This window comes from Papaver somniferum, chromosome 7 (assembly GCF_003573695.1).
Source record: "Papaver somniferum cultivar HN1 chromosome 7, ASM357369v1, whole genome shotgun sequence".
In the NCBI taxonomy this organism is placed as follows: Eukaryota; Viridiplantae; Streptophyta; class Magnoliopsida; order Ranunculales; family Papaveraceae; genus Papaver; species Papaver somniferum.
In genome coordinates this window covers 242,398,648-242,470,736 of record NC_039364.1, presented here as the reverse complement: position 1 = coordinate 242,470,736, position 72,089 = coordinate 242,398,648, and the positions used below count along the sequence as shown (strand labels likewise).

The 72,089-nt window shown below is 36.7% G+C and overlaps 4 protein-coding genes across 4 annotated transcripts; 3 read left to right on the top strand and 1 right to left on the bottom strand.

The window, feature by feature from the left end:
* Positions 1-35,857: 35,857 nt before the first annotated feature.
* Positions 35,858-40,499, top strand: LOC113300010. The gene is made up of 3 exons (XM_026549141.1): positions 35,858-36,287; positions 37,805-37,932; positions 40,138-40,499. Exons 1-3 carry the CDS (start codon positions 36,205-36,207, stop codon positions 40,227-40,229), a joined length of 303 nt encoding a protein of 100 aa, XP_026404926.1. The 5' UTR covers positions 35,858-36,204; the 3' UTR covers positions 40,230-40,499.
* A 165-nt stretch (positions 40,500-40,664) lies between these two features.
* Positions 40,665-43,578, top strand: LOC113300008 (protein APEM9-like). Its single transcript, XM_026549138.1, has 6 exons — positions 40,665-40,875; positions 41,428-41,592; positions 41,770-41,847; positions 41,988-42,282; positions 42,674-43,035; positions 43,160-43,578. The coding sequence occupies exons 1-6, from the start codon at positions 40,820-40,822 to the stop codon at positions 43,278-43,280; spliced, it is 1,077 nt and encodes a 358-aa protein (XP_026404923.1). The 5' UTR covers positions 40,665-40,819; the 3' UTR covers positions 43,281-43,578.
* Positions 43,579-43,811: 233 nt separating this feature from the next.
* Positions 43,812-45,083, top strand: LOC113300009 (acyl-CoA--sterol O-acyltransferase 1-like). The gene has a single exon (XM_026549139.1). It carries the CDS (start codon positions 43,844-43,846, stop codon positions 44,912-44,914), a length of 1,071 nt encoding a protein of 356 aa, XP_026404924.1. The 5' UTR covers positions 43,812-43,843; the 3' UTR covers positions 44,915-45,083.
* Positions 45,084-45,580: 497 nt separating this feature from the next.
* LOC113300007 lies at positions 45,581-48,807 on the bottom strand. Its single transcript, XM_026549137.1, has 6 exons — positions 48,656-48,807; positions 48,261-48,430; positions 47,771-47,940; positions 47,342-47,419; positions 46,586-46,730; positions 45,581-46,312 (listed from the first exon to the last, which is right to left on the bottom strand). The coding sequence occupies exons 1-6, from the start codon at positions 48,738-48,740 to the stop codon at positions 45,887-45,889; spliced, it is 1,074 nt and encodes a 357-aa protein (XP_026404922.1). The 5' UTR covers positions 48,741-48,807; the 3' UTR covers positions 45,581-45,886.
* Between the last annotated feature and the right edge of the window lie 23,282 nt (positions 48,808-72,089).

Sequence of the window (72,089 nt, the reverse complement as noted above, 5' to 3'; positions counted from 1 at the left end):
ATTTCATTAGGATCCCACTAGTTTTCGTACCTTTGCCAATTTTATTTACAAAAATGGGGAGAATTAATGTGTAGTTCACACTACAAATATATATGGTTTTCGGATCATTATGTAAGGGGGACTGGTTTCCATGTGAGATGGAGTATTGACTAAGGGGGAGTGATACATATCACCATAGTATTGTTGTCAAAGTTGTGATACAATTGAACTTTGATGTTGTGTAATAATACTATGACACTGTGTAACAATGATTGAGAGCTTTTGTTTTCTCATTGTTATGGCTACGTATTTTCAACAACGATGATGCTGAACTTACAACCTTTTGAATCATTGGAGTACTTGGAAGTGACGAAGATTTCGAGTAATGTTGAAGAACCAAGGATATCATGCATGTGGAAGAGAAGCTACAAAGTTTATTTATTTTGTATTCCATATGCATTGATAGTTTTTTCACTAAAATTGACAAAGGGGGAGAGTATTAGAGCAATGCTCGGTCGAACTCGCAAGCGTTGCTATCTCAAGATTGTTTGTCAAGTTTAGTTTCCAAAACTATAAGTCTTGATTTCTAGTCTACTTATAACTAAGTTTCGGACTAGGATAGAAAGTGTAGTTGAGCTCTAGACTCCATGGCATTCATCATACAAAGACGAAGAACTACTCAAGGAACTGGTGGAACTTCATCGACAAAAAGGTATGCGGAGACTTGAACTTATCTATCACTCAAAAGTCTACTTTATCTCCTATGTTGAGACAAAAGTCGTATTGCTATATAGACTATGATTATACACATGTACTATTTCTAGCTGAGTTTATCTCGCTTATCTATTTCTCGAAATATGTGTTGGTAAGATTTCGCTTTGTCCAAGTTCATCTTTACTAGTGACGAAAGTCATATTAGTTTCAATCACTTGAAAATCGCTTTGACGAAAAATAGTTTGTGAACAACAACTATATAACATTCTCTAAGAATGTTTCAATGATTGAAATTAGAGTTTAGAATTCATAACCATAGTTGGATATAAAAATTGTGAGACAACTCATACGTGTGTAAGTCCAAAATCCTTGAACCAAAGTATGCATACTTTGCTGCTCAGGATAACCGGAAATAAAGTCTTGGTACATGTACGCGTACTGTCGGAAGTTCACATCCCGTGAATTTCTGCTGGAGTTTGTGAACTGAAAACAAACTTAATCCGGGTACTTAAGTATGCGCACAGGTATGCATACTTGAGTGGGTTATTTTCTAAAAAAGGTTTATTCGTGAACTTAAACTTATATAAACTAAGGAATGCATATTTGCAAACCGTGGCTGTAAAGTTCATGAATCGATTCGAGTGAATCAAAATCATTTTTGCTTCGATTATGTCTTGTATACTTTTATGAGATCTAAGCAATTGAACAACTCTCTAACTAGTTCTTTTGAGTCATTGAACTAGTTATGGTGAAGATGAATATGGTTAATATGAAAGTGCTCATATGGCTAACCATTTGGTTAACTACTGTTGAACCAACTAAGTGTACACGTTTAGGTACAGTTACACAAACTTAAATGAACGTGCATTTCATTTGTGTATAACAAGCTAAGTTTGATCTAACGGTTGAAAGATATTAGCTTGAATCTAATCAGGTTTTCATCTAACGGTGAATAATGAATGCTTTGTTACCAAGGAAACTTAGATTGCAAACCCTGATTTGGAAGACTATATAAAGGATAACTCTAACAACTGGGAAACCTAATCCCCACACCTCTTGTGTGATACTAGTTGTATAAGCTAGAGTCGATTCTACTTTAACCTTAGGTTTCTGCCGAGACCCTGTAGGTTAACGACTTGAAGACTTCATTGGGATTGTGAAGCCAGGCCCAACTATTTTCTCTGTAGTTGCGTGATCTGATCTTGCTGTTTCTATCGTATTTGAGTACAATCGTAAGATTCGCTTGAGATTAATTTCTCACGGTAGGCAAGATATAAAAGTAGTCACAAACACCTTCGTCTCATCGTTTGTGATTCCACAATATCTTGTTTCGCTAGTTGATTAAGATTATTGTGAGGTGATTGATAATTTTAGGTTGTTCTTCGGGAATATAAGTCCGGGTTATCAATTGGTTCTTGTTCACCTTGATTTATCAAAAGACGGAACAAAACTTGTAGGTATTTCTGTGGAAGACAAATTTATCTATTCCTGTAGACTTTTCTGTGTGATACAGATTTGTTTATTAAAGTCGTCGACTTTGTGTCATATCAACTCTTAGTTGTGGGTGAGTTCATCTAAGGGAATCAAGTGCGTAGTATCCTGCTGGGATCAGAGACGTAAGGAGCGCAACTGTACCTTGGATCAGTGTGAGATTGATTGGGGTTCAACTACAGTCCAGACCGAAGTTAGTTTGTAGTAGGCTAGTGTCTGTAGCGGCTTAATACAGTGTGTGTTCAATCTGGACTAGGTCCCGGGGTTTTTCTGCATTTGCGGTTTCCTCGTTAACAAAACTTATGGTGTTTGTGTTATTTCTTTTTCGCATTATATTTTGTTATATAATTGAAATATCACAGGTTGTGCGTTGAATCAATCAATTGGGAAATCCGACCTTTTGTTGTTGATTGAAATTGATTGATCCTTGAACATCGGTCTTTGGTACCGTTCAAGTTAATCTCTCTTGTATTCAATTAGAGATTTCTATTTGCTTGAGTAAGTATTGAATCGATAAATTGAGATATAACTCCTTGATATACTTTTTTATTAAGATTGAGTATGACTGTCTAGTTGATTCTCTTAAAAGTATATTGGGATTAGTCCATACATATTGCTAAGCGAATTACTTGGTGAGGTTGTTGTACCCCCACTTTTTCACATACTATTAAGATTATTGTGAGGTTATTGATATTACTAGGTTGTTCTTCGGGAATATAAGTTCGGTGTATCAATTGGTTCATGTTCACCTTGATTTATTAAAAGATGGAAGAAAACCCTTAGGTATTTCTATGGGAGACAGATTTATCTATTCAATAGACTTTTCTGTGTGGGACAAATTGGTTTATCAAGTCTTTGACTTTGGGTCGTAGCAACTCTTAGTTGTGGGTGAGATCAGCTAAGGGAATCAAGGGTGCAGAGTCCTGTTTGGATTCAGAGCCGTAAGGAACGCGATTGTACCTTGATCAATGTGAGATTGGTTATGGTTCAACTACATTCCAGTCCGAAATTAACTTGGAGTAGGCTAGTGTCTGTAGCGGATTAATACAGTGTGGTGTTCAAATCTGGACTAGGTCCCGGGTTTTTTTTGCATTTGCGGTTTCCTCGTTAACAAAACTTTTGGTGTCTGTGATATTTCTTTTCCGCATTATATTTGTTTATATAAATGAAATATCACAGGTTGTGCGTAAGTTCAATCAATTGTGAATCCAACCTTTGGTTGTTGATTAAATTGATTGACACTTGAACATTGGTCTTTGGTACCGATCAAGTTGTTTCATATAATAATCAAGCTCGCGGATTTCTATTGGTTTGATTTGATGATTACATTGTGAAACAAAGATATAACTCTTAAATATATTTCTTAATTGAGATCGCTTTATTAGTTGGTGCTCTTGGAATTATATTGGAGTTAGTCCATACAGATTGCCAAATGAAATTTTGAGTGAGGTTGTTAGACCCCCCGCTTTTTCACAACTAATTCTATACCCCGTGTTAATGCTCCGAGAGAAAGGGCACCACCTACTTTCCCGCATTTGTTCCAACCGTATCGTAATACAACTAAATCTATTTTTTTTATTATCTGTTTATTGCCTCGTTTGGATTTCCTTTTTTTTTAATTAAAAGTGTTAGAGCATTGCTCGATCGAACTCACAAGTTTTGTTATCTCAAGCTTCCTATCAATATTAGATGAACAAAACTATATCTTGATTTCTAGTCTACTATAGTCAAGTCTCATACTAGGTATAGAAGTTGGTACTTGAGTATCAGACATTACTGAACAACCCCTGAAGACTGAAGATCAACGAAGACGTTTGGAGAACTTTATTAACAAAAGAGGTATGTAAAGACTAAACCATTATATTTACTCACATGCATTACCATTTTATCTTTATGAGACTATGACGTATGATTTTTAATAGATTTAATATTGTAAAGAAGAAATTTTGAGTCAACATTGTCTTGCTAAATATCCCGAAATATGATTTAAGCAATGGATGATCATTGGTTCTTGGTATTCTTAGTTCAAAATAATTTATTTTTCAAGAACTATTTTTGTGTAATATTAATCATTTGAAAATTTCCTAAACTATGATATTTCATATCCATGATAAACATGAATGTTTCAATAACATCAAAAGAGAGTGTATCAGTAGTACTGAAATTTGGACTCAGGGTAGGTTGGAAAACCATCACGCAAACCATGGATATTTGAAGTTCCAGAATATGTGTAGGTTCACAAACCCAGTCCGCTAGTAGAGTTATGAATAGAACAGTTCACAAACCCAATTCACGACATGTGGTGATCTGAATTTGTGAAATAGCCAATGGTTCAGGAACCCAATTCACAAACCGTAGACATCTAAGTTCGGGAATGGTTCATGTAATCGATTCACAAACTGTAGCGCCCCGAATTCACGAACTGGATAACGGTTCACAAACCATTTTACAAACAGTCCTAGTACGTATAAGCAGATGCTCAAAGACTATTTTCATGAATATGTAGCATTTTCTAAGACCTCTATGATCACTAGCTAAAACACCTTGAAAAACATAATATTTCTAAGACATTTATCATTCAAGTCTTAAAGTTTTTAAAAGAACATAATATTACTTACGATTTTGAGAAGCATATTTTCTAAGAAGTATCATTGTACACGGTTCCAGAACCCGGACCATGGTGTATATTATTTTATGTGATTTCAAGACAAGTTTCTCACATACTTACTTGAACCCTAACTATAGTTTCATTTATACACATAAAGTGTTTGCTTGATTCTTAGTTATCTTAACTTGAATTCTAAGCAACCCTCAGTCTTGAAATTCAATAAATAGAGAGACTTATTCAACTGGGAAACTAAATACATGACACTTACGTGTCCTACTTGGTTGATATAGTTGTCCTCTATTGACCTAGGTTTCCTCTAAGAAACATAATTAGGTCTACGACTGAAAGATTTCACTTAAGGATTTGTGAAGCCAGGTCCGACTATCTTTACCTTGATAGTTCGTGTATCTTAATTAATTTATTTTTATTGAGGATTTAGTAATCTCTTTCAGGAAACGAGACAGACAAAAATCGTAAAGTTCTCTTCGTCTCAGACTTTATAATTTCTCAATATAAATATCTGAAAAATATTCTTAAATGATTTGTTCAAGATTGTTCTTGAACGGTGGTTAAGAATCCAGGTTTCTCAGCTAACTGAATGTAAGTTTTCCGAATTTGTGAGGTTTGCAAGATTTGTTATTGCAAACATATTTCCAAGCCTTGATCTATTCGATCTAAAGGGAAATCAAATAGGCTTATCTTTTAAAGGAAGACTGGTATCAAATGTCTTCACTTAGGATGAATCAACTCTTAGGTTGTAAAGGACGCTAGCAAGGGGAATCAATTACATAACGCCTTGCAAGGTTCAATAGACGTATAGAACATGACAGCAACCTTGGAGGTGAATTTGGTCTTAACTACATTCCAACCCGAAGTCTGGTAGTAGGCTAGTATCTGTAGCGACATAATAAAGGTCGTTGTTCAAATCTAGACGAGGTCCTTGGGTTTTTCTCCAGTTTCGATTTCCTCGTTAACAAAACTTCTGGTGTCTTGTGTGTTTTCCTCTTTCGCATTATATTGTTTATCTTTATAATAGGAATAACACAAGTAATACATATTAAATTCTAGTAGATAAGTCCATATTAATTGTGATCGATTACTAAACCCGTTCTTATAGAATTCTTATCTTGAAAGATAGATAACAAGTTTCATATTTAGCAATATTCTGATTTTATTATTTGGATACGACTAGATTGATCTTGGATATTGATTTTTGAGATCGTCCAAGTACTCTTATAAATCCGATTCACAGACTCCTGAGTCCATACTTTTTGAATGAGAAAGATAGATATATAAACTATACATACATATTGTCAAGGATCATTAAGTTGGTTTACTTGCAATTATATTAGGTTTTATCCAAACAGGTTCCCGAACAAAAAATTTGGTAGTGTACTTGGTGCCCTCTCCACTTCAATTTGTATGAGAACATGCAAGAACCTTAAGACCTAACTAGTCGGTTTTTTTAAGAGGTCTAAACCTGTTATCAATGACTCAAAGTATGGTTTTTCATTTACCAAGAAAAGTCTCACTCTACGTACTACCCAGAATAAAGAACCCCCATGGTAAGGAGATTTATCTTCTGAAATTCAACCTTATTGGGTGCCCGACAAAGCATATCACCAAGCACTCTTAAAAGACAAATGGACAATAAGTTCATCAACTCTTATGACACCTATGGTTAAAATTGTATGTGCAATTGTTATCTCGTGTTATGGTGAATACCCATCTATTCATTCTTCTCTACTAGACAGAATTAGTCTTCTTAATAAACTTCTTTAATCGAAAGAATGAAGTTATGTTTTACTCAACAAAATATTAGAGGAGAGTAATGAAATTGAGCAACTTGTACGAATAAAACTTAACAACTAAAGAGAACATCTCATTCAGGCCCTTTCAAGAGTTGAATCGATGGAAAAAGATACATATATTTGTACTAAAATCCGATTGTGGTCATGTAAAAGACTCTTACCCACACTCCTCTAAATTTGTAGAAGATGTAAATCTTCAGAAATCTCCAACTTATAGATATTTTAGAGTCACTAGCATGCTTCAAAATATGTTTACATAGAGAGTCTGACTGAAATAACTGAACTTGGAAAAACTAGAGAACACAATCTAATATGTTTTCTGTGTGAGACAGATTTGTTTATCAAGTCTTCGACTTTGGGTCGAAGCAACTCTTGGTTGTGGGTGAGATCAGCTAAGGAAATCAAGTGCGTAGTATCCTGCTGGGATTAGATACGTAAGGAACACAACTGTACCTTGAATCAGTGTGAGATTGATTAGGGTTCAACTACAGTCCAGTCTGAAGTTCATTGGCAGTAGGCTAGTGTCTGTAACGGCTTAATAGAGTGTGGTGTTCAAAACGGACTAGGTCCCGGGGTTTTTCTGCATTTGCGGTTTTCCTCGTTAACAAAATTCTAGTGTTTGTGTTATTTATTTTTCGCATTATATTTTGTTATATAATTGAAATATCACAGGTTGTGCATTAAGATCAATCAATTAGAATATCCAACATTTGGTTGTTGATTTAAATTGATTGACACTTGAGCATTGGTCTTTAGTACCGTTCAAGTTACTCCTCTTATATTCAATCAGGCTCGCAGATTTTTATTTGCTGATTGCAGATTGAATTAAGAGTTAGAGATATTAAACTCTTTGATATACTTTTCTCTAGATTGAGTCTGACTGTCTAGTTGATTCTCTAGAAAGTATATTGGAGTAAGTCCTCTCAGATTTCCAAATGTTGGGTGTGGTTGTTAGACCCCCACATTTTCAATTGGTATCAGATCAGACAAACACATTAAAGACCTCATAAGTCTGTGTTTGTAGCGATCTGATATGGACACAAGTGTTATCTCTATAAACGTACCACCAGTCCTCGATGACTCAAATTACTTGTGGTGTAAAATTGCTATGCGTGCCTTTCTTCAAGCGCGTGATTTTCAATCATGGGTTTATGTAGTTAATGGGTATGATGCTCTCGTCGTGGCAGTAAGAAATGCAACCATTCAAAGGGATATTGGTGCATATGATGCTGCTGAGATACTTGCTGCAAAGCAAAACTCCTACTGTTTGAATGCCATAATACATGCCATTACCCAGATCTTCAGCACCATGTGACTACATGCACTCGGTCTAAAGATGGTTGGGATATTTAGAAACCATATTCGAAGGGAATACCTGTGAGAAGGAAGCTAGGCTTTAAAACCTAAATTCCGACTGGGAAAACCTTCTTATGGAAGATGAAGATTCAATTGATGAGTTTAATCACAAAGTGTCTGAAATTGTTAATGCATCCTTTGGATTGGGTAAGACTATTCCTGAAAAGGACATTGTGATGAAAATTCTCAGGTCGCTGCCATCTAGATACGATTCTAAGAAGCATGCCATCGTTGAGGGAAATAACCTTGATACACTTTCCAGAAATACACTTGTTGGAAATCTTAAGATTTTCGATCTTGAACTCTGTCAAAGAGAAAAATGTCACTTGTTAAGCAATCATGTAGCTACATCTGATAAAAGGTCTCGACGTCCTAAATTGATTGATACAAAGGATGAGGATTGCTTTAATTCAACTCTTTTACCGTTCATACAACATCTTAAGAAAACTCTTAGACAAAATAAAAGAAAGTCTCAAAAGAAAACCCATTCAGTCAGAAAAAGGGATAGAAAAGTTCAGAAAAACCATGATCATGAAGCTTGTTCTAAGTGCTATAGAATTATCCATGATACTTCCAAAAGCTCTGATGAGAAGGTAAGTGAGTTAACTAAAGCATGGATGGCTACTCTTGACTATTTTCCTGAGGACGATATCTGTGAAAGTTCTCTTAACCTCTTTGGTGATAATCGTACTTGTCCCCCTAACAGTCCTGATTATTCCATGATGCAAAATCCTACTTCGCAAGCAGTGTTTCAACTGGAAAAGGAAATCTTGATTAAAAGGATTGAAGATCTGGAATATCAACCGTTTAATTTAAGATAGGAAGTTGTTATCACTCATATTTGTGATACTAATAAGAAACATCGAACTTTTTCGATTAATTCTGTTAAGCATTATCAGCAAATTACTCCTGATTCTATGTCATTGTCTAATCACTCCGAAAAGGATGATGTGGAGAACTACAAAGACTTACCAAATAGTTTGGTCTCCGTGTGTGAAAATCAGGATCATCTTGTATGCACTTGTTGATGGTGGTTTTTAATTCAGGGTCAAAATTGTAAAATCCTGTATTTAATGCGATGTCATCCTGCAGAGGAATAAAAGCCATTTGGAAGTGATGAGTGCATAAAACTTTTCACTTACATATGTGTCGAGCAATTCAACATATTTATGAAGTTTATTCAGAATGGTGCGTGAAGCAATAACCCCTCATATTCTGTAAACTTTAACCTATTGCATTATTCGCTAATGCATCGACCTGCCTAGTGTTTTCCTATGCTATGTTCTCAGCTGAACTCTCAATATAGGTATGACATGACGATTAACGTTCACTCGCAGCGGAGTAGCACAAATCGCCGGAAGTGTCGGTCCTGCATGAAAACATTCACATATGCTACATTACCCTCTGATAAAGAGCTCAACGTGTTCACACACCTTTTAGTTAAAAGTTAGCACGATCGAACGCGTTTAAATTCCTTAAAGGAAATCTAAATTTTCCATATCAGTCTTAAGAACGGCCACACGATTTGGCCACACAATTTAATAGGCCTAACCTACTCTAACGTAACTAGGCGATCGTCATGATAAACACCGACGGGCCCACTAGCATCCCTGCCGGTCAAAGTTACATTAGATTTTCCGCTACCTCCTTGAACGTTCACCAAAACATGGGTGATCGCGCTATCTAAAAATAGCTCAAACGAGCTAAGACCGGCAAAAACGGTCTTAAAACCCATCGCATTCTTCCAACTTAGCCGGCCTAGTTGGACGGCTTAGATCGTATTTTGAACGATCAAATAAGCACTGGCGTATTCACCGGCGACCCAGCTACACCCATGGTTGATCGACTTGCTCACGGCAATCCAAGAGCGTATAGAATCGTTCACCCAAAGTAGGGTGAACGCGCTGCTTTGAAACCCTAATTGGTGTTTGCGGCGGTATGTTACTGCCGCAAATCAATCATGACCGCCCGTCTTCGCCAGCTAAGTTTAATGGCTTAGATATAATTTTAGATGACCCAAAAGATGTCAGCGCGCACACTAGTGGCTTGTCTTTTCTTGTGGCCGATCGGCCTACTTGAACTAGCGCGCAACGCTTCAAATCGTTTAGCCAAAATAGGGTTGGCCGCACGGCCTCAAACCCTAAATTACATCAACGACAATATGTAACTGCCGCAAATCATCTCGTCCATCCAACTTTGCTAGCCTAGTTGGATGAAGATTTATTTTCAGAAAACCAACAGGGTAGCGTTATGATCACCGGCCACCCGTCTTTCACAGGGAGCGATCGACCAAGCAATAGCTCATCCCTAGAGCTACCAAATGATCACCCAAAGGTGGTCAGTCATGCTACCTTTTAAAGATGCTCAATCCGCGATTGATTCAATCGAGCTCTAAAACAATGATGTTTCTTGCACATCGATTATTTTCAGCTGCTTGTTTAAAAGCGATGCTTCATACACATTGATTATAACCGATGTTTTATAAATATTGGTTTCACAAATAATTTATTATTTGACCTAAAAGCACTGTGTGCTGCTTTCAGCGGCGAGTCTCACGACTCGACCCACTAACTCGAGACATCAAACGTGTCACAAACTGGGGGATGCTCACTGGGGTATTGGTCTGGCGGTTTACAGCGTGTGGCATGAAACGTGCCCATTACGAGAACGTGTCAGGGAAGAACGAGTGGTTAACAACAATGAGATAGTGGGTGAAGGCGTGACCAGTTTCCCATCATAGTGAAAACGTGGTGATCACCACTTTTTACACGACTCCACTTCTCCACTGCCTAATCACCTCCTCTTCCTACGAGATCAGGGTGTGCTCGAACATGACTTGCATAAATAGGATTTCAACTTATTTCGACAGAGGACAGAAGTGTTATCAACACAAGTAGCCAAAACCATTTTCTGATACAAGTCATAAAACATCCACACCTTCATAATTCAACATTCTGATCTCAAACACCTTCTTCGCTTCCCTCCCTAAGATCAACCCTTATCCTTCACCTTGTGACCGAATTGAATCTGGAACGACCATTTCTTGGTTTAGGCCAGAGTCTTACAGATTTATCTCTCGAATCTAAAAGTACTCCCGTGCAGTGCATTTGTTTAGGGTTTGAATTCGTTTCTCATCAACACAACCAAATTTACCAAAAACAGCAGAATCAATTTTTACCCCAAAACAACACTAAAGATCAAGAATATTTCTCCTTTGTTAAACCTTGTTTTCAGAAGATGAAAAGGAAATCTCTCATGAAATCTTCATTCGTATCAAAAAGGATTTCCAAAGCTATTCATAGTTTGCGAAAATCAATAAACAAGGTATTCGGAACTGTGCTAACAAGGGAAAAGAATGATGTGAGTAACTCTTCTTTCCTAAAGGAAAAAAAGAAACAAGGAAAAAAAAATATGTCATCCCCTCGTAAGAAGCCACCCAGTCCTTTTTGGGATTTGAAGAATCACAATCTGTAATTTTGTTTTAAGATGATTCTTGTCCTTCCCTCTTGGACAAAAGTCATAATCTACAAGAGGGTTGAGATAATTCTGTTAGATCCCTAGTATGTTTCTGTTTCTTTTTGCTGCTCTTCAATTGTTAGTCAAGAACTGTTTGTATAGTGAACGGTTTTTCCTGTAAAGACTTTTTCTTGGGGACAACCAAATTTTGTTAGGGTTTTGGTCAAAGGTCTTTTTTGGAATTTCATCCCCTATCTTTATTCCTTCTTAAGATGAAGCCTTCTCCTTGATGTGAGCACTTCATTTTTTTATCATGTCTTCATCAAGTCTTTTAAGCAAAGAAAGTGATATTTGGACTAGTCTCTTTCCTTCTAAGAAGGTTCGGTTTGATTCTTCTGATAATGAGATGTGCTCTAACAAGCATGATTCCTCTCCTGATATGAATCCCTCCGTCTCTCGTTTTGATAAGCTCTCTTTAAACATGAATCTCGTCTTGGAAAAAGTACGTGCTCTAAAGAGTGAACATGAATCCTCTTCTAAAAGACTTGAAGAAATTGATAATCTTGAATCCAGGATTGATCTGATCGAAGACGAGCTTGATGAATATAGGGAATATGAGAAGGGTATTCAAAGTAAGTGAAATGCTTCATAGGGTCTTATGACAATTTATTTCTTGTATTTTTAGAAGGATTACTAGGGTTTGGAATAGCCATTATTGTGAGTACACATAGCTATTTCCAACGTTTTCATCTTCAATGTTTTCAAATTTATTTATTTAAATTCTAAGTTTTTGGAAGATGATTTGTTGCAATTTCAATCTTTATGATTTTATATATTGCAAATTGTTATGGGATATGTTGTTTACCTCCGTGAACCTGTGACTGTCCCATACTTGTTCAAAATTTATCTCTATTATGTCGGTATGAAAGTATTGATAAAAGATATAACGAACTTTTGACAAACAAAAGTTAAAGCTTTTTATGTCATTATGCAAATTTTGATGGAAGAAAGGATAAAACTTTTGTTTACAAGGATTAAGTATATTATATGTCATTGTGCAAATAGTGATGAAAAATAGGATGAATCCTTGTTTATTCCGCAATATTGTTCGATCTCTGATCCACATTTTTGTGCATATACTGTGTTGCTCCGTAAGTTCTCTTATGTTGAGCATGACCAATTAAATTAATCATTTTTTTGTGGTTGATTCAATTGAGATTTTTGGATTCAAATCCATATTTCATGTGATTTGGTTATATCCAAAGAAATCCTTCTTTTCTTGTAAAAGCAAGGTCGCCTTTGTTGTTCTTTCGGGAATGACATTTTATGGGGGAGAGTTCTTTTTGAACTTGTGATTAATTGCCAAATCTTTGTGGGGAGTGCGGCTGTGGAATATTATAAGGTTTATCTTGTATCTTTATAAACTCCTTGATGAATGCATTTAGTTTCGGCTTTATGATTGTATCTAAATAAGTTGGTATGTTATTCTCTTTTGGTCATGAAGTATCTCTATGAAAATTTCATGAGGATCCCACTAGTTTTCATACCTTTGCCAATTTATATTGACAAAAAGGGGGAGAATTAATGTGTAGTTTCATACTACAAACACATATGGTTACGGATCATTATATAAGGGGGAGTGGTTTTCATGTCGAAATGAAGTATTAATACATATCACCTAGTATTGTTGTCAAAGTTGTGATACAATTGAACTTTGATGTTGTGTGATAATACTATGACACTTTGTAACAATGATCGAGAGCACTTGTTTTCTCATTGTTATCGCTACTGATCTTCAAAAACTATGATGCTGAGTTGAACACGTTTAGGATCATGGAGTACTTGGAAGTGACGAAGATTTCGAATCGTGTTGAAGACGCCGAGGAGATCAATCATTTGGATGAGAAGCTACAAAGTTTTATTTATTTTGTAATCCATATGTATTGATAGTTTTGTCACTAAAATTGACAAAGGGGGAGATTATTAGAGCACTACAAAAGGTATCTCAAGCATGTTTATTGTCAATGTGATTAAAACTATAAGTCTTGGTTTCTAGCCTATTTATAGATGTCTCGGACTAGGACATAAATTGTGTAGTTGAGCTTAGACTTCACGGCGTTCATCATTTGAAGACGAAGAACTACTAAGGGGAGCTTGTGGAACTTCATCGACAAAAGGTATGTGGAGACTGAAACTCCTCTATCACTTGGAAAGTCTATTTCTACTCTATCTCCTAGATTGAGACATAAGTCGTATTACGACATAGTTTTCTATATACACATTTGAGATTTCGAGCTGAGTTTATCTCGCTTACATATTTCTCGAAATATGTGTTGGCAAGCTTTCACTTCGACCAAGTTCATCTTATATCGTGTGAAAATTTCCGAGTAACATCTTACATGGTTTGTGTGATACAATCATTTTGTGTAGTTTTGGAATGTTTCGTTAATGATTATTTCAATAACTTGAAAATTTTTTTGATGTTAATAGTGTGTGAAACGTCTATTGTCATCCTCTAAGAAAGTTTTAATGATTGAAATAAAGAGTTTATAATTATGTAACCATGTTTTGATATAAACATAGTGTGTTATCACGTTTGTGTATAAGTCCAAAACCGGGAACCTGAAGTATGTGTACCCGTACGCGTACTGGCGGTTGTTGGATGTCTGGGCAAGTATGCGTACCCCTATGCATACTGGCGGAAGTCGCACGTCCGTGAATTCCTGCTGGAGTTTGGAATGTAAATTGGTATGCACACCCGTACGCGTACTGGTGATAGACGCATTTATGTGTCTAATTTGTCCTCAATGTTCCGTATTGTTAGTACTCGATTTCGTACTTATTATGGTGTTTTGTGTGTTTGTAGGTATTTTTTTAGAAATAAATATTGTTGGAAAATTCGGCTCGAAAAGTTGTTCAGAGCACCCCCGGAGGACAATTTCTACACGGACCCCCACTTTTGCTAAGGGTCACACACGGCTATATGTGGCCCAATTTTGTCGACATCACCCATCTTCTTCTCCGTTTGAATTATTTTTGGCGGGAGAAATATTTGTCACCTGCGTAATTTCTGAATCGAGTTTGGGAAGATTTTGTGGGGATTCTTTCATGGATTTGGACCTGTATGGGCCTGTTAAGACAAAACAAGGATGTTAACACGGTTGGTTTGAAGTCAGAACGAAGTTTACTCGGTGTTTCAATTAAACAGGGGAGTACGTGAGCAGCTGAGGTATTCACGGGATTTCAGCGTGTTTTAGACGTGTCTTGCTCGTGTTTGGTCGCTGCAGAAACGTGAAGGAGTTAAGTAAGGAAGATTGAGCATTGATTGACAGCGTCAGAAGGCGGGAAAGGAAAGAAAACATTTGGAGATTATCTTTCTTTACTGCCGAGTTTTGGAAAAGATTTTCCGGAGTAATGAGGGGATATTCTTGGTCCCGTTGAGTATATAAAGAGTGTTTGGGTGTCAGAGAAGGGATATAGAGAGATTGGGAGAGTTGCAGAGCATCAGAAAGTCGAGATAATCAAGTAGCAGGAAACCACCATTTCTGCTGCTTCTGGGAAGAACACGAAGAACATCGACCCACACCCATCTGTCGTACATGCTACAGTAACAGCGACACAGAGACGTGGGTCTTAAAGTTACAGCAACAACGACAATTTATATATATCATTCTATGTAATTTTCATTATTTCTCCCTTTTCATCATTTGTAAACCATTTTTGAGCAATAATAATGAATTTCGAGCGTGTTTCCAACATGATGATGAGCTAATTCTCCCCTAACCAAGGCAATGAGGAATCTATTTACGCATGAATAACTGGTAACTGTTTTATTTTCTCTAATTTATAATTTATAATTCACTCAATCACTGCTTTTGCAGAGTTTTAAATTGTCTGCATAATTTTCTTCATTAGTTGTGATTCAATTAGATAGTTTATACTTTTTTTAGATAATCTATGCTTAGGGGATACAATTAATATTTGAGAATTTTCCTGATTATATGTGAATTAAGAAATAAGGGACTTAAAAGATAATTAGAGTTTTGTATTATTTACCATAATTTATTCATGTGTAATAGTGAAATCAGTGTCTTGGTTAATCCTAATATCTTGAAATCAAATCTTGTGTTAAGTTTCTTTATTTTTAAGTTTTTATTAAGTTTAGAATCTTTTGCTTTCACAAGAACCATTAATTGGGGGATAAAAAAAGGAATTGAGGGATATAAGAAAAGGACAAAAACTGGTTCCAGATATCAATTCGGGGTCACCCCTTATCTAAGTATTTTACGTATTACCTAATCTACCCCTCACTAATCAGGATTAATGATTAATAATAATTAATAAAATCTTAAGATTTTTGATAAATGATTAGTGTGTGTTTTGTTTGAATTTGGGTGAGTGAGGTGAGAGTAGAAGGAGGGAAAAATATTTTTGAGTGGAAATATTTTTGTGAAAATGGAAGATGATTGTGAGGAGAGAATTGCAGCTGCTGAATCTTTAGCTCTACGACAATAAGGAGCTAACGACAACAACTCTCAATTAAAACTCTTTCTTAATCCAACACCCTTGAATGATGATTTTGACGAGTATGGAGAGTTTTTCGAAGAAGCTACACAAGAAAGTAAACTTGCACAACATGCAAGCATCCCCAATACACAGGTAAAGCTGCTAGGAGGTTGAAAATTCGATTTTTTTCTTTAAACCCACCATTTTTTCAACTGTAAAACCTCGGTGTCGGCATGGTCGTACTATGAATACCATTCCGGCAGACGCGTTACCGGCATGGTATTCATACTACGAGCATGCCGGTAAAGCGATATCCCCCAATTTGAATATTGATCCGGCATAGTATTCTACCAAAAACTATGCCGGTACGCAGTTAACTTTTTACCTACCAAGGAATATACTACGAAATATTAAATCGTCATGGGTTCATTGATAGGTTACCATGCCGGAACTGCATGAAAAACATACAGGAAACATTTCCATGTAAACCCAAAAACCGACATGGAAAATTAATAACCATCAACGCCGGAACCAGTTACCGGCGTGGTACCATCAATTTCGTGAATGCCGGCAGTGGAACCGGCGTTGTTGAGTTTCAAATTTACAATGTCGGCACCTACAAAAAAACATACAGGAATAAATATTTTCCAGAGCTAAATACCGGCATTACATATCAATTAATTGGAATGCCCGTGGCGTGTACTGGCTTGGGACAATAAATTATGATAGTGCCGGCACCTTGTTTTCCGGCATTGCTGTCTAATGAATAATGTATGCCGGAATATGTTTCAAATTTGGTCTTCAGTTTTGGCTAAGTTCGACAATGCCGGAACATTGGTCGAGCATGCCGGTACTTGTTTCCGGCATAGTGTTTTAATTTCGTTTGGAACTAATTTTCGTTTGATCTTTAGGTGGTGACATATATTGATCCAACAAATGCAAAGCCGCTTTATCGGGATACGTCAGAATACTATAAAATACCTCTGGTATGTGACCAAAGAATACTTTACTAATGGATTGCTAGTAGTGAACCTTCTAATGAATGTGAAATTGATCTTATGTAGGGAATAATAGATCGAAATGAAGCAATCGCTTGGGCTAAAGAGACGGCTCTTAAGAACATGTGTGTGTTGGTGAGGAATACCAAACGTTCAAAGAGGTGTTTTGAGATGGCTTGCGAGAGAAGTGGGAAATACAAGGGGAAGAATATCCACAAGAGAAAGGATTATGTATATCCAAAGAAGACTAATAGGGTATACAAGACTCGTATGAGGAAGAATGATTGCCTGTTTAAGCTTGTTTTCCGTTTAAATGACATGAACAATTGGGATTGTGAGGTTTTGTGTGGATGTCATAACCACCGGGATCCGAAAGATTTTGTTGGTCACTCCCTAGTTGCGAAGCTGAAACCTCATGAGTTCGAGGATGTAAAGAGATTGACCAAAGCACTTATCAAACCGAGACAAATTCTTAAAGGCTTCAAGGAAAAGGATGAGTCCAACGTGTCTTCTCTACGTACAATTTATAGCGCACAAGCAACTATTAGAAGGGTGGAATGGGAAGGGAGGTCCGTTATGCAAGAATTTGAGAAGATGGCTTGGTATTACAACTAAACGCGTATCATTAAAATAGGTCCGGACGAGAAGCCCCTTCAAATATTCATTTCGCATCCTTTGCTTTCACAATTGGCAAATACATGTTGTGGTGTTGTTATGATGGATTGTACCAACAAGACAAACAAATAAAATATGTTGTTGTTCAACATCGTGGGGAAAACCTCGAACAAGGTAACATTCACATTGGCTTGGTGTTTAATGGAAAACGAGAGGGACTATAATTATCATTGGGCATTATGACAATTGAAATTATTCTTTCGGGAAAATCAACTTCCGAGGGTGATTGTAACCGATCAACAACAAACCACCCACCAAATAACAAAAGTCCTTCTCTCAAGAAAGCAAGCACGGTTAAAGCTTCACAAGGGATGGGAGATTCATCATCTATCTCTATTTGCAAAGTAAGTAGAATAAACATTACTAACAATATAATCTTCACTACTATGACACATAACTAATATAATCTTCTCTTACAGAGTCATCATTGCAAGTGTGAAACTTGCAAGTCACCTTCTCATCTAGCCATGGACTGTCCTTTTATTTATTCAAAGTGTAGAAGCTGTGATGGGACACGACGGTTTTGGATTGCAAAAACTGATGATGCTGAAAATGGAAGAATGTTTCTAAGGTGTTTGACTGCCGGTACCAAGAACCGGCAGGGAATTTGATGGACACATTTATGTGTCTAATATGATCTCAATTGTATATATTGTTAGTGCTCGAATTTGTATTTATTATGGCTTTTTGTGTCTTTGTAGGTTTTTTTGGAGAAATAAGCTTTTGCGGCGAAATCGGCTCGAAAATTTGCGTGGGGCACCCCGGAGGACACTTGCTATTCGGACCCCTCAAATGGATAAGGGGTAGCCTAATTACTAAGGGGCATCTATTTTCAGGCATCTTCTAAAGGTAAACCACTGCTGGATAAGGGGAGGTCATCTTCTTCATTTGAAATTTGAATTTTGGAGGGAAAATAAGAACAAAATTAGGGTTGAAGAATTGAAGGTGTTCTAGGGAGATTCAATGGCTGAAATCAAATGGGTTTGTTCCTCTTGGCTATACAAGGCTGGTAATGGTCTTATTTTTGCCCAGAATTGGCTAGACAATCCGCAGGAGATGAATCAAGTTTTATAGTTTTTGGCGGGAAAAATATGCATGCAACTGGCAGAGTTTGGGATTGAATTCGATCAATTTCCATAGTGATTCAATGGCTGAAATTGATTGGGTTTACTCCCTAGGCCTTAACAGGCCTGGTGAAGTCTTTTGTTTGAACCCAAATTGGCTAGAATAGCCGGAAAAAGAAATAGAAGTCAGGTTTTGGACGGGTCTCTGTATGACTTATTTTTGGAATTCTAGGAAGACTAAAGGCAAGAAACTCTTCCCAAAGATACATATCTATCTAAGGAAGAGTTTGAGATAAGTTGGAAAGCTCAGAAACGCGTGAAACAATTTTGGGAAGAGATTATTGTCGTAACTGCCAAGAAAAGAAAAGAAGAGATTTCGAGAAGTTTTGGGGAGATTAAATCGCTATGTTGGCTATATATAAGTTGTTGGGAGTTCATAGAAGGGAGTCGAGACTTTGGGGGACCGAGCTGAGGGATTGGTGAAGCTGCAGAGGTGAAAATCAAGAGTTGCAGAGAATACATTTCTGCTGCTGAAGAACAACGTCATAGAGTGGTTTCCAACGTTTTCTGCTGAAGAAAAACGTCGTAGAAAACTTCACAACTTAGCAAGAAACCGTTACCTAATCTTTCAAATCCAATACCTTCATAACAGCTTTGCAACAACTATTCCTGTTAGAATTTATTTGTAACGGCAGCTTCCGTAACAGTGGATTCTGTAACAATTATATCTGTTACAGATTCACTTCTTCAATAAAAACACCTATTTGAGCCATGATTAAATATTTTGAGCGTGTTTTTGACATGAGGAGCTAAACCCCATTTCTGAGGCGACGGAGGAAGCCATTTTTCCAATTATTATGTGGTAAATTCTATTTAATTTAATTTTTGTAATTCTTTTATGATTATTTGCACTGAACTGAAATCGAAAATATGATTCTGATTAAGTGGTTGTGTTCTCAATTGATGGGTCATGATTAGGTTAAGTCTTTTGATGGTCCATGCTTTCGATTTACAACTATTGTTTTGAGAATCTACCTGTCTAGACAAAAATATTAGAATCACTTTAAACGCAAAGAGTTGCATAAATATTGACTAGATTAAATCACATAAAAATTGGAGATTGGTGGAATCCTGAGTCTCAGTGCTTTTTATAATCTTGATAACAATTTCTCTTTAATTTTTCTATTTTAATTTGAGTCTAAAATCGAGTCCACACAATCCGAGTTGAACGAACTTTACTACCACTTAAAAACTACATCATAATTCGACCCAAATTCTATGTCGGTATCGAAAATTCAGTTTCTGGTGAATCTGCGGAGTGAAACCGGCATTTCATTCATCCTAGATTGAATGCCGGAAGGTAAAACCGGCACCGTATTCATACATATTTCAGCGCCGGTAATCACTGAAACTCAACTGTTTCAGTTAGGGTTTGCGATTCTAACCTAAACCCATTGCTATAAATCGATTAAAACACTCATAAAGTAGTTTAAAATCACTTACCTTCTCACAGAAGCCATGGTTGCGAGAGGTTGATTGTCCGAATCCGATGCTTGTTCTTCTTCTTGCTCTTGAGCAATCTTAGCAATTCTTTGTTCCTGTTTTTGTTGAGCAATCGATTTTGAGTTCGGTTGGGCATTCGTTTTCTTTCGTGGAGGCATTGTTTATGATTCGGGTAGGTTAATCGACGAAGAAATTTTTGAATCGACGATTAATCGACGAAGAACGGATGAAGAACGATGATTTTTAAACCTAACCCTAGGTCAGTGCCGGTACTGAAATAGGGGATATATGAATTTGGTTTTTGATTTTAATGTTTTAGGAGAAAGGGTATAATGCTCTTTTCATAATGTTTTTTAATTAATCAAAGGGAATTTTAGTATTTTCATACCCAAAAATCACCCCTTAGCACACACCATGGGTTGGGGGAAGTAATCAATATCCCCCAATTCCTTTTTTTATCCCCCAATTAATTGTTCTTTCACAAGCCTCAACAAACTTATTACTACAACATTATTGAGATGACATCAATTTTTGGCGCCGCCGACGCGGGCTTGTTTTTAGGCTAGAGTTTGTAGATTTTTTTTTTCTTTTTTAGGTTTTTATTTGTTTTTCTTTACGTTTTTGGGTTTTTGTCTTTTCCTTACAAAATTTGGAATTTGGAGCGAAAGAAAATTTTGCCAAAGCTTTTGGTGAATACTTAAAGACTTGGAGTAAAAGGCAAAGCGAAAGGAGCGAAACAAGAAGATTTTTTTATTTTATAAAAAAAAGAGAGGAAAAAAAAAGAGAGAGATTTTTATTTTTTAGATTTTTTTTAGATTTTTCTTTTCTTTTGCGCTTTATTTTTGGACTTTGGACTTTGGACTTGGACATTATTTTTACTTTTTTTTAAACCCTACGGAAGGGTAGTTTAAATATAAATTGTGTGCAGAGAAGGACGACGATTACGGTATCGTCTCGGCCCCTCGGGTTCGTACATGACATAGGAGTCGTGGCCCGAGTCGACTACAATGGTTCATCCCCCGTCTGGAACGGGAGGTAAGTTTGTCGAAACACTCGTGAATCCCCTGTCAGCAAGTTTACTGTCTTCCTTCGTGTGAATATATGCTGAGGACTTTAAAATGGCTGCTTTAATTTCCTAGTAAAGGGCAAGGACTGGCCATACAAGATAAGGGTTCGGATTTCATCACCGTTCTCTTCTTGCCCGCCTTAGGAAAACGATACTTAACGCGAACCTAAGCTTTAAAATTTGGAATAGAACGAGACCGATAGGGTAACGAGCTTAATAGTAAAGTCATTTGAAAAATATTGGTTACTCTTTTTTAGCATACTTCGAAGTTCATGATGGTTTCTGTGAGTTGAATGCGTGACTGCGCCGCCTTGTAATACCGGTGAGACCTTGGGTATCAAAGCTCCACTGAGATTCCCTCGTCTCGATTCAACTTACTTCCACTCGGATTGATTTCAGAGGGGTTTGCTTAAATTGTAACGAATTCCCTTTCGAAGGATTAGAAGCTGGTCTAGAAACAATCTAAGTGGAGCCATCATGCTTTTTGTTTGCTAGAAATCAGTAGGTTTGTTGTGGTAGAGTCAGCCTTGTTTATGTTTGCATAGAACTTTCCTTCCTTTTAGGATTCTTTTCTTTTTATTTTTCTTTTGTTTTTCTAATATATGCTCGAGGTCATTAGAAAACGGGCTTGGAAAAGAGACACTCTAGGTCGTTTGATTAGTGAAAAACCTAGTAGTTCTTCTTGTGAAGACAGAGAGCTCGAAGACTCTTCATTTGAGAGCCCTGTTTAGAAACTTCAGTTTTGAAAATCTGTCTCTTCGTGAGGTAAGTACCCCTAGTACTTCAGCTGTGCCAGCGATGGCAACTTTGAAAGATTACATGTTCCCAACTAGGACCAACCGAGCTCCGTGCATTAAATTGCCAACCAATACGGCTAATTTCGAGATAAAACCTAGTATTCTTCAGATGATCCCTATATTCTTACGAAAAGATGATGATAACCCTTATTTTCATATTAGGGACTTTGAGGAAATTTGTGGGACAGTTAGAATAAAAGACCTTACTGATGAAGTTTTGAAACTTAAGATGTTCCCATTTTCCTTGAAAGATAAAGCCAAGACCTGGCTAAACAACCTACCATCTGAATCCGTTGAAACATGGCAGGAACTTATTGCTGCTTTCTATATGAAATTCTACCCTAAGCATAAAAATGCAGCTGTTAGGCAGAAAATTAGTGCTAGTGTGCAACAAGAGGGAGAGTCTCTTTATAGGTTTTTAGAGAGATTCAATGATCTCCTATCCCAGTGTTATCACCATGGATTTGATAAGATGAAACTCGTAGAGATTATTTATGATGGTTTAGACTATTCGACCAAAGCCATGGTTGAGTCTATGTGCGCTGGTGAGTTCACTAGTAAAAGTGTTGAGGATGCCTTTACCTTCTTAGGAGTTGTTGCTGAGAAATCCCAATAGTGGGATTCTTGTGTTGAACCCCCTAAAAGACTCTTGGTTAATAGAAGTAGCACCAATATGGTAGATACGAGTTTTGCGTCAGATGCTAAGTTTGTCGCTTTGTCTAGAAGGTTAGAAGCTTTGGAAATGGGTCAGTCTAAAAGTAGGTCCCTTGTTGAACCTAATAGAGCATCTCAAGTCTCTAGTTGTGGAATAGACCCCGATAACTCATTTTTGGAAGGTCAGGTTAGTGAAGAGCAAGCTCATGCTGTCTATAACAATGCTAGGTTTGAGAAACGTCAGAAGTTTGACCCATACTCAGAGACCTACAACCCTGGTTGGAGAAACCATCCTAATTTTTCTTGGTCTAAGGGCCATAATCAAGGTCATTCTAGTAATTCTCAGCCTCCCCAGGTTTTGGTTATGCAAAGAACCCTTCAGGACAACCCGAGTTTCAGAACACTTCTGAGAAAAAGATCTCTACCTTAGAAGAAACTCTTACTATGTTAGCAAAGAACCATGATATGTTATCCGCTAACCACCTTAGCTTTCAACAAGAAACCAGGAAGAATTTGAAGAATAATTCCCAGACTCTTGCTAAATTAGAACTTCAAGTTGGCCAGATAGCTAAGTTTATTAGTGAGAGAGAAGAAACAAGGTTCCCTAGTCATACTAATCCTAACCCTAAAGGAGAGAAATCGTATAATCATGTGAATTCTGTTACAACCCTTAGGAGTGGAAAGAAAGTTGACAATAAGGTTGTCATGCCTGAAAGTGAACATGTTGTAGTTCACCCTTCTGAGACCGAAAATGAGGAGACTGATAGAGTCTCCAAAGAGACCAATGAGGGTCCTGTTGAGCCCAGTTTTGTTCCCAGAGCCCCATTCCCACGGCTGATAGTTCCAACTAAGAGGGAGTCCAACTTTAATGATAAGATGGAGGTTTTTAAGCAGGTAACTATCAACCCACCATTGTTGGATGCGATTAAGCAGATTCCCGCTTATGCCAAGTTTCTTAAGGACTTGTGTACACGAAAGCGTAAGCTTAGTGTCCAAAAGAAAGCCTTTCTAGCTAGTCACGTGAGTTCCATTATTCAGAATACCACTACTCCTAAGTATAAAGACCCAGGGTCCCCTACTATTTCTTGCACAATAGGTGAATATCGTGTTAAGAAAGCTTTACTTGACTTAGGAGCCAGTGTGAATTTACTTCCATACCATGTGTACCTTAAGCTAGGACTTGGTGAGATGAAATCTACCCAGATGACACTTCATTTAGCTGATAGGTCCGTTACAATTCCTCGTGGTGTGATCGAGGATGTTCTTATTGAGGTCGACAAGTTTATTTATCCAGTGGATTTTGTTATCCTAGATACCCAACATGTCCCTGACGTAGAGAACCAGATACCAGTGATTTTAGGTTGCCCATTTTTAGCAACACCAATGTGATCATTAATTGTCGAACTGGTATTATGAATTTGTCTTTTGGTAATATGACTATTTAGCTGAACGTCTTTCATATTAGTAAGCTACCCTCTGAACTAGATGACTCAAGCATAGAAGAGGTAAAAATGATAGGAACATTAGTCGAGGAGTCATTACCAAACACTTTGTTAGAAGATCCATTAGAGAAATGGCTAGCTCAGTTTGGGATTGATTTCGATGATGGTAATGTGATTAATGAGGTGAATGCTTTGTTATATTCAACCCCTTTGTTAGACACTAGTAATGGATGGAAACCTAAGTTCGAACCACTACCAGTTTCTAAGTCTACCCTAGTTCCTTCGTTAGAAGAGCCTCCTAAGTTGGACCTAAAACCATTGCCAGAAACCCTGACGTATGTGTTTTTAGGCCCGTCTGAGACTTTACTTGTGATTGTTGCTTCCGACTTGGATAGTGATCAGGAAAGTAGGCTAGTGACCGTCCTTCAAAACAAGGAAGCTTTAGGGTGGACCGTAGCAGACATTAAGGGTATAAGTCCTACTGTTTGTATGCATCAGATATATTTAGAGGAAGATACCAAACCTTCTAGGGAGATGCAATGAAGACTAAATCCTAATATGAAAGAAGTAGTTCGAACCGAGATTCTTAAGATGTTAGATGCAGGCATTATCTACCCCATTTCCGACAGTAAGTGGGTCAACCCCGTTCAGGTTGTTCCCAAGAAATCCGGTATTACTGTAGTCCAAAATGATAACAATGAGTTAATCCCAACCCGAGTGACCACGGGTTGGCGTGTTTGTATTGACTATAGAAAATTGAACAAGGTCACTTGGAAGGACCACTTTCCCCTTCCCTTCATCGACCAGATACTAGAGAGATTAGCTGGACATAGTTATTACTGCTTTTTAGATGGCTAATCTGGCTATAATCGGATCATTATTGCCCCAGAAGACCAGGAGAAAACCACTTTTACCTGTACCTTTGGTATAGACGCATGCCTTTCGGGCTATGTAACGCCCCTGCGACTTTTCAGCGTTGCATGATGAACATATTTTCCGATATGGTAGAAAAGTGTTTAGAGGTCTTTATGGATGATTTTTCATTGTTTGGTTTGTCTTTCGATGAGTGCTTGCATCATTTGTCATTAGTGTTGACTAGGTGTAAGGAAAAGAATCTAGTGCTTAATTGGGAGAAATGTCATTTCATGGTTCGATCAGGAATTGTTTTAGGGCATATCGTATCTGCTAAGGGTATAAAGGTAGATAAAGCCAAAGTTGACCTTATTAATACTTTACAGGTCCCAAAAACCGTAAGAGATATTAGGTCATTCTTAGGTCATGCAGGTTTTTATCGTCGATTCATTAAGGATTTTAGCTTGATTTCTAGACCTCTTTGCAATTTGCTTGCAAAAGATGTTAAGTTTGTCTTTGATGATGCTTGTTTAGAGGCTTTTGAGAAGCTTAAGACTTTACTCACTACCGCCCCCATAGTCCAGGCACCCAAATGGAACTTACCCTTTGAGATCATGTGTGATGCTTCAGATTATGCTATTGGTGTTGTGCTAGGTCAGCGAGAAAACAAATTACTTCATGTGATTTACTATGCTAGCAAAACTATGAATGATGCCCAGTTGAACTATACCACTACCGAGAAGGAATTGTTATCCATTGTGCTTGCCTTAGACAAGTTTTGACCCTATCTCTTGGGTTCTAAGATTGTCATATATACTGATCATGCTGCTTTGAAATATCTTTTTTCTAAGAAGGATACGAAACCTAGATTGGTTAGGTGGATCCTTTTGTTGCAAGAGTTCTCTCCAGACATTAGAGACAAAAAGGGTACCGAAAATGTAGTAGCAGACCACTTGTCTAGGCTGGTTGTTGATTCCCCTGATGATTCCCTTCCTATAAGGGATAGTTTTCATGAACAAATTTTCTTTGTTACCAAATTACCTTGTATGCGAATGTAGTGAACTATCTTGTTACTGGTCGAATGCCCCAACATTGGGGTAAACAAGAGCATTCTAGGTTTTTAGCCGAGGTTAAGCACTACTTTTGGGATGATCCTTATTTGTTTAAGTATTGTCCAGACCAGATTATTAGGAGATGTATACTTGAGAGTGACCAGTCCAGTATTATTCCCTTTTGTCATGATCATTCTTGTGGGGGTCACTTTAGTGCTAAGAAGACTGGTGCTAAGATATTGTAGTGTGGATTCTATTGGCCTTCGTTGTTTAAAGACTCCCATAGTTACTGTGTTACTTGTGAACGTTGCCAGAAATTAGGAACCATTTCCCGTAGGAACATGATGCCCTTGAACCCGATTCTAATTGTTGAGGTCTTTGATGTGTGGGGTATTGACTTTATGGGTCCGTTTCCTAATTCTTTTGGTAACCTATACATCCTTGTCGCTGTAGACTATGTCTCTAAGTGGATTGAGGCGGTTGCGTGTAAAACCAATGACCATAGGGTTGTGATTGAGTTTTTGAAAAATAATATACTTACACGTTTTGGTACACCGCGAGATATAATTAGTGATGGTGGGTCGCACTTTTGTAATGGGACTTTTAGGCTTCTGATGAAGAAATATGGTATTACACATAAGGTAGCTACCCCGTATCATCCACAAACTAGTGGTCAGGTAGAGGTTTCCAATAGGGAGATAAAACATATATTAGAGAAAACAGTTAATCCTAATCGGAAAGACTGGTCGTCTAGGCTTACTGATGCCTTATGGGCTTACTGTACTGTGTTTAAGACCCCCATTGGAATGTCGCCTTATCAGATTGTGTATGGAAAGGCATGTCATTTACCTGTTGAGTTAGAACATAGAGCTTATTGGGCTGTTAAGCAGCTAAATTTTTCACTTGACAAGGCAGGAGCCCATAGGAAACTCCAGCTCAATGAGTTGGACGAGATTCGTGTAGATGCTTACGATAGTGCGAAGGTGTATAAGAACAAAATGATACTTGTGCATGATAGAAATATTTTACGGAAGTCATTTTCTCCAGGTCAAAAAGTTCTTGTGTATGATACCCGCTTGCATCTTTTCCTTGGGAAGTTACGTTCTCGGTGGACGGGTCCTTTTATTGTTCGCACTGTCTTTCCTCATGGAGTTGTTGAAATTGAGACGCCGGATGGTAGTAGTTCTTCGAAGGTTAACGGTCAGAGATTGAAACCCTTTTTAGAGCCCTTTCCTACAGGTGATGTTGAGGAGGTCCCTCTGGAGGATCCTGTTTACCCTTGATTGACCATCGAGGCAGTTGTATGTTGTATATTAGTTTTTGATTTTCTTCACCCATGTACTATCTTTCCAACTTCTCCTCGTGTTATTTTACTTTTGGTACCCTTCATTAGAAACATTGAGGACAATGTTAGATTTAAGTTTGGGGGTGGGGAAGAACTTTTTAGTCGCATTTTTGAAACTTCTAGCGTCACATAGTATCCGGTTAGCTAAGTTTACATACTGTTTCTCACCGAAAAGATAAAAATTAGAATGCTAGAGATAACAATCTTTTGAGACATTAGAGAAAAAGACTTGAGATCGTTGAAATTCAGGAGAGAACTTGTTCCTTTTAGAGGGTAACCGTGATGGACCTAACCATCCATGATGGAAAGGCAACTAGGTAAGGAAATGCCAGAAAGACAAAGCAACCTCACAACGTAGTCTTAGTTACTGGATTACGACTCTCTATCAGTAGAAACTTATCATCATCAACAAGCGGAGTGACATCAAAATCTATGAAGAAAGTTGAAGACGGTTAAGGTTTAGAAGCAACAATAGAAAAGAATAATTCAAAAATCAAAGTTGAAGACTTAGTTACAAGAAGTTATAAGAGCAAATGATATAAGTTGTTGGAATTCATGATACCAAGACATCACAAGTTGCGAAGATCCAAGTTTTTAAAGTCCTTCTCTCATGGCCATGTAAATTTTCGTCTTGTAATTTTTTGTGTCAAAAAAAAAAAAAAAAAAAAAGGAAATGAAGGAAAAAAAAACTGAAAAAAAAGGAAAAAAAATAATAATCATAATTACGTTCTTTTTGTTCTATAATTAGTTTTTTGTTCAATAAGGCCATAGGAAAGTAGAAATTTTTAAGTCAAGCAAGAAATCGAAGAGAAGAGTTAATTGTCAAGGTTCTATGATGTTCGATAGTTTATCATCAACAGTTGAAGACCGAAGAAGACGTTGTTTCTACTGAGCACTATGAGAGAGTCGAAGAAAGATACATTTGGTTTCTTTGTTAGTCCGCTTTCAATCTGGCACAAGATCTTTCTAGCACTGGTTTAACTCATCACACGTAATTAGTCCAGCTGTGTAGCAGATGTCCCTCTCATCTTTATCTCTCTCCTAATCTTATCCAGCTGTAAATCAACGGACGCATCTTACAATGTTTATCTAGCTGTGTAGCGGATATCTCTTTATATAGCAGTATTACGGATGTGTCTCCCCTTTTCTTTAGTCAGCTTTACAGCTGGCACCTTTAATTTCTCTGGCATTCTAGTTACTTGGAGATAGGTTGAGAATCTGTATGTCCTCATAGCTCATTGGATACTTGTGACCAATTAGAAGTCATGGTTTTGTGGGTACACCTCTGGTAAACCCTCCCGAGATTAACTAGGTTTTATTTTTATTAGTTTTGCTCGAGGACTAGAAAATAATAAGTTTGGGGGTATTTGATAGACACATTTATGTGTCTAATTTGTCCTCAATGTTCCGTACTGTTAGTACTCGATTTCGTACTTATTATGGTGTTTTGTGTGTTTGTAGGTATTTTTTTGGAAATAAATATTGTTGGAAAATTCGGCTCGAAAAGTTGCTCGGAGCACCCCCGAGGACAATTGCTAAACGGCCACCACTTTTGCTAAGGGGCACCCACGGCTATATGTAGCCCATTTTTGTCCACAACACCCATCTTCTTCTCCGTTTGAATTATTTTTGGCGGGAGAAATGTTTGTCACCTGCGTAATTTCTGAATCGAGTTTGGGAGGATTTTGTGGGGATTCTTTCATGGTTTTGGACCTGTATGGGCCTGTTAAGACAAAACAAGGATGTTAACACGGTTGGTTTGAAGTCAGAACGAAGTTTACTCGGTGTTTCAATCAAACAGGGTAGTACGTGAGCAGCCGAGGTATTCACGGGATTTCAGCGTGTTTTAGACGTGTCTTGCTCGTGTTTGGTCGCTGCAGAAACGTGAAGGAGTTAAGTAAGGAAGATTTAGCATTGATTGACAGCGTCAGAAGGCGGGAAAGGGAAGAAAATATTTGGAGATTATCTTTCTTTACTGCCGAGTTTTGGAAAAGATTTTCCGGAGTAATGAGGGGATATTCTTGGTCCCGTTGAGTATATAAAGAGTGTTTGGGTGTCAGAGAAGGGATATAGAGAGATTGGGAGAGTTGCAGAGCATCAGAAAGTCGAGATAATCAAGTAGCAGAAAACCACCATTTCTGCTGCTTCTGGGAAGAACACGAAGAACATCGACCCACACCCATCTGTCGTACATTCTACAGTAACATCGACACAGAGACGTGGGTCTTAAAGTTACAGCAACAACGACAATTTATATATATCATTCTATGTAATTTTCATTATTTCTCCCTTTTCATCATTTGTAAACCATTTTTGAGCAATAATAATGAATTTCGAGCGTGTTTCCAACATGATGATTAGCTAATTCTCCCCTAACCAAGGCAATTAGGAATCTATTTACGCATGAATAACTGGTAACTGTTTTATTTTCTCTAATTTATAATTTATAATTCACTCAATCACTGCTTTTGCAGAGTTTTAAATTGTCTGCATAATTTTATTCATTAGTTGTGGTTCAATTAGATAGGTTATACTTTTTTTAGATAATCTATGCTTAGGGGATACAATTAATATTTGAGAATTTTCCTGATTATATGTGAATTAAGAAATAAGGGACTTAAAAGATAATTAGAGTTTTGGATTATTTACCATAATTTATTCATGTGTAATAGTGGAATCAATGTCTTGGTTAATCCTAATATCCTGAAATCAAATCTTGTGTTAAGTTTTCTTTATTTTTAAGTTTTTATTAAGTCTAGAATCTTTTGCTTTCACAAGCCTCAACGAACTTATTACTACAACATTATTGATATCACATCAACTGGCATAACCAAACTCGGTCCGGCTACTTAAGTATGCGTACCCATTTGCATACTTGAGTTGGTTACTTTCTAAAATCGGTTATGTACATGAACTTAAACATTTATAAAATAAGGAATGCAATCTTTGCAAAACGTGTATTGATTTTGCTTCAATTGTGTACATGAACTTAAACATTTATAAAATAAGGAATGCAATCTTTGCAAACCGTGTATTGATTTTGCTTCAATTGTGTTCTTGTATACTTCTATGAGAATATAGCAATTGAACAGCTCTTTAACTATTTTCATTTGAGTCATTTGAACTAGTTATGGTTAAGATGAATAAGGTTGATATGAGAGTAATCATATGGCTAACTTCGGTTAACTATTGACGAGCCAACATGGTGTACACGTTTGGGTACGGTTACATAAACCTAAATGAGCGTACATTTCGTTTGTGTGTAACAAGGTAAGTTCGATCTAACAGTTGAAAGATATTATCTTGGTTGAAACGGGTTTTTCATCTATCGGTGAATATTGAATGCTTTATTACCAAGGTAACTTGGATTGCAAACCCTGATTTGAAAACTATATAAAGGAGAACTCTAGCAACTGGGAAACCTAATCCCCACACCTCTTGTGTGTTACTAGTTGCATCAACTAGAGTCGATTCTCCTTTAACCTTAGGTTTATATCGAGACCCTGTAGGTTAACGACTTCAAAGACTTCATTGGGATTGTGAAGCCAGGCCTAACTATTTTCTTTGTAGTTGCGTGTTATCATCTTGCCCAATTCTATCGTATTGAGTACGATTGAAATAATTGACTCGAGGTTAATTTCTCCGATAGGCAAGATAAAAGTAATCACGAACATCTTCGTCTCATCGTTTATGATTCCACAATATCTTGTATCTCTAGTCGATTAAGATTATTGTGAGGTGATTGATAATACTAGGTTGTTCTTCGGGAATATAAGTCCGGGTTATCAATTGTTTCATGTTCACCTTGATTTATCAAAAGACGAAACAAAAAATCTTGGGTATTCCTGCGGGAGACATATTTATTCAATCTATAGACTTTTCTGTGTGAGACAGATTTGTTTATCAAGTCTTTGACTTTGGGTCGTAGCAACTCTTGGTTGTGGGTGAGATCAGCTAAGGGAATCAAGTGCGCAGTATCCTGCTGGGATCAGAGACGTAAGGAACGCAACTGTACCTTGAATCAGTGTGAGATTGATTAGGGTTTAACTACAGTCAAGTCCGAAGTTTATTGTTAGTAGGCTAATGCCTGTAGCATCTTAATACAGTGTGGTGTTAAAACTGGACTAGGTCCCGGTGTTTTTCTGGATTTTCGGTTTTTCTCGTTAACAAAATTCTGGTGTCTGTGTTATTTCTTTTCGGCGTTATATTTTATTATATAATTGAAATATCACAGGTTGTGCATTAAGATCAATCAATTAGAATATCCAACATTTGGTTGTTGATTTAAATTGATTGACACTTGAGCATTGGTCTTTGGTATCGTTCAAGTTACTCCTCTTATATTCAATCAGGCTCGCAAATTTTTATTTGCTGATTGCAGATTGAATTAAGAGTTAGAGATATTAAACTCTTTGATATACTTTTCTCTAGATTGAGTCTGACTGTCTAGTTGATTCTCTATAAAGTATATTGGAGTAAGTCCTCTCTGATTGCCAAACGAATTGTTGGGTGTGGTTGTTAGACCCCCGCAGTTTCAAAGATCTTCCAAAAGATAAAACCCAAGAATCTAAGACCAAACCCATTTCCATCCTGAGCCGTCAGATTTGATATAATACTAAGTATCCAATGACATTTCCACATAATAAATCAGATTTTACTACTCCTTCCCAGCACCGTAATCTCCTGTCTCATTCTCTAATCGAGCAAAAACCAAACACCACCTTCATTTTGTTTTCTTCTTCTCTCCAGCCTCTGCAAAATTCCCAGTTCACCTCCATCAATCAACTTCATCCCCAACCATTTGGGATTACAGCCACCCTCTCATCCTCCATCAATCAAACTCCTAGTCTCTATCTATCTACATCATAGCTTCTTCTCCAAAACAACAACCCTAGAAGCTAAGGTTGAGAGAGATAAGACTAGGGTTATCTTCACAGTTGTAAAACATCATATCAAGGAGTTGCATAGTTGAACTGCAGAAGGGGTTTGTCGGGAAAACGCGTTTTGGGTGTGGATATTCTCTAATTATCAAATTTAAAGGATTGAGAAGAAAATTGGGTATAAATAGGGTTCTATGTGAATTGTGTAATCATCCAATTCTAGCTGGATCAACTAGTTTTCATAATACATTTTGTGTTTTAATCATCTTCATCATGTTCTAAATTCATCTGATAGGGTTTAGATTAAGCCCTAGTTTTCTACTTGTTATTCATGTTAATGGCAGCGACCTTATTGTGTTCAAATGATCAGAATGAATTTCAGTCTTAGGACTTCAACACTGTACTTTCACAATGTATGTCATGCATCCATTGAAGTTAGAACAATCCCGTGCTGTAGAACTGTAACTTATGCCTAATCTCATATGTTGATCTTTTGATTAGTTGTGCCTTAAAAAGACAGTTAATTCTTATGAGAAATACCTTAGTTATGATTGGATAATTTATATAATAGTCACCTTAGATATACAAAAGACTTGTATCTCCCCTGTTATCAGTTATAAGGACAAGGTTAGTATTATTAGGAGAATAACTAGTGTAAGTTAGTGGTGGACTCAACTGCCCTAGTACCTTCTTTATCATTTGTTCTACTTACATCTTACTTTGCATCATGTTTTACTATTTTTGTTACTATCAAACATCTTTGTCGTATCGACACCCAGCAAACAACCTTTTTGTGTTACTTTTTCTATGAATCAGTTGAAGTAAGCACTTAGCTTTGATTTACACCCACCTTGTCCCTGAGGATCGACTTGTACTTGCCGTGTGTTACATTAGGACACTGTGCACTTGCATTTATCATTGTAGGCTTGTTTATAGACCTACAAATGGCCGACCAAGTGGATGATCGTCTCATGTTGCTTCCCGACAGTCGTGCAACAAAAATGTTGGTAGCAGGACCAAACATCTAAATATTGATAGCTGGATCAATATGAAAATTATTAATATAAATAAGAATTCTCATAAATCTAAACCCTAATTTTGGAGAACTCTAGATCCTAGAGATGGAGAGTTTTCCAATGTGGGTGGAGAAATATTGATCAATCAGTGGGCATGAGAGCGGCCATTGGTGGTGTGAAAGACAACTAAGAGTGTATGGAGAATGGTCCAGGATTCACCAAATATATGGAGAAATATCCAAGATACAGAGTATTATCCAAAGTTGGAGAATTCCCCAAAATAATGGCCAAGGTAGAATGGTGGTGCACGGGCCACCCTGTCCCTCGTGCGTTCATTCCTGAGAGTTTTAGGTATTTTGTTGGACACTTATGCAATATTTTGTATTTTCTGAAGAGTTTGATCTTGACTGAAACTCTTGATTTTTGCATGAATTAGAAATTAGGATTTCTTTTCTCACACGTCTAATATTTAGAATATTAAAATAATATTATTGAAAAAAAGACCTAATAGTTGTCAGACTAGGTTTTTTTGGAGAAATATGGAGAACTAAGAGTTTTTGTACGAATGTGAAGTTCAAGAGATATGGAAATAATAATAAAAGATAAGAAGTGGAGAGGCGTGGGACCGCCAGCCGCGGCATGGCCGGCCGGTGGGCCAGGTCCCCCACACCCTTTTTATTATTATTATTTATTGTTTTTCTTTTCCTATTTTGCATAGGTCTCCATATATCCTCGTTCTCCCATATTTTTGGGTCCTCGTTCGTGCATTATTGTTAAGTTTACTCGCACCATTTTCTCGGGGCTTACTAGGTGGTGGCCCATATGCTTGAAAGGTGAATATTTGATATACAAAGAACTGAAAATGTTGTACATATAAAGTCAAAAAACAATTGTAGCAGTTCTGTAGAACCCACCGGTTAACCCGGTCACCTACTTGGATGGTTTAAAACCAAACCGATTTTAAAGACATCTAAAATTTTAAAACCGATTAGGTGCGATTTCATGCATGGTTCTGCTTAAAACCGAATTAAACCGGCAGACGTGTGTCATGAATTCTAACCTGGCAAACCAGCCAAAAACCCGTGGGTTGACCCGCCCGGCCCGTGAAAAATCCGTGCCCGTCCCATCTGGTTCCTAAACAAGCCGGGTGCGGGTTGGAGAAATAGCGGCTTGTGAGAAAACGGGTTAGCCCGTCTCGGCCCGTAAACCCGCAGGTTAAACCCGTCAACCCGTCTGGTCCTAATAATTTCCACCGTAGGATTGCTACATTTAATCATGTTCGTTCATTTATGATATAAACCTCAAAAAATCCCTAGAAGATTTCATTTTCTTTCTTTCTTCTCCGCTCTGCTCTATGCGCCTTCTCAAAAAAAAACCCTAGAAAACACCTTCTTCTCTGAGTCTATTGTTCTTTGCATGTGTGAATTGAAGCTTAACAATAATGGATTTAAGCTCTAATTGATGTGGGGATTTGCTTCTTCACTTTTCTTTTCTTTCTGTTTTTGGGTTGAGTTTTAGTCGGCTAACTGATGTGGATTCTGAGTTGGAGATTGGAAGTGAAAAGTGAGTGATTAAGGGTGGGTTTCAAAAGTAGAATATGTAGAAGAAGATTATCATACTAATAGTTAGGGTTAATTTCAGTGAAAAACTGGAATTGAGAAATCCAGAAGAAATTAAGGCTTCAATTGAATCTGGGGTTTTATGAAATTGAGAAGAGAATTGAGTTAATGAAAGAAGAAGAAGACTAGGGTTGTGATTCAATTTAAGTTTTTGGGTTAAGAAACTCTGATTTCTGTGTTAGATTGAAGTTTTTATTCGATTTTTTCTGTAACTTTTGTATTTGTATGATTAATTCTTAGATCTGATTGTTTTTAGTACTGTGATTTCATTGTTAGGCTAAGAAAATTGAAAAAAAAAATGGCTGAAAACAGTTCAACAGTTGGGTCTAATGGAGATGGAGAAAACTTGGAAATTAGCTGTGGAATCGGGAATTCATCGAATTCGGGGAGCATCTTTTCTTAAAAGCTATTGGTTCAAGGAGCATCGTTTTCATCTCCTCTGTGGCTGGAGTCATCGCTTTACAAGCTAAAGTTTTTGATTTGCAACACAAATTTTCAAAATTCGATATTCCTATATTTCACGAACTGGTACATATGTGATTGTTGGAAATATGGAACTCGAGTAGTTCCAGCAAATTAACAGGACAATAGTCTATGTTTGTGTTAGAAATGAAACAAACTGGCGAAGGGAGATGAGACAAAACAAAACAGAAGTGATCAACTAACCATGATCAACCTGTAGGTCGGTTTGAAGATCTACGGGATACTACTTGTGACAAATTAAATTAATTAAATTTTAATTTTAATTAAACAAGTCGGGCTAACCCGTAAATCCGTAAGCTTTATTCGTTACGGACGCGGGTTGAAGAAATGCCGATCCGTGAAGAATAACAACCCGCAAGTTTGGGCCCGTTTTAACCCGTACCCGTGTAACCCGTAACAAGCCAGCCCCGGCCCACCCGTTTGTCAGCTCATGATCCCCATATCTCAAGAATGGAGGGTGCCCCGGGATAGCCCTTAGTGGGTGCGTAGTGATTGGATCAGTGGGGAAGCCTAGCTATTTAAGCCAGTGAGTCGGTAATTGAGAAGATGTTCCAATTTTATCAAATGTTATCGATTTTAGTCTGAGTTATTCAAAACCAGAGGTTATTTTTCTCGAATTCGTCTCAAATCAATAGTATCTGATCCTTCAGTACATTTTGCAGCCCTAATTTTTGGAATTACACCTATATTTAGCAAACCCTAGTTTGTTCTAGGGTTTAATTCACAATTGATCCTATCAGAGACTCGATTCTTCTTGTGTTCGTCTTTTTTCGAACAAGGATCTCATCAACAAAAAGTTCATCTTCAATCTCATCAACAACAAGTTCATCATCCAGCATGAGTAAAGAAGAGTATGGTGTTGGTTTTCCGAGGAAGGTATACCAGCTGATCTTCTCTCGTCTTCGAGCATTAATACCCAGGTCTGTTTCAAAGTTATGCAATTCTCTAGTATCATCTGCTTCATCTTTCATCCACAGAACGTTTAACAGTGGTAATATTCTTAGTAGTAGTAACCCATGGATCTTCATGGAGGACCCTTCTGACGAACAGGTCCAACTATATCTAAAACATTTCCAGTTCATCACGATGGTTTATCCTTTGAATTCCTTTTAGATACAGATCCATTTAGAACAGAAGGAATACAAAAGGCATACCTGTTAAGTTCATGCAGTAATGGATTAGTATTGTATTCAGCAGAGAAGCCGGTTTCTTATCCAGCAGAGGATAATACTAGGTTTTACTATGTATGCAATCCCATGACCAAACAATGGGTCTCCCTCCCTCCTCGATCTGAAAGTAATGGTTCTGATCATAAAATGCTTTACTGTGCTGAATTGGTATTTGATGCATCACTTAGTTATTCTAACTACAAGGTGGTTTATATCAATGCTGATCATTATACTGGTTATTTGCCCCAGAAACCCATCAACTTACAGGTGCACATCTTTTCTTCCCCGACACCAGTAAATGGGAAACGTATGAAGTTCCACTGCCTGATATTCAAAAAGTTTTTTCTGATATGGTTATCCATCGTGGTGTCTTGTATTGGACAGCTGAAGAGAACTTAACTAGTAAGAAGATCCTCATAGCTTATAACCTAGAAAATGGCTGTAATGAATGCACCAAATTTGCTTTCCCTGAACAGAGTGGTCGTAGTTTTTTGGGGGAGCCAGATATTTCTTTTTTTGGGGAGTCACAAGGGTCCATCTACTACGGTATTATCTCCGATGGGATCGATTATGATGATGCACGGATATATGATCACCATTTTGACGATGAACAAAAACGTTATAAAGCTTTTCTCGATGTTTGGCGGCTTGAGGATGATTACAGCACTAATGGAGGATTGAACTGGCAAATGGTGCACAAAAGTATTGAACTTAAGGGTTACAGATCATCCAAGAAAGTAGAGGTCATTTATATCAATCCGGTGGATCGAAATGTTTTCATCATTGTTGACCGTGGTTGCTGTCTTGCCTACAACATTACAACTCTAACACATGAAGTTCTACATGGTTGTCCTATTCCAACTGAAGTCAAAGAGCATTACAAGTTACGACCAATTTTTATCACACCCAAGCCAACAGTGATTCCTTTGATATATTCCTGAATTCTCTACACCTGATAATTTATCTAATGGAATTTACTGTAATATCTTGTTAATGGTATTAAGTGTAATGCGCATCATACGCGGAGTTTCTAATTGGAGCAGTACACCTTATGTGCCTGCCACATAATCTGGTTTGCAGTACTCTGGTCACACCTGATTGTGTGTTTCTCACTTCTTTTGCTTAGTTGTATTATGTTGTACTACTTGGTTAAGCAATGTGATTCAAACTTCTGATTCTGTAGAGATCTTACTGTACTTGATTCTGTTTATCTGCTTACAGTATGTTTTTTATTATTCAACCCATCAAATTGTTCTTGGTGTGAACAGAATTATTCTGGAGAAGAGGAGCTATTCTGTGTCTATGTTCCCACGAACCATCTTTACCTTGGGGGATATATTCTTAGTCAATTGCAAAGATGTCATCAGACCAAACTTATTGGTCAGTGAAGGAATTGGTAAGTACTAAGCATTGTTTCCTTAAGTTTTCTTAGATAAATATATGTAAGAAAGGAAGATTGGTATAAAGCGAGTGATTTTCTGACCGGCTTGGTAAAAGTTTTTGTTGAACATACATTAGCTTCTCTTTAATGTTCCACATCCTAAACCCCTGAGCCTGACTTCACTGATTCAATGTCTCGTCCCTTTTTTCATTAGTTGGAAAGTGTGTCATATTTTTATTATGTACATTCAATCAATTTTTTTTACTATGTACATGACTTGCACCTGCAAGTGGAAGTTAGATAAACCATTGGCATTAAAAGGGTTTCCAAGGCGGGGATAAATCAAATGGGTTTAATTTCCATGAGGCTGGATAGTGAATCGGACACTTTTTTTGTTGCTGACTTGCACTCGGATGCTTCAAGCATCTTAGAATATTGTTTTCGTCGAGTCTTTTATCTGAGAAGTACACATCATATGGCTTGGTTCGTATTAAAGCTTAGTCAATATAATCACCACGCACATCATCAGTATCTGACATGTCTTTTATGTGGATTTGTTTCGGAGATTGTTGTATTTGGGGGTATTCTATGTGGCAGATTCTTTCCACACTGGAGACCCCAGTCAATTCCAGACAGAAGTAGAACTGGCAGGAATTAAGATTGAGAAGAATAAGACACATTGTGTATTCCATTATTTTCTTTTTGTGACACCGAGTTAGCGGTGAAGTTCTCCAGTCTTATTGTTCTAGTTGTCAGGTAGTCAGAATCCTAATATTTGGTTATTGGTTCGATAATGATAGTAGCATGCAATGTAAAATTTCTTTCTCAATGGGTTTTCTACCATGCTATTTACAATGTGGTTCACATATGCTTGATATTCTGGTTTCCGCGTCAGATAATCAATACAAACAAGCTTCAGGTTTCACTGTAGGATCAATAAAACCAGCCTTCTTGTTCTGTAATGAGCCGTTGAAAACATGCCACGTTACAACCAAAAAGTATCGAGCAAGTGAAGTTTTTCTTGAAAATTTCGATGAAATTCAGCTAGAATTTTAAGAACTCAGAAAGTAGGTTTGAACTAATAAATGTAGAATGTCTTTACCTGTAAACTTAGTAGTAGTAATAGTGGTGGTAGGTGCTCCTAGCATATATGGACAAAAATTGTGGTGCATTATTGCTGCAAAAAATGCAAAATTTTGACTTAAGAGCTTTACAACTTGTTCTGTAGTGGTCCTAGTGGAGGAGAACTGAGCTTAACTACAGATATAGAACTAAACTTTAAGAATACCGAGGCCAGTAACTTCTATAAAATCCCCCAGATTGACTTTAAGACCTCACTTTATGATTAAGGTAGATGATTTTAGACGAAAAGAACCCAATTACTTTGCATCACCAGGTCTTTTAGAATACTACTTGTAGATCACTCTCTCTTTCTATGAAGTAATAAGCACTCAGCAAGCCTCAACTGCCACTATGAAGTAATACCATATGAGGCAAATGCAAGTATAGCTGCAAGAAACTTCCTTATAAGTTCCTTCACTGAAATCCACTACATAAACAAATCTTCTCTCTGCATTTTATTCATCAACAGTGTGAAACTTAGATGACATCAATGGAGTTGTTTGAAGATCCTGAGTTCTTGAATGCACAAAAAAGTATCAATGAATTAGTGAGAGTTAGATCTTTCAAAGAAGCGTCTAAAATCATAGTGAAAGCATCTCCAACAAAATTCTTCTTGATATTCTTAATTTTCATTCTCCCTCTCTCTTTATTCCAACTCTTGTTTGAAGCTAATACTCGACTCACCCTGACTCTCTTTACATTGGATCTAATTTACAAATCATCACCTGAATACTTACTTTCTGATCAGAAGCTCGTTCGCAAATTTATCCTTGACTGCGTCTACCTTGTTCTCTTCTCCACCTTCTATCTTTTGTCTACCTCTGCAATGACCTTTATCATAGCAGCTGTTTATGTATCCAAACCCTTATCGTACATTTCTGTTCTTTCTACTCTTACAGGAGAAACAAGAACTTATTAAGAATATCCTTGTACTGCTCCACTTGGTTACTGACATATTTATTTGGATTGTATTCTTGGTTATGCTCTATGATCTGAACACGGGGAGGGTTTTGATCATCTCGTTTTGTGTCTTTGCACTGGCAGCGGGAAATTTCTTGGGGCTAACTGCTCAAAATCTCATGTATTATGTCTGCACAGGTTATGATAGTCAAGTGATGGGCAAAAGACTTTGTGATGATTGCGAGCTTGGGAAAGATGATCGTGTAGAAGGCGATAAGTTGGAAGTTTAAGCGATGTGTCCGGAATGTTATCAACTACTAAGAATGAATGCTACTACTAGGCTGCTCGAAGTTGCAAACGTTATGTTCTGCTTGTTTTATGTTGTTGGTTTCATAGATTGTAGTGTGGGATTAATGCTTACCGTTTTGGGTTTTGCTTATCCCCAACAAACTGTTTTTGTTGGATGTTGAAATGCAAAATGGTGAGTCTATCTATGTAGTTTGGCTGTTTTATGTTACTCTCGTGTTAATCGAATTTGCCTAACTTTCTGTTTTGTGCCATTTCTTTATCATTTGATCATGAAGGACTGTTATTCCAACTTGGAAAGGTTTTTCAGATTTTTCTGTTGTTGTTGTTGCTGTTGTGAAATCTGAACCAGACCAGACTGCTGTGTCCTGACTAATTTGAATAACTGAAAAAAAAAAATGATAGGGGTATCCCGAGAATCGACCTGGAAACTCTCAACCAAAATATGTAGTAGTGTTAATATATTACGAAAACATCCCTTGTTACTGAAAATTCTTAAAAAACTCGCCCAAATATCTTAACCTCGGAAAAGGAAGTCCAGAGAAGAAAGAAAAAGAAGAAGAAGAAGAGGAGAATGATGGCGTCACTCACAAATTCTGCAATTTGGGATGAAATCGAGAAATCAGAGAGGTAAACTGTAGAAACCCTTTGTTCTTAATTTGATTTTAACAGTTTCACCCGTAAAATCCTTGGTGTCTTGATTTTTTTCGAAGAATTTGTATGATAATTTTGGGGGTAAAAATTCATGAATTTTGATCATATTTTTTGGTATATACTTTGTTTTAATTTGTCCTAGGAAATTTGGGGTTAAGGAGAAACCCGGTCTTTTAAGTGTTACTCAGTGTGGCAGTGTTACTTCTGGTCAACAGATGTACTACTAGTAGGTACACTTTCAGTAGTTCATCCGCTGAAAATGATAGTATTGAATTGATATGTATTAAGTGAGTGCACCATTAAAAGACAATTTTCTGTAATCGTCATTTGGGCAATGCCTAAGCCGCTAAATCTAAGCTACCAGTTTAAACTTACATGAAATTGATGTATGTAGCCAAGGTGACAGATAATGAACCTGTGTGCGTAGGTTGTGTTTGTTGAATTGCTCTTGCTTTTTTTTTTTTTTTTTCATTTGTATTCTTACTATTTTTTTTTTCATTTAACTTAATTTGATGTGCTGTTTTGCAGTTATCTTGTTTGTTGTATGTTTGAGGAGGCAATCACTTTGTCTTCTTCTGTTGTTGAACGACTACGCAAAGCTGATAACTCCGAAACAATACAAGATACTGAGTTGGTTGACATGTTGGAATCAGCTGGGATGGTATATGTTCAATCTCTAAAAGAGTTGGGAAGGTATGTATCTTGGTTATCCACAGTTATCCCCGTTAGCAATTCATGAACACGTGTAAATAAGTAGCAAGACCTTGATGCTATTTAATTTTTGATTGCTGTTATTGGCTTATGCGCACAGATAGTAGTAGTTATGTACGAATATTAGTTTTAACATTTTTTTTCTTGTGAATTCTACAGAACATCGGAAATTTTGAATGAGCTTAAAGTTTTATTTGGTTCAGTAACATCTCTACCCGTTCAAGTTCTTCTTACTGGGTATTGCTCTCTCCCTTTTGGATGCAACTACTTTTTCGCATCCATGTTAGCTATCTACTGCATCGTTATTATTATCCTCCCATATAGGTAGTTGAGTGATCTAAATTGTTTCAGGGCATGTATTTATTATTTTTGGGCAGGTCATGCTTTCTGATATCAGATGAATCACTTTCTGATCTTCCTGAATTGCTCAAAGACTTTCTTGGAAGGTGGAGCTTGGTCGATGATGAGAGTCAGCACTATGTGCTTGCTAACGAAGAAAACTCAAATGTGGCTTATCAAAAAGGAGTTGATGGGCGTTATTTTCTGGAGATTGAAAAGTACTTGGAGGTTGCAGAAGTATATGCTGTAACACTTCTTGGGATGGTTTTAAATGATACTGATCATGCAATTGCCTGGGTGGAGCAAGCCGAGTTTCCCGAAGGAAATCGTCAAGTAAGATTATACATATCGCATTTCTTTTTGAATTTTTATTGTTATAGATATGGTGTACATCTTTAACCCAGATTTGCCTAGTTTAGGTTCCAGATGGAAGTACTTTTGATGTTCAATTTATCCATGGCAGACAGTGTACATGGCATAATTTGTTTAGCTTTGACCTGATATCTGACCTGATTTGGACCTGCGTCTGGGGTTGAAGGATCATGCTGTAGAGTACAAGTCAGAACCCCAAGACAAATTTTACATACTTGTCTCAATACAAATCCGATATATAACCAACCCGTTGTATAATTAAACCATATCTCAGTCGTAGTATATTGTTAGAGTTCTGTTAATGGAATGGAATATATGAACACTCATTAGCTGGGATTTCTGAATGATGTAGGATCTTTTGAGGAGATTACGTTCTTTATATTCTCTAAAAGCTACCAAGTCATCCCAAGATGTGGAAACACCCATGTACAAGGCCCACAATGATTCTGGCCAAGATACCATATCTGGAGTTGAACAAGCGTCATCAATAACATCGAAAGTTTCCCCCTCACTTAATGGCAGGGACAGTGTTAATAAAGAATCCATTTTAAAACTAAGCAAACGAGTGGAACCTTGTTTCTGGTGGTTCCGTACTGTCACTCTGAAATTTGGCAATGCTCGGTTGGTCATTTCTCATGGAAAAATTGTGCTCTGGGGTTCATTCGTCTTGTTCATTTTTTATGTTCTTCGGAAGAAACAAGCTACTTTAAAAGGGTAAGATTCTCTTTCTCAAGCCCCTCCATCTGCATTTCCATCACGCAATTGCATTGCTGCTAGCTGAAAAGCGATGTGTGTATTCCTAATAAGAACTATCCGTGTTGGTGTCTTACTTTTTCAGGATTGTTAGTAAACAAGCTTCCTCTGTGAAGAAAGCTCTGGTGGATATGTGGCAACTAGCATTTTCAGTCCAAGTGAACCCTCTAGCAGCTGTGCAGTCTCTTCCCTCTATGTCACGTTGAAACAGGTGATTGTGCTCCATGCTAATTGGCTGTCTGACTGATGGAGTTGACATATCTTCAAACCCGAGGACGGAAGTGTGGATTCTCAAATAAACGTCATGAATTATTTTGGTGCATAAAATTAGGAAAACAAGCAGAGTCTGTGATGAATAATGCTCCAGAAAAGTTCTCCTTCAGTTTGTGGAGTTTTTCTTTGTTCTTCCTTTCTAGAGGGAGAAGAAAAAGTTGAATAAAACTGTATCAGTGTATCACTCTTGTTCTTTATAATTAAAGCATCTCAGTTAAAATCTTGTTGGTAGTTGGACTTCTAATAACGTGGACTCCACCATCCACTGCTTTTGCTAGTTGACTGCTGAACTGCACAATTGTTGAGTTGTCCCCATGTGTTTTTTTAATCAATGCATCTATTGAGTTGTTTAATTTATTCCATGTATGTATGTATCATTTTCTAATAGTTTTATGTTTTAATCTCACTGCCATAGACTAATACAAGTATACAACAGTACTTGAAGGCTTGAAGCACATGATTAAGATCTGAAAGGGGTGATAAGGAATTAGAGAGGATGGAGTCGATGGAGGCTGAGCTGAAGAGCTTGACTCAGGTATGGATTACAGTTCTTCTATGCTTAACCTACTGTTACTTGATCTCGAGAGACATTCCGAAAGGAATGTTTAGACTTATTTCAGTCCTCCCAATCATACCCATCTTCATCATTCTCCCGCTGTCCCTGACATCAATCCATCTTCTTGGTATTTTAGGTTTCTTTATAGCCTGGCTTGCTAATTTCAAACTTCTTCTCTTCTCATTCAACCAAGGCCCTTTATCATCACCCTCCATTTCATTTCTGCATTTCATTTCTATTGCTTGTTTTCCCATCAACTTCAGACAAAACATATCTCCCAAAACTGAAAAGTCAATCTCTCAAAACCCCGGATCATCTTCACCGCTATCATTTCTAGTTTATGCCATAAAGGGTCTTGTTATTGTCTTACTGATTTATGTTTATAAGTTCAAACAATATTTACACCCAAATTTCATTATTTTTCTGTATTGCGTCCACATTTACTTCCTCTTAGAACTCATTTTAATTGTAACTGCGAAATCGGTGCAATTCCTGTTAGGGTTAGAACTAGAACCACAGTTCAACAATCCATTTGTCTCAACTTCACTACAAGATTTCTGGGGTAAAAGATGGAATCTGGTGGTTACAGGAATTCTACGGCCAACTGTATACCAACCTGTACAGTTCATTTGTGCACGTATTTTTGGCAAGAGGTGCGCGCAACTCATTGCTTTACTTGCCACTTTTGTTGTGTCGGGCTTGATGCATGAGTTGATCTTCTACTATTTTGGTAGAGTGTGGCCAACTTGGGAAGTTTTTTCATTTTTTGTACTACATGGGGCATGTTTAGCAGTGGAGATTGAACTCAAGAGGTGTTTCAAAAACAGATTTCAGTTACCTCCATTAGTTTCAGGACCTTTGACCGTTGTGTTTGTGCTGGTTACCGGTTCTTGGTTGTTCTTTCCTCAGTATTTAAGGTGTGGAGCTGATGTTAAATCACTTGGGGAGTATGCCATTGTTGCAGAATCTGTCAAGGGTTTGATACAAAAATGGTGGGGATCTTTTCTGTAGGATAAATTGATTTTTTTTTAAATTGCTGTAAACTAACGGTTTTTGTTAACGGTTGCTTGATATAAAACGTTTTGTTTTCAATGAGGTAAACTGAAGCTGTAAGTTGTAACCTAGTAAATGTCATGAAAGAATTGTAGTTAGAAGCATAATAAGTACAATTTGATGCCTTTGCACGGCGTCTGGGGTTCAACTTAGCATATGAACCAGCAAAGTCTGGAGGTTAAAACTTTCAGTCTTGTACAGATAAATTTTAACTTCCGTCATTCAGATTTTTTTTCTTTAACAAGGGTTAAATATTGCCAATACTAACTCCAAACAAAGGTCATTAATTTCTGAACTCCAAACAAAGATCATTATTTTCCTGATCTAGTCGGCTGAGAGAGTACCCCTAATAAGTAGAAAGTCCAGGCATTCAGTGAACTATAATGAAAAAACACCTACTCTGCAACATTAAATGAATAAGGATAGGGGAAATTATCGATATGCTAACAGAAAGCTCAGGCATTCAGTTATGCCAAAAAGTTCATTATCTTCAGTCTTAGAAAGATATGACGTGAGGCGCTAGCTTTATTTTTGCGGGGGGAAGGAAAACATCAAGATTTGGAGAACATGGCTCCAGCTGAATGAAAGAGCCAAATCATCTCCCAATGGATGCAAAATCATGTGTAAGTATAGACACGGCGAAGGAAACATGCAATATCTAAGAGAGATGCCAATTCTACATCAAGATGGATGCCAATTCTACATCGGAGGACTACTGACCAGGCTTCATCGTCTTATAGTGTACAAGAATAATTACATAGAACATCGAAGAGAGAAAGAAAGAAAAATTTCTGATCACCAGCTTACTTTACTAAGAGGTTTTGTGGAGCACGAGTTCTTTTATATTTTTCTTTCTTTCTTTTTACCGAAAGAAACAAATTTAGTAATGACTACTTCTGTAAAAACTCCTACTCTCATCAGGTGAAAGACTTATTTTTTTCTTTTAGTTTTACGGAAAACCAAACCTTTCACTTGCCGCTCAAGAGCTACCGCTTTAGCTTCTGTAGAACATGCCCACTCCCTCTCTGCAAGCCTCTCGTTCTTTATAGCCATCTTTGCTTCCTTCAGTGCTAGCCTCGCAGCTCTCTCCACAAATGCAAGCCTGAATTTCTCAGCAATCGGTAATTCGTTAAAGTTAGGAGGAGGGCGAGCTACAGCATTGGAAGAAACACCACCAACTTCCCACGCCTTAGGATTGATGTCCTTGATAATATGATCATCCAGTGTCACATCTGGTAGTGCTTCGTAAGGAACTTGAAGTACTCGGAAACCAAATCGGGTGGATGGCATTGGGTTAACCAGAATCCGCGGACATTCCTTAGTTAAAATACGTTCTGATTGACAATCAATCTCTGGCTGCAGAAGAAAGAAAATAACAGAAGTTGAAAGGCAAATATAAAAGATTACTGCTACTGATGTTTAATAAGAACATTCACCAACTCCCAGACCCAAATTAGTTCTAATAGATGATCCTGACCATCGTTAAAGGACACTGTTTCCAGAATATGAAGGAAATATAATGGAATTTGATCCAGTCATTTTGGAAGCTAAAGCCTCCAATTGGTAAGGACGTTCCAATAGTAGCACCATAGTTGGTTTCATAGGGCATTTGCTAAATGATAAACGTACCCAAACAAGCCACCGCAAAGACTCAGCATCAACAGAAATGTCCAAGCTATAAAGATTCTCCCAGGAGTCTTCATGAAACTCCTTCAATTTTGGCTTCAAATATTTCAAGGATCTACGTGCAGTAAGATTACTGTTTACACACCCTCTGCAACATCCAAAACGGATGATAAGTCAGCACTTTGACTTGGCCAGAAAAAAAGTTTAATACAAGCTAGGTAGAAGCTTCTCATCACGACACTCTTACTCTTCAGACATAACTTATTAACACTATTAGAAGGCGCGAACATACCACAAAAACAAAATAAATTTTATACAAAATGCTACCAAGTTATGCAAATGTTCAAAACTGGACAAAGATATTCATTCCCATCAACAAGTTCAGGTCATCCTACTAACTTCTCCTTCCCACCAACCACCCCTCACCAAGTCCAACAAGGAGCAATTACTTTTTTTCTCAAACACATTTCCATCTTTATTCAAAAGAGTTCACTTCCACATAACTTACGAAATTGGAACTGGTGTTTTGAGTGTGAAAATAATAACGTTATCCGAAATTTTATGATGTAGCAACATAGCATCACAACACTTCTGGATAACCAAAGGTCAGTAAGTTCTTCTACTTGCATAAGTTAGAGAACTTTCCAGAATGATGCTAAAATTAAAGTTAAACATCTGTAAGAGCTTCAATCATAAAAAACTACTGCAACTAAACACCAATTTAAAAAATGAAGATGACTCACAAAATTGAAATTATACCCGCATCTCAGTATCTCCAGTGAACGACAATTGCTTACGAGCTCCGACACCCCACCTGCCGTAATTTCACAGCATCGCCTGCACAAAAATATCTGTTCAATACAGAACTGTCACCAAAATAAAATTTAATGGTGCGGGTACTTCAGATAAGATAACTAAGCCTATGATACCTGTGCCCATGCACCAATATAGGACCATCCACATTCCATATATATTTTCAACTAAAAGATCTGCTAAATTCTGGGTTCTTAAATCATTTGCATATGATACTAAATATGCAGAGGATTGGTCCTTCCATATGGTAGATTCAATTGTAACATACTAGAACTGACGGGCCAGATGCATTATGCATGCTTATATTATCAGGCATGACTTGTATTACCTACAAGTAGCTCAGGTATCCCACAAGATATACAAAGTTGTTGGTACCTTATATCCACAGTTCGGAGACTTTTTGCCATCTCTGACACTTTAGTCAATCCAAGATCAGAAACATTAGACCCAGATAAATCTAGGACATCCCAGGAGGAATCAGCCAAAGAAATAAGAACATCGTCATTCAGCAACTTTCTCCTCTTGGCAATGGCTACCAATGCCAGCTGAAAATCAATGCAAGAAAACTCAAAACAATTAAACAAGATAACGGTGGTAATTGTGTACACAAAAATTGAATGTTATAAGTACTACATATTAATTTACTAAATCGGAATGGCAGACAATAGCATGTAAATTCAACCACGCAATGACTTAAGTCCCTGGTCATTCTCAGTTACAAACACAAGGATTCACGAAGGCTAAAATTACTGAATGCTGAACCTTTTGAAGTGGGGTACTGCATTTCACCCACAAAATTCATGTTTACACACATTGCAGAAACTTAAACGTTCATCAGAAGAAAAAAAAAAAAGTAATGGATTACCTTAGTATCTGGTGGAAAGCTAGCCAATACATCGCCCACGCACTCAAAGATTTCCTCAAAATGTTTCCCAATAACACCAAGGCATAAACTAACCAAGCTTGGACATTTAGTTTTCTCACAAGATCTCACCAAACTATCACACACAGTTTTTCCAACTCCAAGAGGAGAACCTGCAACAATAATTGAGCTATTAATTCTACAAAGCAAACTCAATTAACAAAAAGGGTTTCCGAATACATGTCTAGTTTCATAATTCACATATAAAAATTGTTTTTCGCATTACAAAAAAAAATCTCAAAAAAAGAGGGTTTTTTTCCTTTCATGAGTATCAACAAAAGGGAAAACAATTAGGGTTTTACTAATTGGATGCAATAGAAGGTCTGAGAAGTGCTAACCGTGTGATGCTAAGGTCTTGTTGCTTGGATTTTCTGATAGATTTTGCAAAGAAGATGTTAAGGATCTTGAATCCCTTTTTTCCATCAGAGAGAGGAGCGCGACCGAGGAACAAAAAACTGAGAGAGAGTTCTTCCATTCTTTATGTCTTTAACGGAACGCGTCTTTGGGGCTGCTCAATGGTTTTGGGGACTGCTTGGGGTTATTTCCATCTAGGGCAATGGGATAAGGGGTTCATTAGACCTATGGGTGTTTGGGTGCCAGAGGCAGAAGCAAAAAAGTGTTTTTACAATCAATTCGAAGTTGTGTACCCAAACTAACTCTCTGATTTTTTGCTTCTATAAGTCGAGAAGCAATTTATTGCAATCCGCTAGGGCTATCATACACAATCGACTAAGTTTGCAATAAATTGCTTCTCGACTAAGTTTGATTTTTGATCATACACAATCGACTAGTCGATTGCAAAAAAAATATTAGTCGATTAGTCGACGGATATCAAAAAAAATATCATACACAATCGACTAAGTTTGCAATAAAAAAGTCTATCCGATTCTGATTTCGATTTTTTTTCATGTGATCGGCTGTGTTCTTACTAACCATGGTAGCCGATTTCTAAGATGAATTTTAATCATTCAAAACAAAAATAGATAGATTTATGGGATATTAGGGTTTATTTCGTTATGTCTTTAGTCATATTATACCAGTCCCCGTAAATCATGGGCAATGCCTAAAAAACGTTTTTTTAAACGTATTTTATGCTTGAGGAAATAAGCCTATGCATGACGCTTTAGTGTATGAAAGAATCCTGATTGTGAAAATTTGATGTGCATCTTTTACATAACAAATTATCTCACTTATTCCCTTTAGACATTAAGAAGTAATATAGCGGTATTGAGGATCGCCTCCACAAGGAGCTGTGTAATTGATAAGTTATTCAGATTAGCAAAATAAGAATAAAAAAATATTAAATAGATTTATTGTTTAACTAAGATTAAAAATACAAGAAGAAGAAAAAACGACTATGGAGTCTTTCGTCGTTACCAAACATTGACTCATACGTTAGCTAGAATCATACATCAACAACTTCAGGAAAATTGGTACTCTTAGCTATTGTCAAATTTCTTGTATCACCAAATAACATGTATGATATGCCACTGGGTTATGTCTATATGAACCACCAAGAAATACACTCTCAAGGTGTAACCCAGTCAAACTCGGTACATTCGGTTCACCTACTGATGTTGTCTCCACGCATGATCGTTCTAAAGAATCTCTCTCTAAGGTCTCACATTCTCTAATTTTCTAGAGAATTATTCGACAATATAGATTGTCACTAATTTAGAGTGATCAATAACTTAATTTAGTTATACGCTTAAATAAAACTAGAAATCGATCATAAACATTAGGTTTGTAAAATTTGGGTAATTAAATGTCTGAACCATAAATAGTAGAAAAGAAAGAGAACATATATAGGCTCAACCTTTAGTTGTTGGGATTTCACCTTTGAAGTACTAAATAAGCAATCCAAAACATCTATACCGTAACCAAAATTTCAGTTAAAGTCAAAGGCATATGTTCGGAGACTTAACTCCATATGATCTTCGGAGATGCTAGACACATGGTTCAAACTAATATTTAACCTAATAGACCAAGATTTATTTGAAGCACTTGGTCGCATGGATCCCATTAGGCAGAATAATTTTATGGTTGGGAAGATTATCTAAAAGAAACAACATTAACTCGTACGATTTAAGGTTTAAATCTATGGATCTTATACAACCAGTACTTTTACTCCGCTAATAAAGTTATATCTCATGTTTCTTTCCTTATTTAGAAAAATTCCAAGTAAACCAATGTTCTCCGATGGAGGCTCATTCCATTAGAGAGTAAATCTTAGGACCATTTGGGGGCAAAAGTTAGATCAAGAGTTAAGGGTTATGGATCTGAGGAAACTGATGAAAGGCACCGTCATTTTGCAGATATTATAGTTAGTGTTTTTTTTTTTTTTTTCGCCGTGTTTAGATCCAAGTCATGTTGTCTCTACTTAGATGAAGCATCGCGTCTTCTTTTATGACATATTTATATCAAGATTATTTATGTTGTTATTTCCAATTCTAGATTATTTCTGGTTTCTGTTGGTTTCCTTTTTAGTTGGATTATGATCTTGCTTCTATCTTCCTTTTCTTTCTCTCTCTTTTCTTGTTTTGAGCAGAGTAAAATGGGGTTATTAAAAATGGATTTTAAAAGTGAATCTCTTAAATTGAAAATTCTCTTAATAGTTTGTTATCTAGAATCTTGAATATGAATTTAGTTTTAGGAATTTTAAAAAGATGTCACACTTCCAATTTACGGTTTAAGAAAGTGCCACCATTTTTTTCAAAATTTATAAATTGCCACACATGTTAACTTTTCCGTCAGGGCCCACTAAATCAGTCAATTAACGTTGAAAAAGTCCAAAATATATGGGATCATTACCTAACTACCCTTCTCAATTTCTTAACAACATAAATCGTGCGAGGAAAAAATCCGGATCTCATTCACGGCTAACTCTTATCTTTTTATTCTTTTGTGTACACTAAACGTCCTCTTTCTGTTCTTCTTTATACACAAGCCCTCTTCATGGTTCAAGCACAGATAAACGTGATCATCGGCAGCATCAGAACTTTGAACCAATTGTTTGTAAATCATCTCAATTTCAGATTGTGGGTCGTGCCAATTCATCTCAATGATGTTTGTTTGGATTCCAATCTATCTTTTTTAGGGAAGATCTCAATTTGGTGATTTTAACGTAACCTGTTTTGTAAATTCATTAATTGGGTATTTGCAATTTTATATGAACCCGTCGATTCACGTTTTCAATTGATTTAATTTGATGCTTGGGTTTATGAATTCTGAGTATAAGAAGAAAAAAAAAAGGAAATTGGTAGAAAAGGGGAGAGGAATAGATGCGTTTTTAGGAGTTGATAAGATTACAGCTCAATGGTCCGAATTTGTTTTATATTTGGTTAGAGTTTGAACTCAAAAATCAGTTCAAAGTTGATTATGCTGCTGAAAACAGACAACAAGGGAGCTATTGCCTTCAATTTCGGGAGATGGATGAATTAGATTGCTAAAATTATAGAGTTTATACATGTTTAGATTGCGGTGTCTCTCCTATTCATATTTCCAGAGAAGATCGGCTAAAACGGAGTCTTAAAATCATGAACAGAGATGTACCTTTTTCCCACCACCAGTATGCACATCTCGTGTTCGATAAAAGTCTTCATTGAATTCTACCACCGAACATACACAACGTGTCTGTAATAAGTTCCCTAAGCAATTCTATTATCATTTGCATACTACTATTAACCTTGCTGGCATTACAACCCAAATCTAATAGTAAATGTTGAGTTTTAATGGCAAAGAAGATGAATAGAAGTTGAGTCGTGGTTTAGTTCGGTACTTACTCGCAACCCAACTCGGTAGTGACTCGTATTACTAAGTCGATTCGAATCAGTCATAGTTAGATGATTTAGGGGCTTAAATGTCTTTTACCAGGGCTGATTTACTGCCACGTAGGCACTAACGACAGTGAACCGTTTTCTCAAAAAAATAGGATGGAAAAGGTCAATAGTGTGGCATTTTATAAATATTAAAAAAAACAGTGGCACTTTCTTATACATGAAATTGGAAGTGTGACACTTTATTAAAATCCCCTTTAGTTTTCTCTTAAGTTAGTTTGATAGTTTTTTTCTTGGTATGTTCTCCCTTTGATATAGATCTAATGATTGCTCGCGTAGGTTGTCAAGTTTGATCCCTGAAAAAGCGGGGGTCTAACAACAACACCCAATATTTCGATTAGCAATTTGTATGTTCTAACTCCGAAATACTTTGCTAAAGAATCAACTACAGAGTCAGACTCAATCTAGATAAAAAGTATCTCAAGGAGTTATTATCTCAATCTCTCAATTTGATCTTTACTCAAGCAAATAGAAATCTGCGAGTCTTTATCAAAGAGAGATAACTTGAACGGTACCAAAGACCAATATCCAAGGATCAATCAACTACAATCAACAACCAAAGGTTGGATTAGAGAAGTTGATGATCTTAACGCACACCCTGTATTATTTCAATTATATAAAATATAGTGCGGAAAAGAAATAACACAGACACCAGAAGTTTTGTTAACGAGGAAACCGCAAATGCAGAAAAACCACGGGACCTAGTCCAGATTGAATACACACTGTATTAAGCCTCTACAGACACTAGCCTACTACAAACTAACTTCGGACTGGACTATAGTTGAACCCCAATCAGTCTCCCACCGATCCAAGGTACAGTTGTACTCCTACGCCTCTGATCCCAGCAGGATACTGCGCACCTGATTCCCTTAGCTGATCTCACCCACAACCAAGAGTTGTTGCAACCCAAAATCACAGACTTGATAATAAACAGATCTGTCTCACACAGAAAAGTCTATCAAAGGATAAATCTGTCTCCCACAGATAAACCCTAGGTTTTGTTCCGTTTTTTGATATAAAATCAAGGTGAACAGGAACCAATTCATAATCCCGTCTTATATTCCCGAAGAATAGCCTAGATTAATCAATCACCTCTCTACAATCCTTCCTGAGTACACAAGCGGACTGTCGAGGAATCATAAACAGTGAGACGAAGATGTTTGTGACTTCTTTATCTTGCCTATCGGAGAACTCTCTCGATCTCAAGCCAATCAATCGATTGTAATCGTACGATAGAAGATGCAAGATCAGATCACACAACTACGATAAAGTAATATCGGTCTGGATTCACAATCCCAATGAAGTCTTTAAGTCGTTAACCTGATTTTAGAGAAGAAAATCAAAGGTTAATGGAGATCGACTCTAGCGGGTGCATTAGTAGCACACAGACGTGTGGGGATTAGTTTTGCACAATGCTAGATGCCTCCTTTATATAGCCTTCAAATTAGGGTTTTGCCTTAGTTACAAAGCAATCCTTATTCACCGTTAGATGAAAACCTGATTTAGATTCAAGCTAATATTTCTCAACCATTAGATCGAAAACTTAGCTTGTCATACACACTTGGGTAGACGTTTACTGGGTTCGTGAAAACCATGCCCAAACGTGTACGTGTATGTTGGTTTAACATAGTAACCCAAAAGGTTAACCATATGAGCATTTCATATTAACCTTGTTATTCTTCACCATAACTAGTTCAATTGACTCAAATGAACTAGTTAAAGAGTTGTTCAATTGCTATAAGATCTTATGTAACTACACAAGACACAATTGAAACAAAGATGATTCGATTCGATTAAATCGGCTCATGAACATTATAGCCACGGTTTGCATAAGGATTCCTTAGTAACTTAATGTTTCATGTTCAGAGCACATCTTTAGATCATAACCTCTTAAGTTCACAAACAAGATCGCGGACTTAAGTTAATCGGTTGAGTTTTCCAAACTCAGCAGAAATTCTCGGAAAGAGAACTTCCGCCAGTTCGCGGACTGGGTTCGCGGACTGAGTTTGCGGACTTGGCACACAAACAAGTTTTGAAAAATCCAGCAGAATTTCTCGGTCGAGAACTTCCGACAGTTCGCGGACTGAGTCTGCGGACTGGGTTCGCGTACTTGGCAAGCCAATTCCACAATCCTCCCGATTTCTCTTGATCAACAAAGTTCGAAAACTTCGGTTCAAGGAATACATGGTTATGTAATCTAAACTCTCATTTCAATCATCGAGACATTCTCAGATGACGCTATATAGACGTTATTCACAGACCGATTCACGTCAGAGCAATTCTCAAAGTGATTGAAACTTTTCATGACTTTCGTCACTAGGTGAAGATAAACTTGATCAAAGCGAAACGCTTTACCAACACACGATTTCGAGATAAAAGATAAGTAATGAATGCTCAGCTCGAAATGTCAAATGTGTATGATCTAGTCTATATAGCATATGACTTTTGTCTCATAAGAAGTAGGAGATAGAAGAGATAGACTTTTGAGTGATAGATAAGTTCAAGTCTCCACATACATTTTTGTTGATGGAGTTCCACGGTTCCTTGTATAGATCTTCGTCATTGTATGATGAATCGCTATGAAGTCCTTGATCTCAACTACACTTTTGTATCCTAGTCCGAGACTTATCTATGTAGACTAGAAATTAAGACTTATAGTTTTGATCACTAACATTGACAAACATGCTTGAGATAGCAACACATGCGAGGTTGACCGAGCTATGCTCTAACAATCTCCCCCTTTGTCAATTTTAGTGACTAAACTATTAATACATATGGAATACAAGAAAGATAAACTTTAGTGGCTCCTATTCCATAGTCTAATCTTCAACGTTCCTTGAAATCTTCGTCCTTCCAAGTACTCCAATGATCCCAAAGGTTGTATGTTTAGCACTATTGTTGTTGAAGATCCGTAGCTATAACAATGAGAGAAATCGAGATTCTCGATCATTATTATACAGTGTCATAGTATTATTATATAACATCAAAGTCCAATTGTATCATGATTTCAACGTTCCTTTAAATCTTCGTCCTTCCAAGTACTCCAATGATCCGTAGCTATAACAATGAGAGAAATCGAGATTCTCGATCATTATTATATAGTGTCATAGTATTATTATATAACATCAAAGTCCAATTGTATCATGACTTTAACAATAATACTACGGTGATATGTATCAGTCCCCCTTAGTCAATACTCCATCTCGATCATGGAAACCACTCCCCCTTACACAATGATCCGAAAACCATATGTATTTGTAGTGTGAACTACAATATTTCTCCCCCTTTTTGTCAATAAAATTGGCAAAGGTACAAGAATGGGATCATAATGAAATTTCCACAAGAGACATTTCATGACCAAAAGAAAAATACATACCAACTTAATTTAAATGCAATCTAATAGCCGAAGCTAACAACATTCATCAAAGAGTTTTAAGATACAAGATAACCCCTATAAAATTCCACAGCCGCACTCCCCGCAAGATATTACTATTAAGCACAAGTTCAAAAGAACTCTCCCCCATTTGATGTCATTCCCGAGAGAACAACAAGAGCGACCTTAATTTCGAAAGAAAAGAAGGATTTTTTATTGGACACCAAAAACCATAGGAATGATTTTCTATATCCAAAGCTCAACCAAATTAACCACAAGTAAACCCATGATTAATTCAATTGGAATATGCAACTAAATCAAACTACAAAAGTGATCAATTTAATTGAAAGTGCTCAACATAAGTAAACTCACGGAGCTACGACTAAGTCAATCATATGGAGATGACTAACTTAACCGTTCAAATATTAAACATAAGGAAAACCTTACGGAATATATGACTACATTAACCAAAGAATATGATAGTGTAGCCTTTCATATACTCAACACAAGAACTTGTGGAATATATGAAAACTCAACTAGATTAATTACAAGAGAACCTATAATTAATCTAATTGGAATACAAACAACCAAACTAATCAACGAAGTAATCAATTTAATTATTTTGGGCTCAACATAAGAGAACTTATGGAACCCCGACTAAGTTCATCATAGAATATGACAACCTTAACCGTACATGTACTCGACATAAGAAAGAAAACTTATGGAGTACTAACTAAATAACCAAACTAGTTGATTAATTTAGTTCCTAATGCTCGACATATAGCATCTCATGGAACAACCAACAAATCCAAGGTAAATCGACTTAGTTGTAAGGTGCTCAACATAAGACACACAATGAAGCCTTCACGGTGAAACATAATAAAATGGATCAATGAAGATCAATACCGTGGATAACATACAAGGATCTATTTTATTTTCCATCATAATGACATAATAGACTTTATCCTTGTTGAACAAAAGATTTTATCCTATTTTCCATCAAATACATGATTGCATAGGCATAACTTTTGTATATGTCAAAAGCCCATTCGTCCTTTCATCAATACGAATACCGATTCATGAACGACTTTACTTTTGACTGCAATATGGGACCTTCAAGTTCACGGACGTAAACAATACATATCCCATAAAAATATTGCAATATCACAAACCATTAAAATACTGCAATAAACATCATCCTCCAAATATTTTTAGAATTTAATACCAATAAACATAAGAAGATGAAAACAAAAATAGTTATCTGTAGTCACAATCATCGCTATTCAAAGCACTAGTTATTCTTCCAACTAATCCAAAAAGAAGACATCCTACGCCTATAAACCAACACAAAGACGATCAAACTAAATCTTGTCTGCAACCAGGGATTGAACATGAAAGAGTTCTTCAGTTGTCCTCCTTAGTTCTCCTTTTAGGTAATCAAGGTTCCGTGTTGCGATACTAAGATGTTCGCATACGACCTTAAAGTCTTCAAGAAGATTTCCTACCAGTTGTGAAGAAATCTGAACTGGAAGTTTGTCTTCGTTTTCATGATCAAGAGCATGAAAGCACGAGATATTAATAGGACAAAGCTCAACATCATCAAACTTGTTGCTTCCCTCCATTGTGTACTGAAAAGACTTTAGAAAATCTTTTTGCACTTCTGGAACACGTTATAAACATAAGGGATTCCATCAAACCCTAGGAAACAACACGTTCGTGAGGGTTGGTGCGTGTACTAGAGAGACGGTCCTATGAAAGACCAAAGAAGCCCAAAGAGAAAGAGAAAAAGATGTTGAGGAGCAAACGAAATAAGTAACATCGAATGCAGTACAATCCTGATAGTTTTTCTCAAGATGAAAATCCTTAGAATCATGAGCATCCATTTTTAACAAATCATCATAAAAAAAGGATGCAATCATGAACATATCAGGGCATAATAAGATGAGCATGTTTCTCATCATTATTCACTTCTTATTTTTCCTTTTTATCGGTATTTAGCAAACTACATGGTTTAATTGAAGAAGCATTATCAAGAGAAGACTTAGAAGTACCTGGGTTAACAACATTCCATGTTTTTTTGATATTCCGTCTGAGTTTGTTTATGTGAATCTTCAGATCAGAGACTCGATTGTTGACATGTAAGAAGTCTGAATTGGAAGTCTTGGATTCACAGTCCTTTTTGAGAGAATTAGAGGAACTTGACTTTTTCTTCCTTCTGTTCCTTTTTCTCTTTTCAGACTGATTTAACAGATCCGTTAGACTTTTGCCATTATTTTTTCTTCCTTTGTAGAAATCCTTCGAAGGAACATGGCAAGGATCAACTTTATCACACTTCATCCCTTGATAGCGAAAGTCCTTGATTCTGCCAATCTGTGATACAAGTTTAACAACTTATTTAGACATCCATGTAAGAATGTTACGAAGTTTTTCATTCCTTTTCCGAAGACGACACCTTTGCTCAGAGTGTCCTTTGTTCCCCCAGAAATAGCAGTGAAATGATTTATATTCAGTGGTTCTCTTACTAGCAGACTTTGTTGGAGTAGAATCCTTGTTCTTGCAAGCTGACACAGGTCTTTCACATGAAGAATTATTAATGGCTCTAACAAAGTTGATCTTACCTGTGCTTGGAATGTATATACCTTTATAGCTCAGACCACGTGTATCACGATGTTCTTTACATGCTCCAAGCATAGATGATAGCTTTGTAGAGCTATCATCTGAAACTGATGTTCGCAAGTTCAGTTTTCGAGGATTTTTCTTTGGTAAGATGATACCTTCGCAAGTTCAGTTTTCAAGGATTTTTCTTTAGTAAGAAACTGATGTTCTTTGTCCTTGAGCCATTTACGCTGAGATTCATATCTTGCTTCAGTTTCGTCAAGCCTTTCTTTTAACACACCGAGGTTACGAAGAAGATTATCGAATTCAGTTTTTTTTTAAGCGAACCTCTTCTTCATGATCTTTAACGGTAGATTGTAATAGTTTGTATCCACCATAATAACCCTTGAAGAGTTTTCTCAATTTTTTGTTTTCTTGACAGAGAGGACCCATGAATTTTCTCAGGGAAGCAATTGTCTTTGTTTCTTTTAATTCACGATTAAACAACATGATGTATTGAGAAACTTCCTCATCAACGCTCTATTCTTCTTCTGAATCACTTTCATCTGAAAGATCATCCAACTGTTTATCAAGAGATTTTTTCCAGTTGAATGCCGATTCGGCAGAAGGAGACGAGGAGGAGTTTTTCTCAAAGGTTTTAGATCTCTGAAGCTTAACTGAATAACCCTGAACTGATGTTACGTTATCAGAGATAGTACTCTTGTCCATAGAGTCAGATCGCTACAAACACAGACTGATGAGGTCTTAAACGTGTTTGCCTGCTCTGATACCAATTGAAAAAGCGGGGGCCTAACAACACCACACAATATTTCGATTAGCAATCTGTATGGACTAACTCCGAAATACTTTGCTAGAGAATCGACTAGATAGTCAGACTCAATCTAGATAAAAAAGTATCTCAAGGAGTTATTATCTCAATCTCTCAATTTGATCTTTACTCAAGCAAATAGAAATCTGCGATTCTTTATCAAAGAGATATAACTTGGACGGTACCAAAGACCAATGTCCAAGGATCAATCAACTACAATCAACAATCAACAACCGAAGGTTGGATTAGATAAGTTGATGATCTTAACGCACACCCTGTATTATTTCAATTATATAAAATATAATGCGGAAAAGAAATAACACAGACACCAGAAGTTTTGTTAGCGAGGAAACCGCAAATGCAGAAAAACCCCGGGACCTAGTCCAAATTGAATACACACTGTATTAAGCCGCTACAGACACTAGCCTACTGCAAACTAACTTCGGACTGGACTATAGTTGAACCCCAATCAGTCTCCCACTGATCCAAGGTACAGTTGTACTCCTACGCCTCTGATCCCATCAGGATACTGCGCACTTGATTTCCTTAGATGATCTCACCCACAACCAAGAGTTGCTGCAACCCAAAATCACAGACTTGATAATAAACAGATCTGTCTCACACAGAAAAGTCCATCAAAGGATAAATTTGTCTCCCACAGATAAACCCTAGGTTTTGTTCCGTCTTTTGATATAAAATCAAGGTGAACAGGAAACAATTGATAATCCCGTCTTATATTCCCAAAGAACAACCTAGATTAATCAATCACCTCTCTGCAATCCTTCCTGACTACACAAGCGGACTGTCGAGGAATCACAAGCAGTGAGACGAAGATGTTTGTGACTTCTTTATCTTGCCTATCGGATAACTCTCACGATCTCAATCCAATCAATCGATTGTACTCATACGATAAAAGATGCAAGATCAGATCACACAACTACGATAAAGTAGTATCGGTCTGGCTTCACAATCCCAATGAAGTCTTTAAGTCGTTAACCTTATTTTAGAGAAGAAAATCAAAGGTTAATGGAGATCGACTCTAGCGGGCGCACTAGTAGCATACAGACGTGTGGGGATTAGTTTTGCACAATGCTAGATGCCTCCTTTATATATCCTTCAAATCAGGGTTTTGCATTAGTTACAAAGCAATCCTTATTCACTGTTAGATGAAAACCTGATTTAGATTCAAGCTAATATTTCTCAACCGTTAGATCGAAAACTTAGCTTGTCATACACACTTGGGTAGACGTTTACTGGGTTCTTGAAAACCATGCCCAAACGTGTACGTATATGTTGGTTCAACATAGTAACCCAAAAGGTTAACCATATGAGCATTTCATATTAACCTTGTTCTTCTTCACCATAACTAGTTCAATTGACTCAAATGAACTAGTTAAAGAGTTGTTCAATTGCTATGAGATCTTATGTAACTACAAAAGACAAAATTGAAACAAAGATGATTCGATTCGATTGAATCGGCTCATGAACATTATAGCCACGGTTTGCATAAAGCACTCCTTAGTAATTTAATGTTTCATGTTCAGAGCACATATTTAGATCATAACCTCTTAAGTTCACAAACAAGTTCGCGGACTTTAGTTAATCGGTTGAGTTTTCCAAACTCAGCAGAAATTCTCGGAAAGAGAACTTCTGCCAGTTCACGGACTGAGTTTGCGGACTTAGCACACAAACGAGTTTTGGAAAATCCAGCAGAAATTCTCGCTCGAGAACTTCCGAAAGTTCGCGGACTGAGTCTGCGGACTGGATTCGCGGACTTGGAAAGCCAATTCCACAATCCTCCCGATTTATCTTGATCAACAAAGTTCGAAAACTTCGGTTCAAGGAATACATGGTTATGTAATCTAAACTCTCATTTCAATCATTGAGACATTCTCAGAGGATGCTATATAGCCGTTATTCACATACCGATTCACGTTAGAGAAATTCTCAAAGTGATTGAAACTTTTCAAGACTTTCGTCACTAGGTGAAGATAAACTTGATCAAAGAGAAACGCTTTACCAACACATGATTTCGAAATAAAAGATAAGCAATGAATGCTCAGGTCGAAATGTCAAATGTGTATGATCTAGTCTATATAGCATACGAATTTTGTCTCATAAGAAGTAGGAGATAGAAGAGATAGACTTTTGAGTGATAGATAAGTTCAAGTCTCCACATACCTTTTTGTTGATGAAGTTTCACGGTTCCTTGTATAGATCTTCGTCGTTGTATGATGAATCGCCATGAAGTCCTTGAGCTCAACTACACTTTTGTATCCTAGTACGAGACTTAGCTATGTAGACTAGAAATCAAGACTTACAGTTTTGATCACTAACATTGACAAACATGCTTGAGATAGCAACACATGCGAGGTTGACCGAGCTGTGCTCTAACAATCCACATCTTAATCAATGTGGTTGATGATTGCTCTTTTATTTGAAATATGATCTCATGATCTTGTTTAACTCTCTTTGTATCTCTTCCTTCTCTGCTTGCTTGTGATTAGTGAAATGGGGCTATTAATATGTAGTTTAAAAGGGGTTTTAAAATTGAATTCTTTAAATGGGGTTCTTTTTTATGAAGGAAACTGAAAATATTCTTTATATTTGTCTCTTAAATGGTAGAATCCTTTTTTGTATCATATTAGACTTTTCTTGTTGCATTATGTTTGTGAAGAGGGTGTCCTTTTCTGAACCTGGTCTCTTTTATCAGTAGTTTCTAGGCCATTCTCTATTGTTTCTGAACTAGGTTGCTTAGTATTGATAGTCATTAATTTGTTTTAACTTGTTGTCTATTTAGTTCTTTGCTTTCTATTCTAGCTTTTATTTGGGTCATTGTATTTCTTTATCCTTCTTTTTTATAACATGATAGATGGATGGTTGCTTTTGTCGTAGGTTGATTAAATCCTTTATTGTTTCCCTTGTCTTCTTCTCTCTTAGAGTCGTCTCTTACTGGCTCTCTCCTCGGGAATTTTTCTCAAATGGGGTTAAACCATTTTTGGTCCTAGATCTTTCTTTATTACCATGTCTTTCTTGATTTGAGTGTATGTATGCGACCTTGTCTCCTATCGTTCTGCTATCTTGTTAAGTTTTTAGATCCTCTTATGTTTACATGTTTTGCATGTTGAGTTTATGGTTTGTTATGCCAGAGGAATAATGGTCAAAATGAAGAATCTACCTTCACTTTGCAACCCTAGGTCCGCTGATATGACTAAGACCGCAGGTAAGTCCATCCAAATTACCCTTCCATTTCGTTTATAGTTTTCACATTTTTCATACTATATATTTCCTTTTAATCTTTCTTTGGTGATAAGTTTTGGTTTTTCCTCTGGTTTTTCAGATCTCCTAACTTTCAATTTGTAGCTGACAAATCTTTTGCCAAGATTTATAATCTCCTAACAAGGAAAAGCGACATGCCAGTATCACAATTTGGTTTGGCTATTCAGGGATCTTTTTCTTTCACTCTTCTTGTTTAATTTATTTCCTTTAATTTTCATTTGTTAAACTCTTTCCCTCTGTTGAATTATGAAGATGCTTATTATTCAGGTTTACCAGCTTCTGAAATTACTTAGAATTCATTAAGTTCTTTAGCTTTACTAAGCGTTAAATTATTAGTTGATTCTAGTTTTTAAGCTTTGTGATTATTTTTTTTTGTTCCTTGCTTTTATCTGCTTGAGGTTATTTACAACTTTATTTCCGGAATAGTTGAGACTGGACAGTAACTAGGCTTTTCATTTTGCACTCATCTTGTACAATTTTATTAACTTTTTAGTTTTAGTAATCTTTAAGTCGGTTAGTCTACTTTCGAATTGGTGTTATTTACATCTTGGGGTTATTTTCTGTTTCTAGGTTTCCCTTTTAAAATGTATTGTGTTTGTGTAAGGTTGGTGTGTACTTTAACGTACTTTTGTGTTTTTTCTTGTAATAGAAAAATGAAGGCTTTTGTGAAACAAAATTGAAAAAGCGAGGGTCTAACAACCACACCCAATATTTCGTTCGATAATCAGAATAAACAAACTCCAATATACTTTCAAGAGAATCAACTAGACAGTCAGACTCAATCTATAGAAAAAAATATCAAAGAGTTATATCTCAATTTCTATTCAATCCGCAATCAAACAAATAGGAATTTGCGAGCCCGATTGAATAAGATAAATAACTTACACGGTTAGGGCTGTCAATGGGTCTGGGTCCTCCCGGGTAGTACATGGCCCAGAACCGGACCTGGCATATCAACATCGGTTCCGGGTCCTAACGGTTCCCGGGCCGGTTCCATAATGTGTTGGCCCATAACCGGACCCAGTAAAGGACAAGGATAACCACCGGGTCCGGGTACCCATCGGGTAAAAAACAGACTTATATGACTTCCCAATTTTATGACTCCTGAGTTCTGAAAAAGGATTATTCAACACCTGCAAAGTGACCATCCTTAAACATACATACAGAAATAGAGTAATCTTGAGCTTAGAATCCTTAGATTAGGAAAATAAAAGTTATTTTCCTAGCTCTAAGTAAGAATCTGCCATTATATATAATAAATACAAAAGTTGGCAGACATTTTTTTAGCCGATAACTACAAGTAACGCCAGCCCTAATATATTCTATCGTATTATAACCACAAAAGTTGACAGACATATCATTTTATACAGTGTAGAAGCCCCAAAAGATAAATGCGTTTCCTTTACAAGTACATATACAGAAAAGAAGGATGTAGTTCGCACTTCGCATGTTCTTTGGCTATGCCTATACCAAAAATAAGTTCCCACCAGTTCAATAAAGATTTCACCATCATATTCCCAATTGTTCCTGTAAGAGAAACAAAAACAGTTAATCATACTCCCAATTTTTCCAATTCAGAAACCACCTCAAAATTATAATCACTAAATCACATTCTCTACCAAGTTTAAGGAAATACATTACGTAAAGATAAGCCTATTACAGAAGAACCCAAACAACAACACACCTGTCTTCTATATCAGTTAGCCAACGCGCAATGAAAACTACACCAAGTAACTCTGGGCTCTAGCTAACATAATTATATGGATTTAAAGTTTAAACGCAACCGAAATGAACCAAGTAACTCTAGGCAGTATCCAAAAATCTATCAAAACGCAATCAAATTTATGCATTCCAAGGTTAGCTGGTTATTTTACCTTAAATATATTGAAAGTTTCGTAATCCATAATAAGAACTTCACAAAAAACAAAATATATATACTCTTCTTCTTGTCCGTCAGTTAGACAATATGCAATGTTGCATCATCATCGTCTGACTGGAGCTCATCCATTGCCTCCAAAAGAGTCTGAAGTGAAGTATCACCTAACCCAATTCCCTCATCCAACACAATAAAATAGTTAGTTGACGTACAAGAACCATAGTAAATGAATCACTAACCAAAATTGATATAATAGCAAACATGAATTGAATATGTTACTTACTCTTCAGCGCACTTCTTATCCGATCTTGTGTGCATATCAGAGCTTTAATTGTTTCTGGAAGCATTGAAGAACGAAATTTATCTACAACTCTACCACTGGTGCTGAAAACGAATTCAGAAGCCACCGATGATGCGGGAATTGCTAATATATCACGAGCTATCAGTGCTACAATTGGATATATTGGACCATGAAATTTCCACCACCCCAAAACAACAAAACTAGAATCATTCAGATTAATACCACTTCCTTTTCTAATAGGGTGAACACCAGTTGATAGGTATTGCTCTAGATCTGTGCGAACAATGTCATGTTGTGAACTTTCTTCCAGAAATGCCGTCAAACCCTTCCTTCTAGAAGTAAAAGAACTTTGAGAAGCTGAAGTACTACCACTACTACAAACTGAAACTGAATCTTCCATGTTGACTTCATTTGTCGGAATGTTTACTGAGTATACATGAGCTGAAGAAGCATAACGTGTTGCATATTCATTATACAATCTTTTCAAGACTTCCATAACTTCTAACTTCTTCTCCTCGTTGTTACCAGGATATCTTAATGGGAAATAGTAATCCAATAAAATGGAAGCTATTGCGAATGTTTTACTAGAAAGTTTCCAATATCTTTCAAACTTTTTCATCATATTCACTGCCATTTTTGAGATTAATGCATCATCAGAATCACACCACTCACGAAGTTCAAAATACAAAGAACAAGCAGTATCAAAATAACGATTAACCGTCACTTATGATGTACCTGAAAAGAGAATGGTGACTTCATAAAATACCTTCAAGCAAATTGAAAGACTGCTTGCATTCTTCCAGTCTTCACCCGTTGGAGCAACATTAAGAAAATCAGGTTCAATCTTTGCAAACCGGTTAATTGCTTCCCGAAATAGAAGTGTTGTTTCAAGCATCATATAGGTAGAATTCCACCTTGTATCAACATCTTGAATCAACTTTTTATTAAGAGCATTTACTTGCAAGTAAACTTCTCGAAATTTTCGTTGTCTTTGTGGTGAACCTCTCATAAATTTCACTGAATTTCTAATTTTCTGTATTTCTTCTTTAATTTGCAGCATCCCATGATCAACAATAATGGCAACTACATGAGCATAACATCGAACATGGAATAATTCTCCATCCAAAAGTAATTCATTATCTGGTTTTAGTTGATCAATAAGTTCACTTACCACTACTTTGTTGGTTGAAGCATTATCCAACGTAATTGAAGCTATCTTCCTATCTATATTCCACTTGTACAACTGCTCCATCATTACCTTCGCAATGTTAACTCCACTGTGTTTCTCATCCTCAGAGTTAAAAGATAAAATTCTCTTCTGAATTTTCCATTCTTCATCAACATAATGAGTTGTCAAAGCCATATAACCTCTATTCTGAGTTGTACAAGTCCACATATCAGTAGTAAGGCTTATGCGACTCTGTACCTTACTAAAAATCTCTTACAAATGCTTCTTTTCCATTTGATAAATCTTTATGCAATCTGACTTCGTAGCGTTCCGCTTCACGAGTTTAATATTGGGTTGTAATGAAGTCAGCACCCTTCTAAAACCAATGTACTCTACAAATGGAAAAGGGAGTTCATGCAAGATAATCATTCTTGCAATACAATCACGAGTTACTTCTTGGTTAAACTTAAAGTTGTAAGCAGCTATTGGCCCATCTTGTGTTTCACTAGCTTTCAAGAACATCTGGTTAATTTGTTGTTGTGTTCCTTTGTACACCACACAACTTGTTAGATGTTTCCTCAAACTACTTGTCCCAATTTTTTATCTCCGCACCAATATTCTTCTTGCAGTGATTGCATTCTCGTGCGTTTTCCCTTTTATCAATACCTCTTTAAATTCATCCCAAGCCTTTTAGGTTCTTTTGCGTTTACGTGTAAGTGACGGAACCACATTTGTTGTTGCCACTTCCATATGATCAGAATCATCAGAATCACCAGAATCACTTGACTCACTGGGTACAGTTTCTACTTCTTTCGGCACTGCTGATTTTACAACTTTAATCTTCTTTGCAGCCTTCGAAACGACAGCTTTAGGAGGCGGCATACCCGGGGATTTCGAAACTGTAACTTTAGTCTTTTTTACAGGAACACAATGATCACCAATACTACTTCATGTTTGTTTTTTCATGTTACCTATGCAAGGAAAAACCAACAAACATCTGTATCAGGTGTCATAAAGTATAAACGATAATAAATTTAACAAGCATATACAGTAAGAAAAAGATAAATGTTCCAATCATATACATAAAACAGAAATAAAATGATATTCAATCTAACAGAAAAAATCAAAAGAGACTAAACAAGTGATTGAATTATGAGAGTCTTTTCTTAAAATGGAGAAATAACATTTCAAGTTTTCAACACACAAAATCATCCATACATGAATAGGTAACATACAACAGCAATATCTCCATTAAAATTGAGAAATTGAAAGATACCCACTGACTAACCTTATCACCAGCCATTATTAAACACGTAGGTTTTTGTTTCTTAACATTTCTAGTCCCACTGTTAAGAAAAATTGTTCACTTGTGAAAATAACAAGGTGCTGGAACTAAATTTATTTGTAATAGATGCCATGTTCCTAACATTTCTTAACATATTTCTTCTAAAATCTTTTTTTTAATGGAATCTCTTCTAAAATATTACTGTAACAGATTCAAGAGGATTCAAAAGCCTCTCAAATTGATTCAACTAAAATCACGCACATCAGTTTAAGAATTTGTAAGAATAGTATATAATACCTTTCTTTCAGTGTAAGAATTTGAGAAACAAAGGATTTTGTTGTAACTCCATTCTGTAGAAGTAGTTGCGGCTGTAGTAAATGAGTTGAAGGAGAAAGTAGATCGGCTGAAATGGAGTGGTGAGGACTTCTCATCCTTTATATATGACCTAATTTTTGTTGGGACTTTTACAGAATTAGCCTTTATGAAATACCCGAATACCCGCGGGTACCCGACGGGTCCTAAGTGGTAAATGGATCCAATTTTAGGACCCGAAACCGGACCCAAATCCATCGGATCCGGTTCCGGGCCTGGGTAATGGGTACCCATTGACATCCAATGGACGGTATCACAAACCAATATCCAAGCGTCAATCAATTCAATCAACAACCCAAAGGTCAGATTCAAGAACTAATTGAACTTAACGCACAACTTGTGATATTTCTATTATATAACAAAATATAATGCGGAAAAGAAATAACACATACACCAGAAATTTTGTTAACGAGGAAACCGCAAATGCAGAAAAACCTCGGGACCTAGTCCAGCTTTGAACACCACTCTGTATTAAGCCGCTACAGACACTAGACTACTACCAATGAAGTTAGGATTGGAATGTAGTTGAACCATGATCAATCTCACACAGATTCAAGGTACAATTGCGCTTCTTACGTCTCTGATCCCAGGAGGATACTACGCACTTGATTCCCTTACCTGACCTCACCCACAACCAAGAGTTGCTACGACCCAAAGTCGAAGACTTGATAAACAAATCTTTCTCACACAAAAAAGTCTATAAAAATAGATAAATCTGTCTCCCACAGAAATACCTTCGAGTTTTGTTCCGTCTTTTGATAAATCAAGGTGCACAGGAACCAATTGATAAACCGGACTTATATTCCCGAAGAACAGCCTAGTATTATCAATCACCTCACAATAATCTTAATCGAATGGTAGCGAAACAAGATATTGTGGAATCAGAAACGATGAGACGAAGATGTTTGTGACTACTTTTTATCTTGCCTATCGGAGAATCAATCTCGAGCAAATCTTAGAGAAGATAATACTCAATACGATAGAACAACGCAAAATGAGAACACACAATTATAGAGAAAATAATTGGGTGTGGCATCACAATCCCAGTGAAGTCTTCAAGTCGTTAACCTACAAGGTTTCGTGAAAAACCTAAGGTTAAAAGAGAATCAACTCTAGATTATGCAACTAGTATCACACATGAGGTGTGGGAATTAGGTTTCCCAATTGCTAGAGTTCTCCTTTATATAGTTTTCAAATCAGGGTTTGCAATCAATGTTACCTTGGTAACAAAGCATTCAATATTCACCGTTAGATGAAAACCTGATTAGATTCAAGCTAATATCTTTCGACCGTTTGATCGAACTTAGCTTGTTATCCACAAATGAAATGTACCTTCATTTAGGTTTAAGTAACCGTACCTAAACGTGTACACCATGTTGGCTCAACCGTAGTTAACCGAGATTAGCTATATGAAAACTCTCATATCAACCTTATTCATCTTAACCATAACTAGTTCAAATGACTCAAATAAAACTAGTTAAAGAGTTGTTCAATTGTTATATTCTCGTAGAAGTATACAAGAACACAACTGAAGCAAAATCGGTTTGATTCACTTGAACCAATTCATGAACATTATAGCCATAGTTTGCAAAGAATGCATTCCTTAATATATAAATGTATTAGTTCATGAGCCAACCGAATTTAGAACTTTAACCACTCAAGTATGCATACGGGTACACATACCTAAGCAGTCGGTCTGAGCTTGGGTTCGCCAGTATGCGAACGGGTACGCATACTTAAGTACACTTCCAAAACCCAGCGGAAATTCCCGGACCTATACCTTACGCAAGTACGCGTACCGGTATGTGTACTTGGTACACGGAATTTCACAACTTCAAGTACGCATACGGGTATGCATACTTTAGTTCCGGTCATGGATCACATACATGCAAGAATGCATACTATGTTTATAATCCAATCATGATTAAGTATTCTAAACTCTATTTCAATCATTGAACCTTTTTTAGAGGATAACAATATCCGTTTTCACACACTATTAGCATCAAAGCAATTTTCAAGTTATTGAAATAATCATAACGAAACATTCCAAGTCTACATCAAATGATTGTATCACACAAACCATGTAAGATGTTACTCGGCGATTTTCACATGATCATCTTTTGACTTTCGTCAAGAATATAAGATGAACTTGGTTGAAGAGAAATCATACCAACACATATTTCTAGAAATATGTAAGCGAGTTAATCTCAGCTCGAAATCTCAAATGTGTATAATCGACAACTATATAGTAATACGACTTTTGTCTCAATATAGGAAATAGAGTAAAAATAGACTTTCCAAGTGATGGATGAGTTTTAGTCTCCACATACTTTTTTTTGATGAAGTTCCACAAGCTCTCCTTAGTAGTTCTTCGTCTTCAATTGATGAACGTCGTGAAGTCTAATGCTCAACTACACAATCTATCCTAGTCCGACACGTCACTATAAGTAGACTAGAAATCAAGACTTATAGTTTTGATCACTAACATTGACAAACAAGCTTGAGATAGAAACGCTTGCGAGTTCAACCGAGCAGTGCTGTAACAATCTCCCCCTTTGTCAATTTTAGTGACAAAACTATCAATACATATGGATTACAAAATAAATAAACTTTGTAGCTTCTCATCCAAATGCTTGATCTCCTTGGTTCTTCAACAGTACTCGAAATCTTCGTCACTTCCAAGTACTCCAATGATTCCAAATGTGTTCAGTTCCGCATCATTGTTGTTGAAGATCCGTAGCAATAACAATGAGAAAACAATTGCTCTCAATCATTGTTATACAGTGTCATAGTATTACTACACAACATCAAAGTTCAATTGTATCACAACTTTGACAACAATATTATGGTGATATGTGTCGCTCCCCCTTAGTCAATACTTCATCTCACAATAAAAACCACTCCCCCTTACATAATGATCTGTAAACTATATGTATTTGTAGTGTAAACTACACATTAATTCTCCCCCTTTTTTGTCAATATAAATTGGCAAACATAGAAAACTAGTGGGATCCTCATGAAATTTTCATAGAGATACTTCATGACCAAAAGAGAATAACATACCAACTTGTTTCGATGATTTGACATAGTCGAAACTTAATGTATTCATCAAGGAGTTTATTCCACAGCCGCACTCCCCACAAAGATTTGGAAATTAAGCACAAGTTCAATTAAGAACTCTCCCCCATAAAATGTCATTCCCGAAAGAACAACAAGAGCGACCTTACTTTTAAAAGAAAATAAGGATTTCTTTGGACATTAACAAATCACATGAAACATGAATTTGTATCCAAAAATCATAATTGAATTAACCACAAGGAAAATGATTAATTCAATTGGTCATGCTCAACATAAGAAAACTTACGGAGCAACACAGTACATACACAAAGATGTGGATCAGGGAAAGACCAATACTGCGGAATAGTCAAAGATTCATTCTATTTTCCATCACTATTTGCACAATGACATATAATAGTCTTAATCTTTGTAAACAAAAGTTCATCCTTTCTTTCATAAATATTTGCATAATGACATAAAAGGCTTAACTTTTGTAGTCAAAAGTTCATTCTATCTTTTATCAATACTTTCATATCGACATATAATAGAGTTAACTTTTGAACAAATATGGCACATTCAAAGTTCACGGACGTAAACAACATATCCCATAATAATTTGCAATTTATAAACTACAAAGATTAATACTGCAAAAATCATCTTCCAAATAGACTTTAGAATTTAAACAAATAAATCTAAAAAAATTGCAAGATGAAAATCGTTGGAAATATCTATGTGTACTCACAACAATGGCTATTCCAAACCCTAGTTATCCTTCTTAAAACACAAGAATAAATTCTCATAAGAAGTTTCCTAGTCAAAATCAAGACAAACTCGTAATGCACATACAAGATGTTTTGTCCTTACAGGATTGAATCAATCTTTTTTGCATGGATTTACACCAAGAATATCTACCAAAGGCGTATAAAAATATTTTCTTAACAGAGAAGAACATACAAAGTCATTAACGACCATGCACCATGGTTCACATAAGATGATTGTGAACATTCAAGAATCGCATAGAAATGCGTACTACAGCCCATTCTTGAACCTCCTTCTTTGTGATTCACCAAAAACATTCTTGTAAAAGCTACAAATGGGTTTAGAATATTAGTGCTCCAAGAATCCAAGTGCCCAAGTCCAAGAGAAGTGGAACAAGTGCGAAGAAACAGAGCAAAACAATCAAAAACAAGATACGGGACAAATACCAATCTTAACTCATACAAATTCAAGAATTATCATCTCCATTTTGAAGAGAATTCAAGTAGTAAGAGAATGAAAAAAGAATGAGGTCATTCCGAGTTCGGACGAAGAAGTTGCGGCCAACACAAGTTTATCGAATATCGACGTCTACGGGCAAGTATGCATACCGGTTTGCAAACGAATTTTCATGACCCGAAGCAGTATGCAAACGGGTATGCGTACTAAAATCCCTGTATTTTGGTTTTTAATGATGGTATGTGTACCATGAAGTCCAAACATTCCGAACTACTATTTTCATACCTAAACATTTAAGAACCTTAAACACAGATCAAGTTAGGTAGGATTGAACAATAAACACGGTACCTGGATCATTATAAGTACTCTAAGAAAATAAAAACACAAATATTTCTCAAGTTTATAGACATACCTTTTTAGAAGAATTTAGTCGAATTCTATGGCCTTACCGAACATAATCTGTGTGCCCCAATTCTCGTGCTTCCCTCACCGTATACATAGCAGGGCATTCCTTGGTGAGGATGCACTTACAACACAATCAAATTGTGTTGAAGTGAATAATGTCTTGCTCACCACAAGTGACTTT

What these genes read in the sequence shown, in the direction of transcription:
- LOC113300010 (XM_026549141.1), top strand. Translation starts at nt 36,205, where the DNA reads ATGAGTAAAGAAGAGTATGGTGTTGGTTTTCCGAGGAAGGTATACCAG. An exon ending in CTTCGAGCATTAATACCCAG is followed by an intron (nt 36,288 to 37,804) that starts GTCTGTTTCAAA and finishes TGGTGTGAACAG; the next exon opens with AATTATTCTGGAGAAGAGGA. An exon ending in ATTGGTCAGTGAAGGAATTG is followed by an intron (nt 37,933 to 40,137) that starts GTAAGTACTAAG and finishes ATGTCTGCACAG; the next exon opens with GTTATGATAGTCAAGTGATG.
- LOC113300008 (XM_026549138.1), top strand. Translation starts at nt 40,820, where the DNA reads ATGATGGCGTCACTCACAAATTCTGCAATTTGGGATGAAATCGAGAAA. An exon ending in TTCCCGAAGGAAATCGTCAA is followed by an intron (nt 42,283 to 42,673) that starts GTAAGATTATAC and finishes TGAATGATGTAG; the next exon opens with GATCTTTTGAGGAGATTACG. An exon ending in AAACAAGCTACTTTAAAAGG is followed by an intron (nt 43,036 to 43,159) that starts GTAAGATTCTCT and finishes TTACTTTTTCAG; the next exon opens with GATTGTTAGTAAACAAGCTT.
- LOC113300009 (XM_026549139.1), top strand. Translation starts at nt 43,844, where the DNA reads ATGGAGTCGATGGAGGCTGAGCTGAAGAGCTTGACTCAGGTATGGATT.
- LOC113300007 (XM_026549137.1), bottom strand. Translation starts at nt 48,740, where the DNA reads ATGGAAAAAAGGGATTCAAGATCCTTAACATCTTCTTTGCAAAATCTA. An exon ending in CAAGACCTTAGCATCACACG is followed by an intron (nt 48,431 to 48,655) that starts GTTAGCACTTCT and finishes TTATTGTTGCAG; the next exon opens with GTTCTCCTCTTGGAGTTGGA. An exon ending in CTGGAGATACTGAGATGCGG is followed by an intron (nt 46,731 to 47,341) that starts GTATAATTTCAA and finishes TGGATGTTGCAG; the next exon opens with AGGGTGTGTAAACAGTAATC.